Source organism: Rhinopithecus roxellana, chromosome 15, assembly GCF_007565055.1.
Source record: "Rhinopithecus roxellana isolate Shanxi Qingling chromosome 15, ASM756505v1, whole genome shotgun sequence".
NCBI classification, from domain to species: Eukaryota; Metazoa; Chordata; class Mammalia; order Primates; family Cercopithecidae; genus Rhinopithecus; species Rhinopithecus roxellana.
The window spans coordinates 4667699-4737454 of record NC_044563.1 but is presented as its reverse complement, the minus strand read 5'-3'; the positions used below and the strand labels follow the sequence as shown (position 1 = coordinate 4737454).

Below are 69756 nucleotides of genomic sequence, written 5' to 3'. Positions count from 1 at the left end.
CCTGGAATGGGCCCCTCATTGATGTTTGACTAGTGAGTGATCCAATACCAAAATCCCATCCTGGAGCTCTGCTTTCAGAGGTTATTATTTTTTTTTTCCAACTATCTTAGCCCAGTGTTCTTAGCAAATCCTGAAACAAAGACTTAACTGCAAGTACTTGGTTGGGAAGTGAGAACAAGTGAACAGGGCTGAGGGAGAGGAGGAGCAGGGAAGGGAGGAGGGAAAAGCCAAGTCACCCTGTGTTATTTGGTTAACTTCCAAGCACCTGCCATTTCAAATCAATAAACATCTGCTGGCTAATAGACCAACAGTAATGGTGGGCATGTCTTAACTGTGAAGCAGGAAACTAAGGCAACTGCCTAGATTTTAACTTCAGGAGCAAACCTTAGGCAGAGGTGAGAGGATTTGGGAATTATTGTCATCCTTGCCTCAGTTCCTTGGATTTCAGGGGAAGGGGAAGAAGTCCTAGCCCGCTTGTAAGTATGACATTGGCTGCATTTCCAATTCCATACCCAGCCAGCCCTCCAAAACACTATGTACTTCGTTTAAGTAAGGAAAGGAACTTAACATGAGCAGATGACATGCTGCTCATATTATAAGTAAAAATACTGGGATCTAAAGATATACAGGTATCTGTTCAAAGTTCCAAAATTCAAACTAGAGTCTGCTTCATTCCAAAGTTCTTGCTTCCCCTATCAGACCGTGCTGAGAACTTTGTCCTGAGAATCCGGAGTCCATCAACCCCAAACAGGCCCCAAATTATCTGAAGAATAATTTGGGTGAGGTAAGTGAGGTTCAGAGTTGTTTAAGGGAAATTGCCTGTTAAATCAGTGGATTCAGCGGAGTCTGAGATCACACATGAGCCCACCAGAATCATATTCTGGTCTCCACGGCCAGGAAGTTTTCTTTTTCCAAGAGATTGTTTTCTAAAGTGAGAAAACAGCCTTTTTCTTCTTTTTCTGTATTCTCTGGGATTTTCCTCTTTGACTGTACAATTTGCTGAAAATATACATTTTGATAAGAGAAATATTTGGACATCTGGGCAGGAGGGAAGTTGTGAAATCTCTACCCACCGTCCCAGGAGGGAACGGAAAGTGAGGAGGCAGCTGGACTTCCGGGCTCCGGGATCAAAGTGACTCTGCTTGTCTCCATCAGACCTTCCTGATGCCAGTGTGCCCAGCTCTTTCCCTGTCTACAAGGGCACCTACCTAGCCAGGGTGCCTTTACAGCAAGAGGGATAGGGAAAAAGACCAAAGCACCTATCACAAATGCCATCCTCAAGGTCACAGCCTGCAGGGTCACCGGCCTCAGCCCACTCCCACTGTTCGAAAGCAAATGGCTGCTGGCAGCTCAGGATCACCTGGGCTCTGCAAACCCTGACCGCGAGCAATCATTTTTCACAGGGATCACTGTGGTGTTTGTGCACCAGCACATCCCCTTCCTCCAGGGGTCCCCAGCCTTGGAGAGGACTCTCAGCACCTCAGGGAAACCACGTGGCTTAGAACCAAAAAATGATGCCCAGGGAGCCCTGTTCAAGAGATTAGGGCCCTTGGCGTCATGGCACCAGGGAAACCTGGGCCTGAGCAGTGAGAGTGTGTTGTCATGACCTCTATAGATCCAGGTAGGCTTCCTGGAGGAGGTGAGGCCCAGAAGAGCTTTGAGAAACATGAAACATTGGGATAGGTGGGGAGTGGTTGGGGATGGGGGGAGAGCAGTGAACAATGTAAACAAAGCTAAGGAAGCCCAAATGGGCCTGTCCAGTTAGCTGCGAGGCCATATTCTTGGGTGGGTGGGCGACCCATGATTTCTCCATGAGGTTTTTAAAATTGGTGTTCAGTTCAGTGATCTTATCCTCCAGGCATCACATCCACATGTAATCATCTGGAATCATCTGGATGCTTCTGATTTCAGGGCTCAGATTTGCATTTCTCATTCAGCAGACACTAAAAGAAGATAACCAGGGCAGGAGCTCTGAGCCTTTTCTGCAATGTAGACTTTATGGGAAAGTTTTCAATTCTATGGACCCCTTCTCAGAATAACACTTATCAGTGCAAAATACGAAACATATAGGAATACAAAGGAAGCGAATTACACTGAAATCAGTTAACCGAATATTCTTTAAAAAAAAAAAAATGTGGGCTGGGCAGGGTAATCCCAGCACTGTGGGAGGCTGAGGCGGGTGGATCACATGAGGCCAGGAGTTTGAGACCAGCCTGGCCAACATGGGGAAACCCCGTCTCTAATAAAAATACAAAAATTAACCGGGTGTGACGGTGGGCACCTGTGATCCCAGCTACTTGGGAGTCTGAGGCAGGAGAATCGCTTGAACCCAGGAGGTGGAGGTTGCAGTGAGCTGAGATTATGCCTCTGCACTCCAGCCTAGGTGACAGAATGAGACTCGGTCTTGAAATAAATAAATAAATTTAAAATTAAAATTTTAAAAAAGACGAGTGTATCATGTGGAAACTGCCCTGCTTTTCCAGCACATGCACTAAAGCCAGCAGCAGTTCTTCTCACTCACTTCCATGGCTTCGAAGGGCATGTCAGCACAAACAACATGCCAAGATGTCTGCAACAACTGTAATGCGACTTGCAAAAATCCACAATTTCTACGAACGACAAAGCCACACGCCCTGCTGCTATGGCTGTGGCTCATGGCCTACCCTCAAATGCCAAAGTGCAGTCAGGGATGTAACTTTCCCCTGCCCCAAGTTCACGGGCCCCAGGTTAAGAGCTCCTGACCTCTTCACATGCTGGGAAATGCATGTCTGGCTGTGGTCGTATTAGCAAGTGGTGGTGGTGAGATCACGGTTCCACACACCTTGATCCTCAGGGGAAACCCTTCACCAGCTGGAAATGGAAAGACAGTTCCTTGGACAAAGCCTTAATGTGCCACACTGGGGCTTTAGTTCAGCATCTTGAAAATGGTGCCCTGTCTTAGTGTCTTGTAATATCAAATCCCTTTCACAGCCAGAGGCTAACAGCGGTGAACTTGATACACAGACAGCGTCTTTGCTCCACAGAAAGGATATGCAAGGAATGAGACATTTCACCTCCCTCAAGCAGGTCCACGTTTTACTCCTTAAGGGAGCGTGATGGTTTCAGGTGGGCTAGGGAAGAGGCGGCGAGCCCTAGCTGGGAGCCCGGCTCTCCAATGCAGGGTCAGAGCCTCCCATCTCCACCCCAGCAGGGGAACCCAACCCAGCCCGCGGCAGGATGCAGGAAGGTGCTCTCAGGTGAGTGCCTGACCCAGGGTGCTGAGCCACAGTGGCAGAGGGCACAGAAGAGACAGGAGCAGGGCAGGGGGCATTAGAAGGGCCCCAGGCAAGGTGAGAGGGCGGCAGGCACAAATCTGCCCCTCTGAGGTCTCAGGCAGGGGACCTCAGGAATGGACCTCCTTCTCTGCCTTGAAACGTTCAAAGCTGTGAATACCATAAGATAAGGCAAAAAAGAAGTTTCAGGTGTCTGTGCTCCCCACCACACGCACCCTCAAACAACTTTTTCTTTTAAAAAAGCCATTTTTGACTGTACCTCTTCCGAAGGGCAGGGAGAGGGCCGGCGGCAGGCCTGTCCGTCTACACACGGAAACTTCGCAGCGGAGGGAATGCTGCCTGCGGTCCGCGGACCAAAACGAGCCCATTTGCAAATTGGCAGGTGGAATTCGCCCTGTGAAGATAAAGGGTTTGATTGGGGAATGTTTAAAAAAGTGATTTAAATGTTTTTATGGAGTGCAAAAACAAGAGAGGGGGGAAAGTTAAGTGAATAAAAATTGTACTGAATTAAGATAGAAAGAAAGGCAGCATTTTACAGCAGCCATTTCCACTGAGGTTTTTAAAACAGACTTTTATGAGCTATTTCTCTCTCTCTCTCTCTCTCTCTCTCTCTCTCTCTCTCTCTTTTTTAAACCTTGCTCAGTGAAAAGCCTTCTAAATTACTGCTGACCACATTATTTTCAGTTCCTGAGCCATGATTTTTCCCTGCGCTGAGGGAGGCTCCATCTCCCAATTTACAGATGGGCAGGCCCGTTGCCCTACTGGTGGCTTCTGCAATTTGACTCTGAGATCCGTTAATGAGTCTGGCGTTTAATGTTAAAGCCATTTAATGGTAACCAAACTCCTCAGGGATCCCACAAGGCTTTGATGGAAGCCCCAATCCTGTTGGCCCCTGCTAATTGCTCCGAGGCCCAGCTCCCCAGTTCTCCCCCACCCATAACCCCCCGACACACACCAAAAAAAGGTGGAGATGGAGTGAGGATGTTGTAACGAGGAGACCTTTGAGACTAGAAGGAGTCGTGGCTGAAGAGAAAGATGGTGTATATATTGCAAATCAACCCAGGATTGTCACCCACAGGCAAGAGACTATGAGGTTAGGGCTTCTCAGATGTCACACCGGAAACATTTGGTAAATTTTGGAGTAAGGAGCCAAGACTTATGGGGTTCCAAACCCCAAAGGCTGGATTCACCAATGTGACTGGATGCTGGTGAGGACCCTTGTGTGCAGAGGCACAATTACTGCCCAAGAAAACCCTGAACCAAGGGGTCCTGGATGCTAGCAAGGCCCTAGAAACAGACCCAGAAGTGACACAGCCTCCACCTCCGGCCCCCATCCTGCATGCCCTGGGCCAGGCAACTGCACCGGAAAGGCTGCACCTGCGGAGAGGCGGGGCCATGCAGGGGTCAGAGAGGCCTCTGGGAGCCTGGACTCTGGACCAGGGGCCTGTGATGAGCACTCACAGGAGCTGCCAGCGTGGCCCTGCAGCCCAACACAGTAAACAGCACCAAACTCTCAGCTCCAGCCGAGAGGCCCAGCTGAAATGAAGTTACAGGGTCAGTCCTAGACTTTGGGGTCCTTGAATTAACTCCCACCTGCCTTAGGTGTAACAGTTAAGGACTGGGAAAGTGCTTATCTTCACCTCCCCTGGGTCAGGAACCAGGGCCTGCGTTGTCCCCAGCCTGCCCTCCCGCAGGCAGCCCCCAGGAGGCAGAACCTCTACCGCATCTTCTGCCCTGGGCCATGGTACAAGCCCCAGCACCTATTTGAGTAGGCGGTTCTGAAGCTTGAAACCAGAGCTGGTCCTGCAGAAGCCCCTGGGTGGGGAGGGGCCTGCATATGTGACCCGGGCCGTCTCACGCTTCCCATAAGACGTAGATAAACCCACACACAAGGCTTCCACGGCAGGCTTTCCTGCTCTCAAAGAATGCAACTATTAGTGGGGTTTATTCTCTCATGTCTTTGGCAAATTGGAGAGAGCTCCGAGGTCTAAAATGCATTCTTGAAGCAGAGTTGCGGCGGATACTGACTGCTGGGGGTTGGCTGGAGAGGCCCGGGAACCTCCTTCCTGCCTCTGGTGAACCCGTCCTCCAAACTGCCCCACCTGCTTCCCCACCTGGTCACGCAGCTCTCTAACCTGAGCATCTCCAGTGTGTCCTGCCGACAGGTGGACAGAGCCCAGCCCAGAGGCCCCCACACAGGCCCGGCCAATGCTTCCCACCTCCTCTCCTGACTCTTGCCACAGACACTCCTGGAACTCCCCAGCTGCCCTCCAACCATCCTTGCCAGGCCTCATAGTCTTTCTAAATCAAATTCAATTTAACTTTAAACCCAAAGAGGCAAGAAATGCCATTTTGGAACTAATAATCCAGGTAAGGGGGCCACCCTGGCAACATACAAAGCCCTTTGTACAACACCTGGTGCATCCTAAGCGCTCGATGCATTGATCCACTTGACAAACTGGCAGAGAGCCACTTCTGTGAGCACCTGCAGGGCACAGAGCCGAGCCCAAACCCAGGCCCTGCCCCACAGGGTGCATGGCCTAGTGCAAGGATTTACACAATAAATACCATACATTACAGAGCATGCTGGAAAGCAATGCATACCACAAAACAAAAGAAAATGGGCTGGGTGCAGTGGCTCATGACTGTAATCCCGGCACTTTGGGAGGCAGAGGCTGGTGGATCATGAGGTCAGGAGTTCGAGACCAGCCTGACCAACATGGTAAAACCCCGTCTCTACTGGAAATACAAAATTTAGCCAGGCGTGGTGGCAGACACCTATAATTCCAGCTACTCGGGAGGCTGAGGCAGGAGAATTGCTTGAATCTGGGAGGCAGAGGTTGCAGTGAGCCACAATCGCGCCACTGCACTCCAGCCTGGGCAACAGAGTGAGACTCCATCTCAAATAAATAAATAAAAAGAAAATGGCAAGGGGGTGGGGTGCACTGGGCAGGGGGCGCCCTGCAGCATCAGATGGGTTGGCAGGGGACAGCCATACCCAGAGCACAGCATTTGAAGAGTTAAAGCCCAGGAGGAAGCCCGCCCTGCAGCTAGTTAGGGAAAGAGCGTTCCAGGCCAAGAGGGCAGCCAGTGCAAGGGCCCTGAGGCAGGAGTGTGCCTGATGCATCAGATGCTCAGCAGAGAAGCTGGCTGGGCTCAGCAGAGTGAGTGTGAGGGAAACTGTAGGGGCAGAGGCCAGAGAGAGTGGGGAGGACCCACTGAGGGTGGGGAGAAATGGTGCAGGACCTCAGGGCAGCAGAAGGAACTGATATTTTCTCTGAGTGAAACAGAGAATGGCCTGGGGGACGAGGGGCACTGGGACCAGCCACATGAGACCAGCTCTGTCTCGTGCCAGACACAGGATAGATCGCACTATCCTCCCCACTCAAAGGCCAATGAAATGTCACAAGAGTGATGTCCCTTGAGTAGACAATTTCAGGGCCGGGACAGCTCAACCATGTCCTTTCTTCCTCTGGCATGGTGACCAGCTGGGGCCCAGGGCCCCGAGCCCCCTGGCACACAGTGGGTGCCCAGCATGAAGCAGAACAGAGCCTTTGTTGTTTCCAGCCACTGAGATGGGGTTTCTTGTTACTGCAGCGAAACCAGCCTGACTCTGATATGGGGGCAGAGACAGAGGGGCAGCTAGGGGACTATGGCAGTAATCCCAGTGACAGACAACGCAGCTGAGGCCAGAAAAGGAGCAGGAGAGGTGCTGAGAAGCAGTCGGAGTTAGGTATGTTCTGAAGGGAAAGCTGGGAGGGGGTGGGTATGGGGTGTGAGGGGAAAAGGTGAGTCGGAGATGACTGCAAGGTTTGGGCTTGAACAACTAGAGAAATGGAGTCTCCACCAGCTGAGATGGGGAGGCTGGAGCAGGGAGGGGATCACGGGTTCAGTTGTGAACACGTTTGGGATGTCTCATTAACGTGAAGCCTGAAACATTCACGAGGTGGCAGGGGCAGGCGTCCCACGAATTAATGTGGGGACCAGGGGAGGTGTCCAGGTGGGAGACATCAGCGTGGGAGTGGGTGGTCAGTATCGAGATGGGACTTAAATCCCTGAGCTGAATGAGATAACTGAGGGAATGCATGTCCACAGAAGAAAGGCCAGGTTCAAGGACAATCCTGGGATCCCAGAAACTTAGCATCCTCTGGGTCATACAAGCATTCAGTATTTTACATGGGTCCAGGGTGGGAGAGAGGCTGTCGGTCTTTGGTCCATCTGGGCTGCCCAGGAGTGGCTCTCGTTGGCCACGTGAAGGTGGGCTCCATCCTGCTATGCCAGGATGCACAGGGATCCCAAGGAGGGAGCCCCACCCCAAAACTGTCTCCTTCTCCCTCCCCTACTTCTCAGAGACCTGCTGCTTTCCTGGATGCTCTGGAGGAACACCACAAGGGTCTTTCCCACTCTTGGAATGTCCCCTCTTTTAAATAAAGCCTCCATCTTGTCTGCCAGTTCTGGCCACATTTAGTTAGGCCACTGCTTCCCAGGCCCTGTTACAAACCCTAGAGCTTCCTCTAACCCTTGAGAAATTTCAACCCTTTTCTAAATGAAGAGTGTCTGTTTTTTGTTTGTTTCCTTGTTTGTTTTTGAGACAGAGTCTCTCTGTGTCACCAGGCTGGAGTGCAGTGGCGTGATCTCGGCTCACTGCAACCTCTGCCTCCCAGGTTCAAGAGATTCTCCTGCCTCAGCCTCCCAAGTAGATGGGACTACAGGTGCGCACCACCATGTCCAGCTAATTTTTGTATTTTTAGTAGAGATGGGGTTTCACCATGTTGGCCAGGATGGTCTCAATCTCTTGACCTCATGATCCACCTGCATCAGCCTCCCAAAGTGCTGGGATGACAGGTGTGAGCCACCGCGCCCGGCCTGCAGAGTATCTTAATCCTTCCCTGGGGCCAGAGCAGCTTGGTCCTCTTATCTCAAGGTATCACTTGCCCTCTGGAAGGAGAAGTAGGAAAAGGAAAAAAATAGCTCTCATTTTCTTTGGCTTCTTCTAGAACAGCAAAGAACACAGAAAATTATCACAATATACTAACCTTCCACATATGCTTATCAACTTTGCTCAAATCATGAAAAATGAGTATCCTTCAAGGAACAAATAATCCTTCTACTAAATCAACCATTATAAATATATATCAAACGGGGGACACAATGGGAATATGACACGATTAGGGTTTTGAATCAAACTAAGAACAGTGAAGCTTTAAAGACTCGTCTGTATCATGAACATGGACCCTGGCAGTCCTAACACAATGAGAAAACTAGCCAAATCCAGTGAAGTCTGGGGTTTAATGAACAGTGTATTAGTTCATTCTCACACTGCTATGAAGAAATACCCAAGAGTGGGTAATTCATAAAGAAAAGAGGTTTAATTGACTCACAGTTCTGCATGGCTGGGGAGGCCTAAGGAAACTTACAGTCATGGCAGAAGGCACCTCTTCACAGGGCAGCAGGAGAGAGAAAGTGCCGAGCAAAAGAAGAAACCCCTTATAAGACCATCAGATCTCATGAGAAGTCACTTGCTCTCATGAGAACAGCATGGTGGAAACCACCTCTGATTCAATTATCTCCACCTGGTCCCACCCTTGACCTGTGGAGATTATTACAATTCAAGGTGAGAGCTGGGTGGAGGCACAGAGCTAACCTATATCAAAAGAATAATATACCAGTGTTGGTTTCTTAGCTTTGGCAAATGTACTGTGGTTACGCGAGATGTTAACAATAGGAGAAACTGGGTGAGAGGTATACGGGAACTCTGTACTATCAAAAATTATTCCAGAATTGGCTGGGCATAGTGGCTCACACCTGTAATCCCAGCACTTTCAGAGGCCAAGTTGGGCGGATCACCTGAGGTCAGGAGTTCAAGACCAGCCTAACCAACATGGTGAAACCTCGTATCTTCTAAAAATACAAAAATTAGCTAGTTGCGGGGACGCATGCCTGTAATCCCAGTTAGTTGGGAGGCTGAGGCAGGAGAATCTCTTGAACCTGGGAGGTGGAGGTTGCAGTGAGCTGAGATCACACCACTGCACCCTAGCCTGGGCTCTGGGCGATGAGCGAGATTCTGTCTCAAGAAAATAAAAATTATTTCAGAATAAAAGTTTTATCTTAAAATTCCAAATACAAGCAGAGACTCTTGCCACTTAAAAAAAAAAAAAAGTGTCTATAGCAACCAAGAGTTTATCCCAAGACTACATCAGTGGCATTAAAGCAGGAAAATGATTTACATGATTTATCACATTACCATGAGAAATAGTAAGATCCATTTAATTATCTCAATAATATCAACGAGGCATTTGAAAAAAAAGTCACTAGAAATTTGTATGACAGGTTTTATTCTAAATATGATAAAGATTATGGAATTTTATTTTTTATTTTTTGAGACAGGGTCTTGCTCTGTCACTCAGGCTGGAGTGCAGTGGCACAATCTTGGCTCACTGCAGCCTCGACCTCCCCAGGCTCAGATGATCCTCCCACCTCAAGTCCCACGAGTAGCTGGGACTACAGGTGCACTCCACCAAAGCCGGCTAAGTGTTTGCATTTTTTGTAGAGACAGGGTTTTGCCACGTTGCCCAAGCTGGTCTTGAACTCCTGGGCGTAAGCAGTCCTCCCTCCTTGGCCTCCTAAAATGCTGGGATTACAGGTGTGAGCCACTGCACCTGGCCAAGATTATGGATTTAAAATCAAAAGCCACCAGGGCACAGTGGTATGTGCCTGTAGTCCCAGCTACTTAGAAGGCTGAGGCAGGGAGACGAACTGAGCTCAGGAAATCAAGGCTGCAGAGTGAGCTATGATCGTGCATGTAGATAGCTACTGCAGTCCCGCCTGGGCAGCATAGCAAGACCCTATCTCTTAAAGAAAAAAAAAGGCCAATTATTGCTTAAGGAATAGAAAGTCATTAGCACTAAAAATCTGGACATGCTCTCGTTTGTCCAGTTACCACTCCTATTTTAATATAAAACTAAATTAAAACTAGAAACACTGGCAAAAGCTATCTAATAAGACAAAGAAACAACGTGAATATCAGAATAGAAGACATTAAAATGTGAATTGTCTTTTAGCCATGATTATAAACCTAGGAAAGCAACCAAAAGGACCAGTAAATTACTTCCAGAAGATACATAAGAAAACATTTAATCGAGGGCATCCTATATGCATATAATGCAGCTAGAAAATGCGTGTAAAATAAAAGAGAATTCAAGAGTAATTTAAAAATCAAATAATTGTATATCCCCTTAATTGGGGACCTAAGACACTTACCCAAAGGGCATTGTGACACCTAATAGGAGAAATGAAGGAAGATAAATAAAAAAAACAACAACAGAATTTTTCCCACTCCTGTTAGGAAGAAGCACATAATAAAGATGAAAAATTTATCCCTGCCAGCTGGCAAGAGACAACTCTTGAATATTCAGAAAATTTGCCAGTCATTTGTTAAGTCAGGTATAGCTTGAAAGTGGCCACGGTGGCCGGGCACATTGGCTCATGCCTGTAATCCCAGCACTTTGGGAGGCTGAGGCGGGTGGATCACAAGGTCAAGAGATCGAGACCATCCTGGTCAACATGGTGAAACCCCGTCTCTACCAATATACAAAAATTAGCTGGGCGTGGTGGCATGTGCCTATAGCAGCTACTTGGGAGGCTGAGGTAGGAGAATCACTTGAACCCTGGAGGTGGAAGTTGCAGTGAGCTGAGATCGCGCCACTGCACTCCAGCCTGGCGAGACTCCATCTCAAAAAAAAAAAAAAAAGAAAGAAAGAAAAGAAAAAAAAAGAGAAGAAAGTGGCCACAGTGTGGGTATTTCTACCAAGCAGTCCACAAATGCACCAATCAGGGCTTTTCGTTCCAGAGAGCCGTTTTTCCTGCACACCATTTCGTAAAGGCCAAAAGATTTTTTACTGTTACTTTTAGGAATGTAATGACTTGATTGAGGAATCCCCAAATTCCTCTTTTTATTTATTCATTTACTTATTTATGTTTTGAGACAAGGTTCCACTCTGTCGCCCAGGCTGGAGTGCAGTGGCATGATCATGGCTCACCTCCGGAGCTCAAGTGATCCTCCTACCCTCAGCCTCCTGAGTGCCTGGACCACAGGCACTCACCACCATGCCTGGCTAATTTTTCGACTTTTTGTAGAGACGAGGTCTCACCATGTTGTCTGGGCTGGTCTCAAACTCCCGGGTTCAAGCGATCCTCCCACCTCGGCCTCCCAGAGTGCTGGGATTACAGATGTGAGCCACAGCACCCAGCCCACTATATTCTTTTACATTTTTACTTAAAATTGTTCTAGCTTTATTGAGGTATCATTGACCTGAAGCTAATTAACATATCCATCCCCTTACAGAGTGACCGCTTTGTCTTTTGTGGTGAGAACGTTTAAGATTTTTCTTAGCAATTGTCAAGTATGTGACACATTATTACTAACTGCAGTCACCATGTGGTACAAGAGAAATTCAGAATTTACTCATCCTGGGGAAAACATGTAATTTATTGTATTTAAACATTGAGAAAAGTCTGGAAAGATCTACACAAATATGTCTGAGTAGTGAGATTTCAGGTGCTTTTTCCCATTTATTTATTTATTTATTTATTTTTGAGACAGAGTCTTGCTCCCATCGCCCAGGCTGGAATGCAATGGCGCGAACTTGGCTCACTGCAACCTCTGCCTTCCAGGCTCCAGCAATTCTCTGCCTCAGCCTCCCGAGTAACTGGGACTACAGACACCCGCCACCACACCTGGCTATTTTTTGTAATTTTAGTAGAGATGGGATTTCACCATGTTGGCCAGGCTGGTCTCAAACTCCTGACTTCAGGTGATCTGCCTGCCTCAGCCTCCCAAAGTGCTGGGATTACAGGTGTGAACCATCGTGCCTGGACCTCCTTATTTTTAATTATTTTTATTTTTTTCTATAATAAACATGTATTACTTGTGTGATGAAAAAACATTCTTTTTATTTTAACAAGCTAGAAGAAAAGAAAATCACATTTTTTGCCCATCTGTGTAAAGGAAACAAATTCTGACTAAAGAAACAAAAACATCTCATTAGAGACAAGATGGCAGGGGGCTGTTGAGCATCTTTCAAAAGTTGTGAACTCCTAAGGCCGGGCGCGGTGGCTCACGCCTGTAATCCCAGCATTTTGGGAGGCTGAGGCGGGCTGATCACTTGAGGTCAGGAGTTCAAGACCAGCCTGCTCAACATGGTGAAACCCCATCTCTACTAAAAATATAAAAATTAGCTGGGCGTGGTGGTGAGTGCCTGTAATCCAAGCTACTCTGGAGGCTGAAACAGGAGAATCGCTTGAAACCAGGAGGCAGAGGTTGCAGTGAGCCGAGATTGGGCCACTGCACTCTAGCCATGGCGACAGAGCAAGACTGTCTCCAAAAAAAAAAGAAAAAGAAAAAAGTTGTGAACTCCTTACATAATCATAGGCATGATAAAACACAAATAGAACAACAGCATTGGAAAATGTGTAATAAATGTGTAATAAAAGATAACTGTCTAGATACATGAAGCATTGCTATGAAATATACAAGCTCAAGATCCAGTTTCAAGTTGAGTGATCAGAGAAGGAAAAGAATACCATTTACACACCAGGAAATTAGGACCACAAAGGGTCCCATGAAAAAATGGAAAGCGTCAGTGGCAATTCCAGAAAATACAACCAAAACAACACGAAAATCACTCGACACCTGTGAACCAGCTGAAGGCAGCAAACCTGTGTTGTGAGGGCTAAAAGGGAAACAGGTTTCCACATTGTCTGAGGTGCCAGCTATAATTTGGTTTTGTTTCTGGAGAATATTCTGACAGCCCTTCTTGGCTTCTTCCAAAGGATGTTGATAGATACTATATAGAAAGCGTATTGTAATTGCAAACACAGATGTTCCTCTATTTCAGGACCTGTTGGTGCCCTTTACCTGCTAATGTGCCTTGTGGATCTCCAAAACTATGTGTCATTTACTCAATTAATTTGACCCCGGAATCGTTGTCATGGTAACTTTATTAACAGCTCACAGAGCATTAGGCTGCTGGCAATCAGACTGAGAATAAGAAAAGTATTAGGGGATTTTTGTTTGTTTGTTTGTTTTTGAGACTGAGTCTCGCTCTGTCGTCAAGCTGGAGTGCAGAGGCGCAATCTCGGTTCACTGCAACCTCCACCACCCGGGTTCAGGCGATTCCCCTGCCTCAGTCTCCCGAGTAGCTGGGATTACAAGCGCGTGCCATCAGGCCTGGCTAATGTTTTAAAAAATTTTTTTATTTTTTTGTATTTTAGTAGAGACGGGGTTTCACCATGTTGGCCAGGATGGTCTCCATCTCCCGACCTCATGATCCACCCGCCTTGGTCTCCCCAAAGTGCTGAGATTATAGGCGTGAGCCACCACACCCAGCCAAGAAAGGTATTTTGTATTAAGATGTTATTGGTATAAGTAAAATCTCTGAAACAACCTGGATTTTTGCCAGCCGAGGAAAGTTTATCCAATTCATCTGCATTTAGTAACAGTTCTTTGAGTGTAAGTTCTCTCTCGTTTGCCAGTTAGATAAGAAGGCTTTGTAGACTTCTTACTTAAGTCACTGAGCTGAGAGTTGAACAGTAACAGAGAGCGAGCCCGTGGCATGTCACTAGAGACCCATTTCCTCGGCTGCCACTGCTCAGTGGTCCCTGTTTAATTGGGAAAACCGCCGGACTCCATTATCATCTAGCCCAGAGATGCTATCAAGAATCACATGCCCTGCCGAAGTCAAACCGGAAAGTATATTTAGTGCTAGATGTTTGTGTATCTTTGTTAACCTTTAGAAAGAGGAAGAAGCTGGAGCCTGGTTCCCCATCAACGGTATCAGCTCAGCTAACTGACCCCTGATTCGATCTTGAAGCTAGGACGAGGAATTTGCACTGTATAAACTCATTCATTTCTTATTCATTCTTACATTCTGTCGGTCTGGTTGCCTTCAATTTCCTAAGATGCATTTCTGTTTGAAAGTTTCCAGTCTTCTCCCAGCCAAATGGAGGGGCAGCAGGAATTCAGCCCATATTGGTCAAAATGGGTTGGAAGGAGTTGAACCAAAGAAATATCAGTATAAAACCAGAGCCTCAAAGACTCCACGGACACCAATGTGTAGCATATGCTCGCAGACACTGTGCTGAATGGGAGCCCAGGGCACCCTACAGGAGCAGAGAGAGGGTAGGAAGCCTCGGCTATGGACATTATTTATCCCTCCCCTACACCACCCCACTACTACTTCCCTCCCTCCCTTACCCTATCCTGCTTCCACCCCACCCCTCCTGATTTTCCACCTCTCTCTCTCTCTCTCTCTCTCTCTCACACACACACACACAGTTTGTCTTCTCAGTAGCCTTCTGATCTTAGTGATTTACGAATCCAGAAAAATGCACAAAAGCAGTCATTAGCCAAAAAGAACCCATGTGTTCCTGGTAACATTCAAATGACCCTGGTACTCAGGAAGGTTTCTTGGGGCCATCACCCTACCTGGAATGGCTATCACTCTTCAAGCCCAAAACATGTTTTTAAACACTTCTGTCCATTCATTCCTTCATTTCTTGGTCCAACACATCTGTGCAAAGCTCCTTCAGTGGACAGTACCCCAGACTACACGTTTAGTCTAGGGCAAGCCTGTCCAGCCCATGGCCCACAGGCCACATGCAACCCAGGACGGCTTTGAATGTGACCCAACACAAATTTGTAAACTTTCTTCAAACATTATGAGATTTTGGGGGGATTTTTTTTTAGCTCATCAGCTATGTGAATATTAGTGCATTTCATATGTGACCCAAGACAATTCCTCTTCCAAAGAGGCCCAGGGAAGCCAAACCATGGGACAGCCCTGGTCTAGGGCATGGATAATATCAAACACTGATATCTAGCAAATACGAAACTCAATAGCAGGGTGCATTTAGAACTAGATGATAGCCGAGTGCGGTGGCTCATGCCTGTAATCCCAGCACTTTGGGAGGTTGAGGCAGGTGGATCACCTGAGCTCAGGAGTTCGAGACCAGCCTCGCCAACCTGGTGAAACTCTGTCTCTACTAAAAACACAAAAATTAGCTGGGTGCGGTGGTGGGTGCCTATAATCTCAGCCACTTGGGAGGATGAGGCAGAAGAATCCCTTGAACCCAGGAGGCGGAGGTTGCAGTGAGCTGAGATCACGCCATTGCACTCTAGCCTCGGTGACAAAGCAAGACTCCATCTCAAAAAAAAAAAAAAAAAAAAAGAACTAGATGATGATAAACATGACCAGTGACTTTTATCTCCAAACTCCCAACGCCAGTCATAAAAGGGCTCTTCCCAACTGCCTTCAAGAGCCCCACCTTCCTGGCCCTTCCCAGCCTCAGGAGTGTTTGCAGCATGTCTTTAACGATGGCTCATGGTGGCCATGCGCTTCAGTCACAAGCAGAGGTTTGCAAGGTTATCACATTAACTGTGCCTGATCCCTTGCACCCAAATTACAGGCTGAAGCCACAAAATTGTCTCCCAATCAGAGGCCTCTTGCCGAACGCCCCCACAAACACCAAGGCCCCTTAATCAGAGTTGAGTGGATGTGCCGGTGAACTCTGCAACAGGGAGAACGCTGATTTTTCCAATTGTGCAAAGTACCTCAGCATTCTCCCTCTAATTTTCCTTTTCATGTTCTTTTGAGGAGATTTGTGTATTGCCAGTCAAGGTTCTATGGCAAAAAAACAAAAACAAAAAAAAAAAAAACAAACATAAAAAGCCCACAACAGCAAAAACAACGACGACTAAATGCAGAAAGCAGCAGAGAGGTGCCTGCTGAGCCTCCACCTGGGCTGAGGCTCCCTGGGAGTCCAGCTCCATCCAGCCTTGGTGCTCCAGTTGGGCATCTTAGCATGAGAAGCTGGAAGTACATGATCTCTGTGTTTTCATGACTTGTCAGGAGCTGCCCTTGCAGACAGATCCCCTACCTCCTGGCACTCCATGCCTGCTTCAAATATCAAGCCAGTCCACCTTCTTCAAAGAGAAGTCTCCCTGGACCTGCCAGCCACATGGGATCCCTCCCTCTCCTGAGCCCCTAGAGAGCCTGGGATGGCAGTGGGAGGGAATGGGTGGTCACAGACTCTGGAGGAAGTCACTCTTCCATAAAGCAACACGTATGGTGCTTGAGACACGCGGGCAGCTGTGGGTGGTGGCTGTGCGCAGCTGGCTACTGAGCCGCATCGTGGCGGGGTGGGACCGCGGTGGGGTCTTGTGTTGAAGGCCCAGATGCCATGCACTTGGAGGCAGGGGCACCACTGCAAGAACAGCTGAGTCCCGTGGCTCAAAAAGAGGGGTGGTAGGCCCCTAGGGGTGAGGAGAAGTTGACTTGGGTGAAGAGGGTCTTGGAATGCCACGTAGTGATTTTAGGACACCTTCAGGGACCCCCAGGGAGCCACTGAAGGTGCCTGAGTGCACAGTAGCATCTTGAGACAAGTCCTCGGGTGTAGCCTGCCAGGCGGGTGGGCAAGGGGAGTGGTGACATACAGCAAGCTTCACAGGCCTGACGTCAAGCCATGTGATGAGGGTAACAGCTGACACCTTCTTCAGCATCAGCTGTGTGCAGGCCCTGGGTCGAGGCACTTTACAGGAATTGACTTGTTAAATCCTCCCATTGTTATCACTCCATTTTACAGGGAAGTAAAACAAGGCACACGGAGAAAGCAACTCAACTAAGACCATGCAGCCAGCAAGTAGCGGAACTGAGACTGGAAGCCCGGCGTCTGGCCCCAGAGCCACACACATCATCACTGCACAGCCTTGCTTGGCTGGGCTGTAATCCATCAGCAGACCCGGGAGGCAAGGAGGAGGACAGGCCTGTATGCTTGCTTAGAAATGAAAGGACTGAATCAGGAGCTGGAAACATGCCTCTCCTTTTGTATTAGTTATTCACTGCTACGTAACAAGCTGCCTCAATATGTTGTTTAAAACAACGCCCATTTGTTATCAACTAGGTGACGTGGGTCAGGAATGGGCATGGGGCTTAGCTTGGTCCCCTGGCTCAAGGTCTCTCACAGCCTGCAATAAAGGGCTCTTGAGGGGCTGCAGCCATCTCAAGGGTGGACTTTCAGGCTCACGCCCATGGCAGTCAGCAGCCTGCAAGGCCTTGCTGGCTGTGGGCTGGAGACTGCAGTTCCTGGCCATGTGGACCACCCAGAGGACAACTCACAACATAGCAGCTGGCTTCTCCAAGGGCAAGGGCTCAAAGACAGCCAGCAAGGCAGACGGCACAGCCTTTTCAGAGCCCGGTCTTGGAAGGGACGTCCCATCACGTTTCCTTGGAAGTCATAGGCCTCACCCACACTCAAGGAGCAGGGGATTGCACAAGGGCAAGAGTGTCAAGAGGTAGGGCATTGAGTGCCATTCTAGAGACCGTCTGTCACAACTTTTAAAATCAGAGCTTATTTTATAGTTCTTTTTTGTGTTATTAAAAATATTTTAATGATCAGCATTGAAAAACACAAACATTTCATGATCAGCACTGAAAAATGCAAAAAGTGTTAAATAAAAACTCTCCAGCTTTTCTGTCTCCTCTTTCATCATTAGCCCTTGTTGGACCTCCTTTGTCCCTTGCCACTGCTGTGGCTCAGGCTGGGTCCCGCTTCATCCCCCAGAACTGGGACTTTCCTCCTTGTCTGGGTACTTTGTCCTCATAAGTGCCCCACACTCCCAGAAGACCCCCCATCCCTGCATTTATGACCACTGACTCTTCTGTCTCTTCCATGAATGCAGACAAACCATTCACATTCCCAGCCACAGCCAGCTCCTCTGCCTGTGCAGTGGGCCCCGCCCCACAGCCTCCCCACTTTGCAATGTTTGCCTCTCCCCTGCATCATTTTCCTTTTCTCCTGGAATGTTCCCATCAACAAACAAGTCTGCTGCTATTTCTCCCATTGAAAAGAAAATAAACCCCCCTCTGTGACCCATTCTCCTCTCCAACTTCCTTCCCTTTCCAACAAAGTTGACTTCTCCCCTGGCAGCTCTGCTCTCAGACTTCCTGCTCCACCCCACAAATCCTGACCCCACTAAGAGCCACTACCACTTTGCCATTGACTGTGTCTCTGTGGCGTCACTGTTTTGCTTCTTATCCTTCATGGCAGAGGACAGGCCTCACTGAGGGCTAGGAGACTTAAGGGAATCATAGTACAGAAGGGAACAGGTTAAGTTTCACAACTTGAGTCACCGCCCCTCATTCCTGGGAAGCACCACAGGAAGTTCAGCCCTGCACAGGGCCCCCTCATCCCTGTCCCTGTGCCCTAAGACCCAGCGTGGGCAATTCCAGGTCTCTTCCTCTCATCTGGAGCACTGCCTCTTGCCCTTCAAGCCTGTTGCCCTTCCAATCTCTGCCTGTCTTCAAGGAAACCACTCCCACTGCCAATATCATGAATACAAAGTGGCTGAAATAAGGTATAAATGTATTTTTTCCTCTTACGTACAAAACTTGGTATGGCGGCACTACTCTGTAATTTGAGTAAAAGGCCCTCATCACTGTGAAATTCCTCATCCACATCATTCAAGAAGAGCCACTGCCATGTTTGCGCCTCATCAGGAAGAGGAAAAGGAGAAGGAGAAGGCATGCCCCTGCCTTTTAATGCCCCAACCCAGGAGTTTCAATCAGCACTTGCTCTCACGGCCCATTGGTTAGGACTTAGTCACAAGACCATCCCCTGCTGCAAGGGATGCTGGGAAATGTAGTCTTTAACTGAGTAGTAGGTGCCCAGTTAAAAACTCTATTGCTATGGAAGAAGGAGAGTATCAAAGATATCAAAGGGCACTGAGCAATGCCTGCCACCCAGAACCCTATCCCCCAGCACTACCTTTTGCCATCTGTCTATATAATGCTCCTGGAAGGAATTGAGGGGCTGGGAGACTCTGGAGGTCTAGCAGCCTTCAAGGTGTCCTGATTTGCCCTAGTCAACAGCAGGCTGCTGCTGGATCAGACACACATGTGTCTCCCAAGGACCTCATGAATTCTTAGAGGTAGCAGTGGTTAAAGTTCATGCTAAGGAAAACACGGCTGCCTTACTGCTTCTTACTCAGCAGCCACCCCACCGGCCCTGTGGCAAAAGCTTTTATACGTTGATGCTATAACTATCACTTCTCTTTCCATTTCCTCCTGCTTTCAGCCCATGCCCTGCATCTTAGGAGGCAGAACCCAGGCCTCCTATGCTCCTAAGTTATCATCATCCAGTGACATGAAGGCCTGCCTTTGCATTTACATGCAGCATCTGCCCTGGGACTAGACCAATTAAATTCTACCTGAAACACCAGCCTCCCATTCCACTGCCTGCTGGAAAGGAGGTCATGGGGAATTTAGGATCCTCCTGAGCCTGGTAATGGGGGGCTGGGCAAGGGGCTCCTCCCTCCATGACGGACAGAATCCCATGTAGCTACTGCCCAGTAAAACACAAGGGATTTGGCTCAGGTGTTCCCAGGAAAGCCAGGGAGCCTGGGGCCTGGAAAATACCTGGGTGTCTTTTGAAGTTGTTTCTGGTTGGATTCTTTTCTCTACTATAAAGGTAGTATTTGTTCATAATAGAATACAGTGTGTGGAAGTACATAACAGAGTACAGAAAAGGGAAAAATTGGCCAGGTGTGGTGGTTCATGTCTGTAATCCCAGCACTTTGGGAGGCAAGACAGCATGAATCACAATGAAAGCATGCTGCAGATCTCATCTCATGAGAAGCCAGGGCCACCCCTCCCCGCCCCCACACCAGACCCTCCAGTAAAACTGCAGGGGCTCAGACCTTGTCAGCAGAGCCCACGGCTCTATGATGGGCACTACAGATACTGCTGCTCATAAACCTGGATGTCCCACCCAGTTCTACACTAGAAGACATTTCCTACTTTTTCTGATTCTTCCCACCACCAGCTCCCAATTCAAAATCTTGATCAAAAAAGATGAAATGTATAAATAATACTATTTATAATGACATCAAAATATCAAGTACTTAGGAAGAAATCTAATAAAAGATGCACAACACACAACACACACACACACACTCACACACACACACCTGCAATGAAATTAAAGACAACCTAAATAAACCGAGGTCTGTATCATGCCCATGAATCATGAATTGCATGACTGTTAGTAAAGTGTCAATTCCCTCAAAACTGATCTATAGATCCAATACAATCCCAATCAAAATTCCAGCATCATGTGTGTGCAAGCATGTAAGTTGATTCTGAAATGTTTATGGAACCCTAAGGGCCAGGAGTAGCCAGGGCAATCATAAAAGAGGAGCGAGTTGGAGGATTTAGCCCGCCAGATATCAAGAGTTCATAGTGTACAGCTTCCACGATGCTTCTAGGGTAAGGACTGAAAAAGAGACCAATGGAACCGGATAGAAAGTCCAGAAACAAGAGATTTATGTTAAATGAGCAGATTTTAGCTGCTCTTTTCACAAAAAAAGTAACTATGTGAGATGATGGGTATGTTAATCTGATTCACTCTGGCAACCATTTTACTATGTATATGTATCTCATGACATCAAGCTGTCAGGTTTATTTCAAAAATAAATTTTAAATAAAATCTTAGCAGCGTTATTCATAATAGCCAAAAAATGGGAACATTCTGTTTTTTAAAGTGCAGAAACTTTATTCCTCAAAGGGGAAATACGTTAATAATAATAAGAATTAAGGCCAGGTGTGGTGGCTCATGCCTGTAATCCCAGCACTTTGGAAGGCACAGGCCAGAGGATCACTCAAGCTCAGGAGTTTGAGACCAGCCTGGGCAACACAGTGAGACCCTATGTCTACAAAAATTAAAAAATTAGCTGGGTGACGTGACAAGTGCCTATAGTCCCAGCTACTTGGGAGAGAGAGGCAGGAGGACTGCTTGAGACCAGGAGGTCAAGGCTACAGTAAGGTATGATCATGCCACTGCACTCCAGCCTGGGCAACAGAGCAAGACCCTGTATCTAGGGGGGAAAAAAAGATGAGCCTTGTGAAAGAGAAATGAAAACAGCATCCACATATAAACTTGTACCTCCATGTTCATTGGCAGCACTGTCCACAGTAACCAAAGGTAGAAACCATCCTAAGGCCCATCAACTGATGAACGGATAAACACAATGTGGTCTATTGATACTATTGATAGTACCCAACCATAAAGAGGAATGAACCATGGACACATGCCACCTGTGGGCCTTGAAAACATGATGCTAAGTGCAAAAAGCCAGATGCAAGAGGCTGCATAGCATACGATTCCATCTGTTGAAAATGTCCAGAAAAGGTGGATCCACAGAGAAAGCAGATTAGTGATTGCCGGGGGCTGAGGAAAAGAGGGAAGAAAAGGGTGAATAACTACAAATGGGTCCAGGGTTTCTCTGGCGGATGATGAGCGTGTTCTCAGATGGTGATGGTGACTGTCCAATATACCAAAATCCATTGAACTATATACTTTAAATGGGTGAACTTTATGGTATGTAAATTATTTTTCAATAAAGTTATTTTTAAAAAACAAAATAAAATAAAATAAAAAGGTGAACCCTGCCATTTTTAGGTGCTCTGGAGTTCACCGTTCTGCTCCTTGCATTTTGGAGTCAGAGTGAGAAGGCATCTCAGCTCTACCATAGCTGAATGATGCAGTGGGCTTCGGTTTCCTCATCTGTAAAATGGGGATAAAGGGCCTCTCCTTGGAGAGGAGATTGAAGATTGAATCAGATGCCCTCTGTGAAGATGCGAGGCAGGTGGAAAGCATAGTAAGCATCCCGGGGGGCCGCGCCATCACCGCCAGCAGGACTCACCGGTATCTTTGCCCGGGGAACAGCCAGGGTCTAGGGAGCAGCCAGGGTCTAGGGAGCAGCCAGGGTCTAGGCGGAAGGGCTGCTTCCCTATGGAGGCTCCTAACTTCCCCATCTCCTCCCTGTTTCTCCCCTGCCCACCCCCAACTCCTGGAAGTATGACTTCCTGCCTCCTCCTGGGCCTCCCCTATATTGCATCTCCCCAGTTACTGTCCTTATCTCTCATCTCTTCTTTCCAAACAGCCTCTGTCTAGCACCTTGGAGCTTGCATGGTAATTCACGGGTGGGTGGTTCACAGGTGGGTGGATGCCGAGCTTGGCTTCATCAGATGGCAACCAAAGGGCAGAGGCCCGGGAGGCAAGGGAGCTCCAGGATCTGTCTCCCTTTGGAGAAGCCCAGGTTCACCTTCCCAGAAAGCTGCTTTGGCCTCACCACCATGGCCCCTACAGCCCCTACGCCCCTGACCCTCAATAACCTTCAGTGGCGCCCTTCTTGCAGCTGTAATTCCCCTCTTGGGATGCTACAAAAGGGATTCCAGGGATTTTTTCCCCATAACTCAAAAGGGATGGAGTAAACAATATATTTGCCCGGGACAAGGCAGCTAAGGGAAGGCCTCAGGTTTCCTTTGCCTTTGCCTGGAAGTAGACCAACCTTTAGCCCAGAGGGCCAGCAGAGAACGAATGCTCAGAGCCTGGGGACGCAGGGAAAGGTTTCCAGGCTGGACATCCCAGGAGCCCTCTCTCCCTTCCCCATAGCAAGATACTAAGAGCAGAGGCTGGCCTGGCAGGCCATGTCGATGCCCTGAGCTGACATGGCCTTGGCAGCTTCTTGACAGTTGTGTCTTTTTGTTTCCAGCAGTGACACTCACTGACCCACACCTTTGGCCAGCGTCCCTTGTGACCGTCCCTTCCCGCTTGAGCAGAATGGCTCCTATTACGCAATGAGTGCCAGGAACCCGGCCAGTCCATCCAGAGACAGGGCAGAGCCCTGGGCTACTGACCCTCTTGGGCCAGCAGAAACCTCCCTATGGCTCTGCCTCTCATCCTAGCATTGACGCTTGTGCCCTTAATTAAAGTGCTTCTTTTTTAAATCAACATTTCTACTCCTTTTGCAGAGTAAGAGAAAAAAAGTTAGGGGAGAAGAAAGAAGGAAGGGTTAATGCAGTTAATTTTTTTTTTCATGTAAAAGTTTGTTCCATGATTTAAATCTCATGGCCACAAACAGCTCAGAAGTCAGCACAGAGAAGCAAGCTGACAGATTATAAAGTCATTTGTAAAATCCTCTTTCTGAATATAAACTGAAATGTGTAATTAATTCCACATACTGCATGTGGCACATGGCCTTCATCCTGCATAAGAACAAATACATGAATGAATAAATGGAGCAGGCCTTGACACACGCCAGGCCCTGTGCTAAATGCTTTCCACATATTACCTTAATTACTCCTCACCGTGGCCTTGCGATGAAAATGATCCTAGCCCGTTTTACAGATGGGGACAGAGATTTGTCCAAGGCCACACAACTAGTGGCAGATGTAGGTCTGTGTGTGACATTCTTGTTCAGTTTCATACATGTGGCTGCCACCTGCCTGAAATTTTGAGAAAAAAAAAGTGGTTTGGCTTTGCATGAATTCCTGAAAAAGTAGATTTTTATCTTTATCAACTTCTAAGCAAGCTGGATTTATTCTGACAGTGTCCATGACATGGCTACAGACCATCACTGTTGCCAATGTTGTGAACCTGAACAAGGCACCTGGTTTCTCTGTGCCTCGGTTTCCTTACCATAAATGCATTTCCCTGAGATTAAGGACTATAAGTTGGCTGGAGGAAACACCTCATAGAAGTGAGAAGATGAGGATGGGTGGTGAGTGAAGACTTTTTCTCCAAACCCTACAGGACACAGACCTTAAAGCAAATGGCCATGCTTCCCGTAGACTGGGTGAACTGGTGCTGCTCAGGGCTAGAGGTGTGTCTAGAAGCATGGGGACCAATGCAGCCCCCACCACCCTAGGGCATATAACCTGTCTCCCTCCCATAGGATAGCAGGGACAGCTCTCTGTCTAAGCCAGGATTCAGTGAGATGGTCCAGGAGGGGCCTAAGGATTCCTCTGACTCATCCAAGCCTCGGGTCGGGAGGCAACACAACCTCGCCTGGATCTCAGGGGGCCACAATCATGCCCTGAAGCTCATGAGCCCAGGCACGCATCCTGTTGGTTAAGGTCGGGCTCAGGGTCCAGGGATGCACTAGATTCTTTATCTTAAAGTGACCCTCAGGCAAAAAAAAAAAAAAGCTGTTTCTGGACGTTTTCCTACTTGTTAAGCACCTTCTTGCTCCGAGCTTTCCAGCCACAGCGCACTGGACGCCATGGGAAGGGTGCAGCTGCTCTTTAGTACTTTACCAGCGCTGAGAAGGTGGAATGGTCACGGCCCGGTTCTGTCACTTTCTTCGGCCGGACAGTCGCCCTATTACAGATTCCAGTAGGGCCGAGCACCCTCCTTCCTGCCCGTCTTTACAGATGAACACGCTATCGCTCCAGCAGTACAACCCGCCTTATTACGTAAAAAAGCAGCCCCTATCGACCCGCAGGGAAGGAGAATGTTCGGCATCACAGAGGGACCGGCGCTGGAGTTCAGCGTCCTGGGAGGTCCGCATGCGCTCGGGAACCGTGATGCGCGTCTTTTCTAAGCCTTACGGTAAACGCGGACGCAAGGCAACCACGTGGCGGTGGAGCCGAGGCCCGGCGGGAATGCGCGGAATGCGCGGCGCGGCCTCGCGCGGCTCCGGGGCCAAGGCCCAGCGTCCGGCGGCGCGCGCTCTCGCCTTCCCCGTCACCTCTTCCAGCCGCACCCCGGCCCTGGTCCTGCCACCCAGAACTCGCTGGGCAAATCGTGCCCCGCGTGAACACCCAGGAGGGACTTGGGGACCGAGCGCGGCCCATCAGTCCCTCAGACCCTGCGAACCCAGAATTCCCTAAGGGGTCCGAAACCGAATCCTGCCCCCAGCCCTTAAGGCACGGGCTCCAGGGACCGCAGGGGAAGGGCGCGGGGCGTTAGGTACGCAACCCGTTTCCCCGCACCTGGAAAAAGCTCCGTTTCCCTCCCTTCCCCTGCTTGTTGAGTGTCCCGATAACCAGAACTCCAAGGTGCCCCCTAATAACGACCTCGCTGTCCGTCCACCCACCCCCAAGTGCCAAGGCGAGGGATGGAAGCGTTTTCAAGCGTTCCAAGGGCATGATGGAGCGAACTGGAGAGGCGCGGGGATGCGGGGTCCTCCCCGCAGCCTTCCGGAAAGGGCGGGGGAGGGCGAGGCAAGTTCCGGAGTGGGGCATGCCGTGGGAGCCCACGAGGACCTCAGCGCGGCTCCTCCGCCGGAAAACCGGCCCCTGCGAGCCGCCGCCGCAGGATTCCTAGGCCCCGCAAGTCCGGCAGCGGCGCCCTGCGTCTCGGTCCCACACGGGGGTCTGCTCAGCCTCGGGTGGGCCGCGGCCACGCCTGACTGCGGGGGAGAGGGTCGGACCTGACCTCCGAGGTCACCGCCAGCCCGCTTTCTCGCCTGTGGCCGGAGGTGGCTTTCTTCTCGATCTGGGTGCCTATTCCCCACGACTTGGTCTGAGAGGGGCTGGGGCCAGCCGGAAGGCCAGGGAATCCCTGGTGGATTTGGGGGTTCATATTGCTCAGGGTACCAGGCGATGCATTTTGAAGGGCGGGAGTCTCGAGGGGCGGGAGTCGAGGACTTAGAATCGCCTTTAACCCTCAAGAGTTGCGCCTTCAGCCTCGGGATCCCAGATGCGTGGTTGAAGCCAGGGCCGCCCCCCTACCTGTTGGGTTTGCGTTTTAACTCCCGCGCACATCTCGCCCGCAGCCTTCGGAGCTGGGGGAGGGGTCTCGTCTCCCCGCAGCCCGTCGGACGGACTACTGGGGCGCGGGGGTGGGGGCGGGTGGCGGGGTGGTCTGTGTGTGGCTGAAACTAATTGATCTACAGCGGAAACGCACGTCTGCGGTTGGGGCGATGGGGGCGGGGGTGCGGCTGTCCATGTGCCGAGCGTGTGGCTGCCTCGGGTGGGCACTGGGGCCGGAGTTCGCCCCGGCCCACCTCGCAGTTTTGGGGCGCCCGGGATCGGCGCTACGTAACCGAAGCAGAGCTGCCGCAGCACGTGGGCCGCCACGCGCACCCCAAAAGCGAGCAGTGTAGGGGGAAGGGGAGCTCGAGCGTCTTCGGAACCCAGGGGCCGGCTTTCGGAAGCGTTTTCCCGGGCGACTTAAGGGCTTAACAACGGAAAACTCGCGGAGCCTGAGCCAAGTCCTTTCAAGTCGCCGCCAGGTATGCGGCTGCAGGTGACCCCACCTGGGTGCGCCCGCCCGCCAGCCGCCCTGGTGGTAAGGCGGGTGCCGGAGGTCGCTGGCGAAAGGTCGGGACTGGTCCCTGCACCACCCGCCCCCAACCCAAGCCCCCAGCCCCGCGGCGCGCAGCCGCGCTGAGTCCCGGGGTCTGCGCTGCGTCGCGCCGGTTCTTGAATGAACGCGCTCCCTTCCCCCGGCTGAATGAAGGTTCCCACAGCCAGGGACGGTGGCGAACACGCGCCTGCAGCGGAATTCGCTCTCTCCGGGCCGACCATCCGCCCAGGCCGCGGTCACCTGGGCGGGGACCAAGGGGGGAGGAAAGCGTGAAGGTGATTTAAGTTACTTTTGGATTTTCTTTCAAACCAACGTGGTTACCCTCCCGACTGGGCCACTTGCCCTTTGTCTCCAAATGGTCACGAAGAAATAAGAACTAGAGCACTTTAAATGAGCCCAGAATCCGCAGTTCCTGCTTCGTGGTGGGTTTTAAGAAGACAGTGTAAAGTAAAACGGCAACAGAAAAGTTTTTTAAAGTTGCTTTTCTCTTTGGAAAAAATCAAAATGCTAAGCAATGACCCTCAAAAGCCCAGAGGTATTGGCCCCCTCAGGGGACCCGGGGGCCGCTAAGCAGGGTTCCCCCAGGTGGGGGCTGGACAGCTGGCGCTCCCGGCCGGGCCCCAAATTCCAGCGCCTCCCCCGCGGGTTCCTGGACGGCTCTTTACGCTCGCTAGCCGGGCTTGCAATTTTGCGCTCGTCCCTGAGCCGGGAAATCAACGAAGTTCCTAGCCTAGATCTGCCCGGTCCGCCTAGTAACAGCGCCGCGCCCCCATTGGCTCATGCTAATTCCAGTTTCCTCTGTCTTGCGCCAGGGATGGGGGGGTGAAGCTCCGTCCTGGAACCAGAGCCGGTTTTGCCGGAGTGGGCGAGCCTCTTTATGCCCTGCTGCCCCTAGCCGACTTCGGCCCGCTTCGCGCCTCGGGCTGGGCCAGGGCGCACGCGGGGCTCGGGGCCCCTCGCCCCCCGTAATGGGAGAGGCCGGGTGATAGCTCCGGGCCCCATAAATCATCCAGGCGGCCGCCGGGTCGGGATTTTATGAATGAAAAAGCAGCTGGGCCGCCCTCGTGCGCGGGCTGATGCTCTGAGGCTTGGCTATGCCGGGGCCAAAGCGATTATGGGTGCTCGGGGGTGGGGGGGGGGGAGCACGACCGTGGGTGCTCCCTGCGGGGGCCACCCATCGCTCCCCATGCGGAATCTGGGGGTAATTACCCCCCAGGACCCGGAATATTAGTAATCCTAATTCCCGGCGGGGGAGGGGGCACGGGAGGAATTCACCCTGAAAGGTGGGGGGTGGGGGCGTCGCATCTTGCTGTGAGCACCCTGGCGAAAGGAACGGGACTTTTTCTATCCGTTTTCTTTGAGCTTTTACTGTTAAGAGGATACGGTGGTTTGATGACACTAAACTATATTCAAAAGGAAGTAAATGAACAGTTTTCTTAATTTGGGGCAGGTACTATAAAAATAACAAAAACAAAAGTTAAGACAGTAAAATGTCCTTTTATTTTTTAATGCACCAAAGAGACAGAACCTGTTATTTTAAAAACTATGTATTTTAATTTACATCTGCTTAAATTTGCTATAGTGGGGACCCTCTCATGAAACCACGAACACCTATCGATTTTGCTAAAAATCAGATCAGTACACTCATTTGTTTAATTGATAATTGTTCTGAATTATGCCCGCTCCTGCCAGCCCCCTCAAGCTCACGAATTTAGTCCCAGGGCAAACTCTAAAGGTGAAGGGACGTCTACGCCCCCAACAAAACCAATTAGGAACCTTCCAGTGGTCTTGTCCCAGGCTGAGGCGACTAATATTTCCAGCAATTTAATTTCTTTTTTAATTTAAAAAATGAGTCAGAACGGAGATCACTGTTTCTCAGCTTTCCATTCAGAGGTGTGTTTCTCCCGGTTAAATAGCCGGCACGGGAAGGGAGGGGGTGCATTTGGGGATCCCCGCAAGGACCGACTGGTCAAGGTAGGAAGGCTGCCCGAAGAGTCTCCAGGCTAGAGGGACAAGATGAAGGAAATGCTGGCCACCATCTTGGGCTGCTGCTGGAATTTTCGGGCATTTATTTTATTTTATTTTTTGAGCGAGCGCATGCTAAGCTGAAATTCCTTTAACTTTTAGGGTTATCCCCTTGGGCATTTGCAACGACGCCCCTGTGCGCCGGAATGAAACTTGCATAGGGGTTGTGTGCTGGGTCCTCCCCGTCCCTGTATGCTAAATAGTTCTTGAAATTTACACGTGTTAATGAAAATGAAAGAAGATGCAGTCGCTGAGATTCTTTGGCCGTCCGTCCGCCCGTGGGTGCCCTCGTGGCGTTCTTGGAAATGCGCCCATTCTGCCGGCTTGGATATGGGGTGTCGCCGCGCCCTAGAGTCCCCCCTTCTCGTGGTCTCCCCAAGCTGCATGTGGCCTGCCGGCCTTCCTAGTTGTCCCCTACTGCAGAGCCACCTCCACCTCACCCCCTAAATCCCGGGGAACCCACTCGAGGCAGACGGGGCCCCCTGCACCCCTCTTCCCTGGCAGGGAGAAAGGCTGCAGCGGGGCGATTTGCATTTCTATGAAAACCGGACTACGGGGGGCAACTACGCCGCAGGGCAGGCGCGGCGCCTCGGGGATGGCTTTTGGGCTCTGCCCCTCGCTGCTCCCGGCGTTTGGCGCCCGCGTCCCCTCCCCCTGCGCCCGCCCCCGCCCCCCTCCCGCTCCCATTCTCTGCCCGGCTTTGATCTCTGCTTAACAACAGTAACGTCACACGGACTACAGGGGAGTTTTGTTGAAGTTGCAAAGTCCTGGAGCCTCCAGAGGGCTGTCGGCGCAGTAGCAGCGAGCAGCAGAGTCCGCACGCTCCGGCGAGGGGCAGAATAGCGCGAGGGAGCGCGGGGCAGCAGAAGCGAGAGCTGAGCGCGGACCCAGCCCGGACCCACAGCCCTCCCCAGCTGCCCAGGCAGAGCCCCAGCCATGGAACACCAGCTCCTGTGCTGCGAAGTGGAAACCATCCGCCGCGCGTACCCCGATGCCAACCTCCTCAATGACCGGGTGCTGCGGGCCATGCTGAAGGCGGAGGAGACCTGCGCGCCCTCGGTGTCCTACTTCAAATGTGTGCAGAAGGAGGTCCTGCCGTCCATGCGGAAGATCGTCGCCACCTGGATGCTGGAGGTGCGGGGCTTTGGGCGGCTCTCGTAAGACTTCCCTGCAACTTGTTGCCCAGACCCACGTTTCTTTGCTCCTCACCCCCCTCCCTTCTCTCCCGCTAGAACTTTGAAGTTTGCCGTGGTGTTGCTAGGGATCCGTATTTTCAAAATAAAAATTGTGGGTATTTTCTGAAGCAGGAAGGGGTGGGGGTGGGGGTGCTATAAGTTGCGTTTCGTGGGAAGGGAGAAGGGGGTTGGGGAGGGGTGCCGTCGGGAGAAGCCAGTGTCAGGGGCACCCCAATGGGCCCGAGGGTGCGGGCTGGCAGGCTGAGTGCGCTTTGTGCCCCCCGCCTGCGCCCCAGCCCGGCTGCGCCTCCTCTCGCGGCCGCTGCGGCCGAGAGCCGCCAACTCCGGGGGGAGGGGGCATAGATTTGATTTTTAAATTAATATCCATGGACACGTATGCAAGGGCCGCTCGTGCCAGTATTATGCGCCATCTTTGCTCTTTTATTGCAAAGCAAAAGTGTTTATTAATAATTGGGGGCAGGGTGGGGGCGGGGAGCGGCCGCCGGGCGCTGGGGCCGCAGCTAGGGGCCGCGCGGCCGCCGGGAGCCCGCGGGAGGGGCGCAGGGACGCGGCATGGGGAGTTTTGGGGGGACCCCGCTCGGGAAGGGGGGCCCTTTGTTCAAGCAGCGAGTCCCGGGGCGCCCCGAATGGGCAGCCTGGGCCGGAGAGCACGCCGGGCTGCAAGGTCGCGTGGCCCCCAAGACGCCAGGGCTTGATCCCCGTCTTCAGGGATCTCGGCTTGGGGGACCTTCTCTGAGCGAGCCGGAGGCCTAGGAGCACATTTTCAGACCTTCGGTGGGCGCCTGAGGGGCCCGCAAGTATTTTTAAATAATTTTTGAAAGTGCGGCGTGGTGCCCTTGCGAGAGGGAAACGCCGCCCGCGCCCAGGGGGAAGGGGGGCCCCGGAGTTTGAATTCCTGGGGCTCCCCCCGGAGCCTGTAACGAACTCCCGACCCTCGGCCTGGGTAAAGGGTCGCCCGAGGGTCATTTTCAGGGTTTTTTTATGCACTTAGTTATTTTTTAAATATTTTTAAATATTTTTTGAAAAGATGACGTCTGGGGAAATGCGGCGCGGCGGCCTGGGACGCCACCTTTGTGTCTCGCAGGCGCGGCGCCCAACCCCGCGGCCCGTTGCGCGGCCCCGCACCCCAGTGGGTGTCGACCCCCAGTCAGAGGGACCACGGAGCTCCAGGGCGGGCCGGGGTCCCCAGGACCGGCAGCCCGCGCCGCCGCGCACGCCGCCCAGCTGTGCCCGCTCCCGCCCCCACCGTGCCAGCCTCGCGGGGACTTTCCCTTTCAGTTTCGGGGAGGGTGGGTACTGGGGACGCGCGGGGGAGGGGGCGCATCACAGGAAGGTCCTTCCGCCCCCGCCCCGACCCCTCGGCGCCCTTCAGAACTGGCGGTCCTGCCCAGCGCGATGGGGGGGGTGCGGGGGCGGGGGAGGGCGGCGCGACCTGGCGGTCACGGGCCCCGTGCCTCCGCAGGTCTGCGAGGAGCAGAAGTGCGAGGAGGAGGTCTTCCCGCTGGCCATGAACTACCTGGACCGCTTCCTGTCGCTGGAGCCGGTGAAAAAGAGCCGCCTGCAGCTGCTGGGGGCCACCTGCATGTTCGTGGCCTCTAAGATGAAGGAGACCATCCCCCTGACAGCCGAGAAGCTGTGCATCTACACCGACAACTCCATCCAGCCCGAGGAGCTGCTGGTAACCGCGGGACCCCGCCGCCCCCTGCCCCCCCCCGAGAGTTGCACGCAGGACCACGGGGCCGGGGAAGGTGCAGGCAGTGGCGGCCGGCCCGCCTCTGACATATCTGCTCCGAGGAAGGGCGGCCCCGCCGCCGGGCGTCCCTGTCCCGGGAGCGGGCGGGATCCTAGCCGCCCCCGTCCCGCCGCCCCCAAGTCGCTTGCCTGCGACTCCCACCGCGTTCGCGCCCCGCAGTGTGGCCGAAAAGTGGGCGGCGCGCGCCCTCCAGCGGCTGCACGAGGAGCGCGGCGCTCGGCACTGCGCCCTCCCGTTCCAGGTGGTGGGAGGTCTTTTTGTTTCCACTTGCAGAATCTTTTCACGCAGCGGGTACCTTTTCTGTTTTGATCTGGGATCGCGTGTTGCCCCAGCGCCCCGACACCACCCCCATCATTCGCCAGGCCTCCCCTCCCACCTCCAGGACCGCACGAGACGCAGGGGCCAGTGCTCTGAGCCGGAGGTGCTGCATGGCCCGGGCCCCCATGCTATGCCGGCTTCCCCGCGCCCTTGGGCCGGCCCGCACCTCCCCTGATGGCTGCTCACCCTGTGTTCGCAGCAAATGGAGCTGCTCCTGGTGAACAAGCTCAAGTGGAACCTGGCCGCCATGACCCCGCATGATTTCATTGAACACTTCCTTTCCAAAATGCCAGAGGCGGAGGAGAACAAACAGATCATCCGCAAACACGCGCAGACCTTCGTTGCCCTCTGTGCCACAGGTAGGGTGGGCCCAGCAGCCCCCAGCCTCCGCTTGAGAGCCAGCTCCTTAGGTGGCCCTGGCCGGCTTCTTGCTCTCCACCTGGGTGCTGTCTGGGAAGATGTTCCTAGGCTCCCTCCTGCGCTGGGAAGCGCTCTTCCAGCTCTGGTGAGCAGAGGCTGGATTATTTGTTGTGCTGGATGGAAGGGGATTTGCTCCCTCACGGCCACCATGCAGTACCTGGGGCATCGGTGTGGACAGCTCGGCCTGCCTGTGTCCAGCTGCTGTGGACTCATCCTCCAGGCCAGGCAGCCTGTGGCCACTCCATGCTCAAAGGGGTTTACCTTGGCCGCAGGGCCGCCTCCTTTCCCCACCCACCTCCAGCCCTTCTTGTGTCCTTAAGGAGCCTGAGCTGCAGGGCCCCCTCCTGGCCTCTCCCAGGCTGGGCCACTTGCCAGAGACGCCTCCAGGGGCAGGGAGAGCTGTTGGCCCGCCTGCACCACGTGCTCTGGGCAGCCGAGTGCAGGGGTGTCCAGCAGAGGAGCTCTGCTGCCTGAGGCCCTGCCAGGGGTGCTGCCAGCCAGCTGGGCTCCGCTGAGCCCTGGGGAGTGCTTCAGAGCAGTCTCAGCTTGGGCCGCCACCGTGGGCAGCAGAAGCACCCAGTCCTCACTTCCCCTGGCATGGCCCCAGAGGCCCCTCCCTGACATGGCCCTGGCCCCAGAACCCAGTGGGGACAGACACGCACATACACAGGGTGCTGCCTCTTGCTGTCCCCAGCCCTGCCTCTGACCCCCCTGTGAGCGCCTCCTTTCCTGGCCCAGGAGGCCTGGTTACCCTGATGGGGGGGGCATGCCCCCATCCCACCCAGCTCTGCTGTGGCCCACCTTTGCTCAAGCCTCAGTCATCACATCTGTTTGGGGGCTCACTCTGGGTGACCTAGGCCGCAAGGCCCAGGGGGCATCAAGGAGGCAGTAGCATCTTCTCCCCTCCTCAGAGGGCGGAGCCCCCCAAGCCTACTTCAGTGCTCCCTTCTGACACCAGTATCTGGTATTCCAGAATGGTTTCTGGTTTAGGCATGAGGCCTCCCCCACCTCCTCCACCTGCTTAGGGCAGGAACCCATCCCCAACATGTTTCCAAGCTAGGCCCCAAGGTGGGCAGATGAAGATGCCAAGGATGTCGTCCAGCCTGGATGGGTCTGACGGTGGGGGGGTGGGGGCATGCGGCAGACAGGGAGGCATTCTCTGGCTGGTGCTCCTCAGAGGAGAGAGGCCTCTGGAGACTCCAGACAGCCTTTTATGGAGCTGAAAGTGGCTTCAGAGAAATGCAAAGTTTCCTGGAGAGAACGCGGGGCGTGGTTCTTGCACAGCCTCCCTACAGGGTGGCTCCTGCGGAGGAGCTCCCCTCCTAGGACCCCTGAGTGCTGGTGGGAGGCAGTGGGCAGGTGCAGTCTCACCCTCCCCGCTACTGCACACCCTTTGTCTGCTAAGGTGCCCCCAGCGGTGGGTGGAGGAGGGACACTCAGGGACCCAGCTGTGCACTTACTCTCAGTGGCTGTGGAGTCCACTCCAGGGTGGGCCCCGAGGGAGGGGCAGGAGGCCAGGGGACCCACCCCTGCAAAGTGCTCCAGGTCCTGACCCACGGCCACCCCATGGAATGTAACTGAGCAGCCGGTGCCTTGGTCCTGCTGGACATCTGTGGAGATGAGAGTGACTTAGGGCTGCTTAGAGTTAGAGACGGGCTGAAGGAGGTGGAGGCATGGAAAAGAGTCTGGGAAGGTGTTTCTGCCGTCCATGTGGCAAGGGTTATATTTAAAGGGGACGCTGGGGGTTCTCCCTGCGCCAGGCATCCCTGGCCCCACGTCCCCAGCAGGTATGCACATGTCGCATACACTCACGCATGGGGGTTTCAGGGCAGGTGTGCCCTTGGCTCAGTGGGAGGCCAGGTGAGGAACATCCACTACCTAGGAGCTTCCAGGACAGCTGTCACTTCCCTTTACAACCGGGCAGCAGATAGGGTCAAATCCTGGAGCTTTGGTGTCTAATTCTGGGTGGCTCCCAATCGAAACACAGGCAGCGCCACACATTCGGGTGGGGGAATGAGCTTCTGAAACAACGTGGCCCCAGTGACTCCGCTCTGCGTGTGCCCCTGGAGACGGGGGGCACAAGGTACGGGGCCAGCTAGAACCTGTCGCCTCCCTGCAGAAGCGGTTTCTGTGTGCGGTTCTGATTTGCCTCCGTGAAAAGGTTTTCATTCATGGCTCTCAGACTGGGTGGAACTGCTCCCATTTAAAGGGGAAAAGAGGTGGCTCGGCTCGTTAAGGATTTCTTTTTTTAAGTTGTTACGGCGCCCAGCAGCCGGCTTTGTCTCCCCTTCAGGGTGGCTGCCTTTCTTCCCAGCCCCTTGCCGGCGCCCCTCTCTAACAAGGCCGAAGTTGTTTATTCTCTCGGGATGAAGTCTCGGATGGGCCGCCGCACCCCTGGCGGCCCGTGGGGGCCCCTCTCCCTTTGTGCCTGGGTCGGCTCCCATTCAGCTCCCCCGACCCCCCTTGCTCCCGGGCGCTCAGTGGCGCGAGATGAGGCGATGGGGCCGACAAAGATGCCACACTCATCCCTGCTGACGTCCAGCTCCCAGCCCAGGGCCCCTGGTTCCTATGCAGAATTCCTCGTGGGTGTGACAAAGGGCTACCCCCAGTGGAGCTGGGGTGGGGGCCAGGCCGAGAGGCACATCCCACGCTGGCCCACCTGTCCACGGTAGGTGCATGACTGCCCTGAGGAGGGGAGGCCGGCGTTCCCCGCCACAAACCGGGACATGATTGGTGGCGAGGCTATCTATAAGAGCTGGTCTGCTGTTTGTCTAGGTCAGTCACGGAGGCCCTGAGATGCCCACTACTGCAGCCTGGCAGGCAGATGAGTCCCAGTATCTGACAGTGACCAGAGGGAGGTTTTTGCAGACCACAAAGGCTGATGGGCTGCCCTAGATTGGTGTGCCCCTTGGAAGTAGGCCCAGATGTGCGGGACAGTCCCCAGGAAGCCCCGAGTAGGGGGATTGGTGCCTTCTTGGGAAAGCTGCTCCCTCCTGGGACCCGGCTCCTGGCCCAGTCCTCCAAGGGTGTCCCAAGGGGTTCCCTAGGAACCCCACACCTCTTCCCTTACTTGGGAAGTCGCTGGAATTGCTGGGCTACATCAAGTGGCCCAGAAAAGTGTTTTTGTCGTCAGCCAGAAATAGAGTTGTGAGTAGAGGGCCCAGGTGGAGTTGGGGTGTACTTGGTCCATGCTCTGAAGGTCACTATGATAGTCGTGGTCCCATGGTAAGGGCCATGGGTTGCTGGAGCAGCTCTTCCTTCCCGAGTGAGCCAAGCCGGGCTCTCCTGGCACCAGGGCCTGAGCCGGAGCCACACCATCACGGCCACCCTGAAGGCTGCCGGCAAGGCTTGCCCCTCGATGGACACGGAATGGCTTCATCAGTGCCCTGCAGCCCCCCATGGCCTGGCCCTGTGCACCATCCCTTCAGAATATGACTTGTCTCCAATCCCTGCTGCTGGGGGGTGGCAGGTACTTGGGGTTAAGGTTTAGGGTCATAGAGGCGACATGTCTATGTTCTCATATTTGTGTCATCTAACTTTGTTTTTGTGAATAAGTGATAACATTCACAAGGCTCAAGATGCTAAAAGGATGAGAGGGTAGTGATGTCCCTGTCACCTGTCCTGTCTTCCCGTGGCTTTCTCTTTGCTTGGTTATGTTTGAGTCAACAGTGGGACTGACATTCCTGGAGGGTCCCTGGGCCGGGCTCCTGCTCTCCTAGTACCCAGGGATGGCTGGAGGCTGGGGAGGGCCTGGATGTGCAGCCACAGAGGGCCTGGAGAGTGGTACCCTCCAGGCCAGGCCGCTTGCTCAGAGCCAGCACGTGGGGATGCCCAGATCACGGGTCCCCTGCTCACAGCCCCCTTCCCTCTCTCCTGCTGCAGATGTGAAGTTCATTTCCAATCCACCCTCCATGGTGGCAGCGGGGAGCGTAGTGGCCGCAGTGCAAGGCCTGAACTTGGGGAGCCCCAACAACTTCCTGTCCTACTACCGCCTCACACGCTTCCTCTCCAGAGTGATCAAGTGTGACCCGGTGAGTGAGGGTGATGTCCCAGGGAGCCTCACCGGGGCTCCCAGGCAGGAGACACCTAGTGCCACGGAAATGCCAGGGCTGGTGCAAGGGTGACAAGGTTGGGGCTGGGGCTGGGCCCCTCGGACCCCAAGCCACAGACTGACAGGGCACCAGCTTCTTCCACTGCTCCTAGAACTCACTGACCGGTCGGGAGGTCCTCACAGGCTTCTCACGTCCCCTGGGGCTTCCAGGAGCTGTAGAGTGTTTCTGGGCGAAGCGTCCAGGATGACGGCCCCAGGCGGCCCCAGCCAATGGTCCGTGTGGTGATAGTGTGTGGGGTTAGGCCCAGGCGAGCTTTGTTTGGGCCACAATGTGCGTGGCCAATAAATAGATGCTTGAAAAGGGCTCCTGTGAGGTCCGAGACACCGGACAACGGGCGGATAGAGACAGCCTTGTTCACGGCCTCTTTGAGAGGCTGCTGCCGTGAAACCCTGGGATGCCTGCGTCTTTCTTCTTAAAAATGCCATTGTTTTACTCCCGATTCTTTTCTTAAAGAAAGAATTAAAATGACAATCAAAAGGGGTTTTGGCATTTACCAAATTAGACCAGAGAGGTGGCCGGGTCAGCCGCCGGCCCTGCGGTGTGTGAAGCAGTGACCGCCTGACCCCAGCTTGGAGCCGGGTGGGCCTGCGAGGCCCGTTTTGGCTCTGGCCTGGGCCGCCTCTTGGTGGTCTGCCCTCGAGCCTTCCGGGGGCTCTGCACGGGTCTCAGCAGATGCTATCTAGGGTTCACCTGCCTGTCCCCTGCCTCGCGGTGCCTCTAGGCAGCTAGCGGCTGCCCAGCCCATGTGTGTCTCGGAAGAGGAAGAAGCATTTTTGCCATGGGATACTGGAGGTGGCAGGGGCGCCCTCCCCTCCCTTCTGTGTTCTCGGCCGTGGCCTCCCTTGCACCCTGCCCCATGTTATCCTGTGGGGGTGGTAAGGTGTCCTCACCCGCTGTAGGGTGGAGGCCAGCAGCCCACAGTTCTCTCAGGAAAATGGCTCAGGAACGCCATGGAGGCCTCCAGAAGCCCAGCAAAGGGAAAGCCCCTCCGTCAAAATGAAACTCGCATCTGCACTTTTCATTTCGAACTCCACGTCCTGAGTGAAAACCGCTTCTCCACCATGGGTATCTGCCCTGGGATGTTGCTGTGTTCAGGCAGCTGTGGGAAGTTGGGCACTGGCCCTTATTTGAGTAGAAACCATCTTAACTAGATCGGAGGCACACGCCTCACAGCTGACACACAGGGTGAAGTTACCTGAGGCGGAGTCCACTCTGCCTGATTAGCTGAGCCCAGACTCAGAAAAGCCGTTCACAGCAGAGGCCCTTGCACTTTCTAGGGCGCGTCCTAGAATTTTCTTTGGTGGGTGGAATGCCCATCTGTGTGAACCGGGTGCACAGTGCCACACACCAGTGACTTTTTGTGGAGGAGCGCGCTGCCTCCTTGGAGCTTCTGGCTGTGGGAGAACAGCTCTGTCCACTGGGGTAGCCTTGCAGGCAACTGTGGGGCCAGAGGAATGAGGGAAATGGAGTCCAGCTGCATGCGTGACCCTGGAGCGGGTCATGGTGAGGGGGGCGGGCGGCAGGTGAAGAGTCCGTGGGTGGAGCTGCCAGGCCCCTGGAGCTGGGAACTGAGGGTGGCTGGTGTTTTAGGTTGAACGTCAGGAGTCTTGGATCTCATTCCAGGTCTCTGGCCTCAGTTTCCCCATCTGTACATTGGGACTGTTTGTGCTGCCAGCCCAGCCGGCTTCATTTGCCATGATGAGAATTTATCTAAAAGGCGGGAGAGGAAAGCCCTCCCTATAAAGGCACAGGACACTAAAATGTCACGACCCCCGGGGTCCACCTAAAAGTCCTTCTGGCCTAGGTCATCACCTGTCATGCCATGCCTTTGTCCATCCCCATCTGGTTGGAAGTTCAGTGGCACCTGTTGGGGCTGTGGCCCAGCCCTGCTCCTTGTGGAAAGTCTGTTTCCTGGGCTGCCTGGAGACTTGGCTTGAAGCCCTACTGTGGCTTCCTGGCAGTTGGGACACACACAGCCCCAACACATGGAGGTAGTTCTCTATCCAGAAGCCCCCGGGCAGGAGGCAGCCGCTTCGGGCTGCCTGGGACTTGCCCGTGCTGGAGCCTAGGAGAGGCCCCCGGCTGGGCGCGGGGTTCCGGATTCCATGGCTGCTCTTTCCCACTGACAGTGTGGTGCGGCCGCCGCCAAGGGAGTCTGGAGCCCCGGAGGGCGGAGGTGCAGGACTTCCAGGAGCTTCTGTTGCACTCCACCCGAGGGCGAGCACCTCTGTGGCCGCAGCGGGTGGATGCATGCTGTGCCAGGCTGATGGGTGGCCCCGGGGCACAGGCCTGAGTGGGAGAGGATGGAGGGGAGGGATCAAGGGTCCAGGTCCCCCTGGCCACCCAGCATTCATCCTCAGTCATGCATGGCCTAAGACTTTGACAGCCGTTGATCATGGAAGGCCAGGTTCACCTAGAGGGCTGCCACACGGAGAGGTTGTCTGAAAAGGCAGGACTCAAAGGGCCTGTCTGTCCAGATCAGATGGCACTGAATTCCCCAGGGAGCTGGCAGGGCCAGTGGGAACAGAAGGTCAAGGCGCTGTTGAGCATGGGGATGGGCAGAGCGGGTGCAGGGTGGGCGGGCAAGCATCTGGTGTCTTGTGGCTCCGGAGGCCAGGTGGGAGGTGGAAGCATTGGGTCCTGAGTGTCTCACTGACAGGTGATGGCAGCTCCCACATCTCACTCAGGTTCAGAGGAGGCAGCATGGGTCAAGGGACAGTTTTTTACTTAGTCTTGCTCTTATAGAGGCCTTCCAGGTCGTGGCACCTGGGAGGGGGCCCTCGCTGCAGGCCCCTTCTAAGGACCCCCTCTTCCCACCTCTCCCCACCCCGTCTCTCTCAGGACTGCCTCCGGGCCTGCCAGGAGCAGATCGAAGCCCTGCTGGAGTCAAGCCTGCGCCAGGCCCAGCAGAACATGGACCCCAAGGCCGCCGAGGAGGAGGAAGAGGAGGAGGAGGAGGTGGACCTGGCTTGCACACCCACCGACGTGCGGGACGTGGACATCTGAGGGCGCCAGGCAGGCAGGCGCCACCGCCACCCACAGCGAGGGCGGAACCGGCCCCAGGTGCTCCCCTGACAGTCCCTCCTCTCCGGAGCATTTCGATACCAGAAGGGAAAGCTTCATTCTCCTTGTTGTTGGTTATTTTTTCCTTTGCTCTTTCTCCCTTCCATCTCTGACTTAAGCAAAAGAAAAAGATTACCCAAAAACTGTCTTTAAAAGAGAGAGAAAAAAAATAGTATTTGCATAACCCTGAGCAGTGGGGGAGGAGGGTTGTGCTACAGACAATAGAGGATTTTATACCCCAATAATCAACTCGTTTTTATATTAATGTACTTGTTTCTCTGTTGTAAGAATAGGCATTAACACAAAGCAGGAGTCTCGGGAGAGGATTAGGTTCAATCCTTTACGTGTTAAAAAAGAAAGCGTAAAAACATTTTAAAAACATAGAAAAGTTCAGCAAACCATTTTTAAAGTAGAAGAGGGTTTTAGGTAGAAAAACGTATTCTTGTGCTTTTCCTGAAAAGCGCAGCTGTAGTTTGGTTCTAGGCATCTCTGTACTTTGCTTGCTCATATGCATGTAGTCACTTTATAAGTCATTGTATGTTATTATATTCCGTAGGTAGATGTGTAACCTCTTCACCTTATCCATGGCTGAAGTCACCTCTTGGTTACAGTAGCGTAGCGTGCCCGTGTGCATGTCCTTTGCACCTGTGACCACCATCCCAGTGGAGGTTTCTCGGGCACCAGCCAGCGTAGCAGGGTCGGGAAAGGCCACCTGTCCCACTCCTACGATACGCTACTATAAAGAGAAGACGAAATAGTGACATAATATATTCTATTTTTATACTCTTCCTATTTTTGTAGTGACCTGTTTATGAGATGCTGGTTTTCTACCCAACGGCCCCACAGCCAGCTCACGTCCAGGTTCAACCCACAGCTGCTTGGTTTGTGTTCTCAATATTCTAAAACCATTCCATTTCCAAGCACTTTCAGTCCAATAGGTGTAGGAAATAGCGCTGTTTTTGTTGTGTGTGGAGGGAGGGCAGTTTTCTAATGGAATGGTTTGGGAATATCCATGTACTTGTGTGTAAGCAGGACTTCGAGGCAAGTGCGGGCCACTGTGGTGGCAGTGGAGGTGGGGTGTTTGGGAAGCTGCGTGCCAGTTAAGAAGAAAAAGGTTTGCATTCTCACATTGCCAGGATGATAAGTTCCTTTCCTTTTCTTTAAAGAAGTTGAAGTTTAGGAATCCTTTGGTGCCAACTGGTGTTTGAAAGTAGGGATCTCAGAGGTTTACCTAGAGAACAGGTGGTTTAAGGGTTATCTTAGATGTTTCACACCGGAAGGTTTTTAAACACTAAAATATATAATTTATAGTTAAGGCTAAAAAGTATATTTATTGCAGAGGATGTTCATAAGGCCAGTATGATTTATAAATGCAATCTCCCCTTGATTTAAACACACAGACATACATACACAGACCTTCTGTCTTTGATGTTGCAGGTTTAATACAGTTTATTTTTAAAGATTGAACCTTTTACAGGTGAGAAAAAACAATCGGGAGGAAAAAAACACACACAAAGACATTGATTCAGCCTGTTTGGCGTTTCCCAAAGTCATCTGATTGGAAAGGCATGGGTGTCACAAGGAAAATTAGGGTACTCGACATAAGTTTGGTTCCGATATATTCTTATCCCCTGCCCCTTCCTTTAAAAAACTTAGTGACAAAATAGACAATTTGCACATCTTGGCTCTGTAATTCTTGTAATTTTTATTTAGGAAGTGTTGAAGGGAGGTGGCAAGAGTGTGGAGGCTGATGTGTGAGGGAGGACAGGCAGGAGGAGGTGTGAGGAGGAGGCTCCCGAGGGGACGGGGCGGTGCCCACACCGGGGACAGGCCGCAGCTCCGTTTTCCTATTGCGCTGCTACCGTTGACTTCCAGGCACGGTTTGGAAATATTCACATCGCTTCTCTGTATCTCTTTCACATTGTTTGCTGCTATTGGAGGATCAGTTTTTTGTTTTACAATGTCATATACTGCCATGTACTAGTTTTAATTTTCTCTTAGAACATTGTATTACAGATGCCTTTTTTGTAGTTTTTTTTTTTTTTTATGTGATCAATTTTGACTTAATGTGATTACTGCTCTATTCCAAAAAGGTTCCTGTTTCACAATACCTCATGCTTCACTTAGCCATGGTGGACCCAGCGGGCAGGTTCTGTCTGCTTCGGCGGGCAGACACGCGGGCGCGATCCCACACAGGCTGGTGGGGGCCGGCCCCGAGGCCGCGTGCGTGAGAACCGTGCCGGTGTCCCTGGAGACCAGGCTGTGTCCATCTTCTCTTCCCTGCGCCTGTGATGCTGGGCTCTTCATCTGATCGGGGGCGTATCATCATAGTAGTTTTTACAGCTGTGTCATTCTTTGCGTGTAGCTATGGAAGTTGCATAATTATTATTATTATTATTATAACAAGTGTGTCTTACATGCCACCACGGCACTGTGCCCGTAGGACTCTCATTCGGGATGATTGGAATAGCTTCTGGAATTTGTTCAAGTTTTGGGTATGTTTAATCTGTCATGTACTAGTGTTTTGTTTGTTATTGTTTTGTTAATTACAGCATAATGCTAATTTAAAGAGACTCCAAATCTCAATGAAGCCAGCTCACAGTGCTATGTGCCCGGGTCACCTAGCAAGCTGCCGAACCAAAAGAATTTGCACCCCGCTGCGGGCCCGCGTGGCTGGGGCCTTGCCCTGGCAGGGTCATCCTGTGCTCAGAGGCCATCGCGGGCACAGGCCCGTCCCACCCCACCCCTCCAGAACACGGCTCACGCTTACCTCAACCACCCTGGCTGCGGCGTCTGTCTGAACCACGCGGGGGCCTTGAGGGACGCTTTGTCTGTCGTGATGGGGCAAGGGCACAAGTCCTGGATGTTGTGTGTATCGAGAGGCCAAAGGCTGGTGGCAAGTGCACGGGGCACAGTGGAGTCTGTCCTGTGACGCGCAAGTCTGAGGGTCTGGGCGGCAGGCGGCTGGGTCCGTGTGTTTCTGGTTGCACCGCGGCGCTTCCCAGCACCAACATGTAACCGGCATGTTTCCAGCAGAAGACAAAAAGACAAACGTGAAAGTCTAGAAATAAAACTGGTAAAACCCCAGCATGGTGCCTGCCTGTTTGCTTCCTGGACTGACTGTGAGCCAGGGGCGCGTGTCCCGGTGCCCCAGAACCAGGGCAGGGTGGCAGGCTCGGCAGATGTGGGAGGCCACAGCCTGTCCTGTGCACTGCGGGAAGTTCAGCAGCATCCTGACCTCCACCCACAGGATGACAGTCACGCCACCCGCTGTGACAACCAAGAATGTCTCCTGACACTGCCACATCCCCGGGGGTGGGGACAGAATCCAGCCAGGAGCAGGCACACCCTTCCCAACTGGGAAGAAGTCCTGAGCACAGGTGTGTGAGGTGGGAGGGGGACTCCTGTCCCAGGGAGGCTCCAAAGAATAGTTTGCAGACAGCCTGGCTGGGTGAGCCCACCTCCAACCACGCGAGACAACAGCTCCAGCCTGGGTGACGTGAGTGGTGCCCATTGATTGGGAACATCTTCCATCCCTTGCTTGCCCCACCAGTTTGTCTTCTCAGGTTATTTGCAGATAGGAAAATAAATAAAGCCGGCATTTGTTAACCCTCTTCTGGCACAAACTGCTGTTTGCTCTGGATGAATCATGATCCTTTGGCAACGCCAGGCTCCACGAGAGCAAAGCACCGTGTCAGGGCTGTGATCCAGGGTGGCCTTTCACTGGGATTGTGGAGACCTGGAGGCTGCCTTATAGGATGTCTGTGACGTCCACTTCTGGATTTCAGGTGCATGTGACCGAACCTAACTTCAAACCCCGGGGTGGAGGTGGGTAGTGGGAGTGCCCTGGGAAGGTGTCCGCGGACCTTGGTCACTGCTCCCGGACCCATCTGTGAGGTTGGTCTGTCCTTACCCCAAGCCAAGTGGAAGCTCAGGTCCCACGCCACTGATGGTTACTACTTGTCAGCTGCAGGTCGAATCTCTGGCCTTTATGAAGCACCTGCTGTCTACCCTTCCTGCCTTGTAGAGCACTCCTTCCAGGGCGGAAAGTGGAGCCAGGGTGGTTGGTGTGTTGGCTCCACAGGCGCCTGCCCTGGGAGGAAGGTGGGGTGTGGAGGGAAACACTTGGCCCCTATAGGTCTCCACCAGCCTCTCCCCTGAGGGTGGGGGCTCCGGGAGCCTTCCCCAAGGAAGTCCCATATTGAGTGGGTCGGGGAGCCTGCAGGGTGCCCCTGACAGGTCACCTCAGCAAGAGCTCAAGGGATAGTCGGAGCCAGAAGTGACACTGGTGGCCACTCAGGTGGCTTACAAGGTGCAGCTCCCTGCTCTTTGGGCAAATTACTCTGAAGGCAGGGACCAGGTCTGCACTATTGTGGCTGTTCAGTTCTGGGCAAGGGCCAGGTCCTGTGTCAGGGCTGGGGTCCTAGGGAAGCCATGTCCCCGCCCCCAGCCTGCAGCTGGGTTTATATTCATCCCCCGAGAGCACATGGGTGTAGCAGAGGGCCTGTGAAGAGAGTTCCAACCACCGCACAGGGCACCTTTGGTTGCTTCACGGAGCAGGCAAGGTAGCCATCGGATCCTGTTAGGTTTGAGCAAGGATGTGGGCAAGAAGCTGGAGAGCCACTTTGCCGAGCGTGGGGCTCAGGCAGGCTGGCAGGGTAGGGCAGGGGCCCTGAGTGGGTCAGCTGTGTTCACAGACAAGTGTGTAGAGAGGACTCGGGCCCAGAGTGAAGTGGTTGTGAGCTCCCCCACAGCCCAGTCTCTCTGTCTCGGCATCTGTGGCATCCCTTGATAGTGGGATCTGTACACCCCCCACCCCTGGCTGTGCCACGATGGGGGTGTCTGTACATCCCCCGGTCCCCCCACCCCTGGCTGTGCCACGATGGGGGGGTCTGTACATCCCCCGGTCCCCCCACCCCTGGCTGTGCCACGATGGGGGGGGTCTGTACATCCCCCGGTCCCCCCACCCCTGGCTGTGCCACGATGGGGGGGGTCTGTACATCTCCCGGTCCCCCCACCCCTGGCTGTGCCACGATGGGAGGGTCTGTACTTCCCCCGGTCCCCCCACCCCTGGCTGTGCCACGATGGGGGGGTCTGTACTTCCCCCGGTCCCCCCACCCCTGGCTGTGCCATGATGGGGGGGGTCTGTACATCCCCCCAGGGAAGGGTGGGTCTATACATCGTGGTCATGCCACGAGCTCCAAGGCTGTATTAGTCCGTTTTCACGCTGCTAACAAAGACATACCCAAGACTGAGTAATTTATAAAGAAAAAGAGGTTTAATAGGCTCACAGTTCTACGTAGCTGGAGAGGCCTCACAATCATGGCAGAAAGCAAAAGGCACATCTTACATGGAGGCAGGCAAGAGAGAATGAGAGCCAAATGAAAGGGGAAACCGCTATAAAACCATCAGAGCTCATGAGACTTATTCACTGCCATGGGAACAGTATGGGGGGAACCGCTCCCATGATTCAATTATCTCCCCCTGGGTCCCTCCCACACACGTGGGAATTATGGGAGCTACGATTCGAGATGAGATTTGGGTGGGGACACAGCCAAGCCATATCAAAGTCATGGTCTGGCTACTCTGGGCCCTTGTTCCCAACTCTCAAACTCCACTGACATCACTTTGGGGCCTGTGACCCCTCCTGGGATGCAGTGAAGACCTCGTCCCTTGTTGGAGTATCTGCGCTGCCCAGAGGGTGACGGTAAAAAACTGACCTTTGAGGAACTTCAGAGACGAAGGCTTCCACAGTCAGCTCTCCCTGCAGCCCCTTCTCAGAAGCCTGTTCTCAGGTGCCCCACCACCCCTACCCGCTCACAAGGGGCCCTGCCCTGCCTCCTGGCCCATGTCCCTGCAGGCACAGTCCTCATCCATTCTTCATCTTCTGCCCCCAACCCCCGGCCTTCCTATCTCCCGTCAGCTCCGTCCAAGGTCCTTGGGACTCAGCCCCATCTCTACCCAGCCTTGAGCCCCAGTAAGCTCGATATCTTTGCCCAGGAGCTCCTGACACACCAGACTGCATCAAGCTTCCTGTTCCATGCTTGGCCCACCGCCTGGGTCCACAGGAACCTTCACCTCTGCACTCACTGTGAGGACGGGCTCTCTGGAGGCTTCCCCACCCCACACCAGGCAGGTGGCTCTGGGAGTCTGGGATTGTCATACCTGGGCACCTTCCTGCTCCGGCTGAGTCCCTCCAGGATGGAAATCTCCCTGATTCCTCTCTGCCTCCCTTCTCCCCACCCTGGCAAACAGTGGGTCCTAGGAAGGGGGCCAAATGGAAGGGAGGTCGTGTCGGCTCCCACAGGGCAGCCCCAAGCTGCTGGGCTGAGTTGTAGATCCATGGGTCCAACCTGATCCGCGTGCCAGGAGCTGACTCCATGGCTGGAAGGGCCGGGGGTTCCCCGGGGGCCCAGACAACACCTAGAATTGTCATGAGGAGTGAAAGTCCCCGAGGGGACAGAGGAAGGAGGCTGGGCAGAGCGGGCATGCGGACTTCGGACGGTGCCTGTGGGATAACAGTGGGCAGGGCTGTTGCAGGGGATGGGGCAGTGCCCGTGGGAGTCCAGAGAAGCCAGGCCCAGTGGCAGTGGCATGCAGCTGGCACTCCCTCCAGCCACCCTGCATGCAGGGTGACCTCCTTGAAGCACCCCAGGAAGCAGAGTCACAGCCTCACTCTGCCCAGCATCGAGGGTCTGGCCTCTGAATCTGGTGGGGAAGGCTGTGTTGCCTCCTGGCACCCGCTCCATCACCAGTCCCCCCATAAGGCTAGGCCCCAGAGTCAGCACTGCAGCCAGGGCCAGCGAGGGCCAGCAAGGGCAGGCCTGTGCAGGGGCTGCAGCATGGGGTGTGCGTCCCGCACGCTGGGCCAGCCTCGCAGCTCACAGGGCTCTGTCATCCCAGGAATGTCTTTGATCAAGAGTTTATGCAAGACGAGGAAAGCAAGCCCAGGACCTCTAATCCGTTCCCACAGTCCCCTGCCCGCTGGGGCCCCACAAGCCCAGCGCCACACCACCAGGCCGGAGCAGACAATAGCCGGCGGACGGGTGGGCGGGCAGCTCCGGGGCCGCTGGCCTTGGGGCCCACATCCGGGAGCATTGTCACCGCCACTCACGGGGGCACACAAGGAGGACTGGGGAAGAGAGAATGCAGAGCCCTCTGCTAAAGGGGCTTCGGTGGGCCTTGAGCCTTTCAAAGACGGCGGTGTCCATTAATCCTTTTAATTTGCACCTAGCAGCAGCTGAGACAAGCCTCTCAACCGGCAGCCACTTTAAGAGCCGAGTGGTCTAACCCGAGGATCAGCTCCTATTCCAGACCCCGGGCCCTCTGAGCCTGTCAGGGCAGTCCTCCTCGCCTTTGTTTAATCACGGGAGGAACCAAAGCTGGAGGTTACTAAGCACGCACTGTGTGCCTTGTGCTCAACACTGAACACAGTTTCTCTCCGAGTCTTGCAATGGCCCCATGGGTTGGTGACAGGGAGGGGACACTCTGGTGAGAGCCACAGACACAGCCCTGCCCTCTCAGAGCCTACGCTCTCCCGCACACAATCATCCATCTGCTAGGTCAGGGATTGGCAGGTTTTCCGGAAAGGGCCACATAGAGGGGCTTCAGGCTTTGCGGGCCACAGGGTCTCTTGCCCTGTGCAAAAGCAGCTGCAGCCGCTCTGTGAATGAGTGAGCATGGCTGTGTGCCAATAAAGCTTTATTTACAAAAATAGGCAGCAGACTGGATTCGGGCTGAGGGTAGTAGTTTGCCGACCCGTTGCAGATGAGTAAACCGAAGCCCAGAGAGGTAAAGTAACTAAGCTAGAACTGCACAGCTAGTGTGTGACCAAGCCGGCCTAGTGGGTCAGCCTCATGGAGAAGAAAGGGCTCAAGCTTCAAAAATGGAAATGCATGGAGCCTTCACTGGGCCATCTGCAGCCAGGCCCCATGCACACAGCTCAGGGCCCTGCTTCGCCAGCTCCACCTGTTTCAAGGCTCCCAGTTGGTCGCCCCTGCGGGCAGCACCATGTCTTGGCTGCTGGCCTGGAGAAGGGCAGCCAAACAGGCCAGCAGTGGGCATCTGAGGGCGATCAGCTGTTTAAAAAGAAAACTCACCAGCATGTATAGACACACATTAAGCACACGTTTTGGAGTAAAAGGCCCTGGGGTTGGATCTCAGATCTGCAACATTCCAGCTGTGTGGCCTCATTTCTCTGAATTCTCAGTGTTCACACCTATAACATGGGGAAAGCCTGCAAGAACACAGCCCATGATGGGGAGTCGTCTCCATCTCCTACCCATGCCAACGACCAGCACAGAACAGGGGCTCCGTAAACCTCTGTCCAATAACTGAACTGAGGTGGATGTGGTCAGGCCCTTTCTCCAAGTCAGTTTGGTCACACGTGTGCTCTGTTACACACAGAGTGTTACACACAGAGGGATCTGTCCCTTCAGACAGAGCAGTTCTAGGCAACCTCTGGGCACTGGTGGCCCCAAGAGGGTGCTGAGGATTCAATGGCTCAATGTGTGTGGAGCAGTGCTGAGCACCGAGCTTGGGGCGCAGTGATCACTCAGGGAATGCCGTCATCCCCTCGGAGTATCCGCATAGTCACCATCACCATTCCACGCACCACCCAGGTCTGGAAGCACAGGCCCCCGTGCCACAGTGGCCACGGGTGGCGGCACCAAGGCTGATCTTAATTCCCTCCTTTGGCCCATTCAGTGGACAGTTCTGGGTTTTCTTGCCACCATGGATGCCCCCTCCTGGTGTTGACAGCACCCAGATGTTACTCCAGGAGAACCACCATTCCCAGATCTGTGACTTGAGTGGGACTGACCCCATCCCCAGCTCCAGGCCAGGCCCTGATAGGCTGAAATCCAACAGCACATCCATGCCCACCAGAAGAGCAGCAAGTTAATGGATGCGGGAGAAATCAAATAGAGCCACTGAGTCTTGAGGAGATATTTTCTGGGCCTTCTGAAAAAGAGAATGCTTCCCCCTCTTCCTTAGGATTCCCAGCAAGGGAACACGAGCCCAGGGGTGGCACTGCCCCTCTGCAGCCCCAAGGGAAGACTGAGCTGCTCCCAGAACCTCACAGGCGAGCCTGAGCACAAGGCCAGCCCTGAGAGAAAGCAGATAATGGGTAACGGGTCTCCAGACAAACTGCTGGATCAAGCCTCTCCTGAAGTCATCCCCCTTTTGTTCCAGGAGCCAATCACTGTCCTTTATTAAGTCAGTTGGATATGGGCACTGTGTCATTTGGTTTTCAAAGACCCTTAACTTTACACCTTGTGTGTGTTTTCTTTTTTTTTTTTTTTTTTGAGACAGAGTCTTGCTCTCGCCCAGGCTGGAGTACAGTGGCGCAATCTTGGCTCACTGGAAGTTCCGCCTCCTGGGTTCACGCCATTCTCCTGCCTCAGCCTCCTGAGTAGCTGGCACTACAGGTGCCCACTACCACACCTGGCTAATTTTTTGTATTTTAGTAGAGATGGGGTTTCACCGTGTTAGCCAGAATGGTCTCAATCTCCTGACCTCGTGATCCGCCCACCTCGGCCTCCCAAAGTGCTGGGATTACAGGCGTGAGCCACTGCACCCGGCCGCTTGTGTTTTCTACCTCTTCTAGATCTAACATGTATGACTGATATAAACAACAGGAGCAACTGACAGAATTACCATGTGATCTTGGAATTTCAACACGCCTGTCTTGCTTAGCTGGGAGTTCCACAGGGTCAAGGAATGACTCCTCTTGGGGCCACCAGTGCCCAGAGGTGTGCCTAGAACTGCGGTCTGAAGGGCCAGATCCCTCTGTGTGTAACACTGTCTGTAACAGAGCACACGTGGGACCAAACTGACTTGGAGAAAGGGCCTGACCACACCCACCTCCCGAGTTCCGAGGCCGGATAGTGCCCGCAGGGGCTGAGACCAGGGGAGAAGATCAAGCCAGCCTTCTCTGGTGGACCCTGCCTCAGTCCTCTGCAGGGCAGTTGCACCTCCCAGAAGGCAGAGGCCTCTCGGGGAGGGAGCCTTGCAGCGACAGCACTTTTCAGGGGCTCCCGCCACTTGCCCTCAGTGGCGGCTGAGACTGGGGCAATCAAGGCAAATCCCTGAGGATGCCCCACGTGCAAGGCCGCAAGTGTCTGGATAGTACAGCCGGCACCCTTACCCTCCAGACCAGTAAACGAAAGCCCAGGCCGGGAGAGGAGCCTTGCAGTTTTCTGTGGCTGCTATAACGCATTTTCACAAAAGAACCACCAACATTTATCTCATAGTTCCAGAGGCCAGCAGTGTCTGCCACACTCGCTCTCCCCAGCTTCTGGTCGTCTCGGACGACCCTCAGCTCTTCTATGCTGGTCCATGCGCAGCTCCAAGCTCGGCCTCCCTCCTCACAGGGCCATCAGCTCCGTGTCTTCACGTGGCAGTCTCGCCTCTGTGCTGCCGGCTCCCCTCTCCTTCAAAGGACACGAGTCATATTGGACGAAGGGGCCACCCTACTCTAGTATGACCTCACCTTAACTTACATCTTTTTTTTTTTTTTTTTGAGACAAAGTCTCACTCTGTTGCCCCAGCTGGAGGGCAGTGACGCAATCTCGGCTCACTGCAAGCTCCGCCCCCCGGGTTCAAGTGATTTAGCCTCACTCAGCTTCCCGCGTTGCTCAGAAATACAGGCACCGCCAATGGGAGCGATAGCATTAGGAGATATACCTAATGTGAATGACGAGTTAATGGGTGCAGCACACCAACATGGCACATGTATACGTATGTAACAAACCTGCACGTTGTGCACATGTATCCTAGAACTTAAACAAAAAAAAGAAAAAAAGAAATATAGGCACCGCCATCATACCTGGCTAATTTGTTTCTATTATTATTTTTATAGAGACAGGATTTCACTCTGTTGGCCAGGCTGGTCTCGAACTCCTGACCTCATGATCCACCCACCTCAGCCTCCCAAAGTGCTGGAATTACAGGTGTGAGTCACTGCGCCTGGCCCAATTTACATCTTAAAAAAATCTACAAAGACCCTATTTCGTATTTCCAAATGAAGTTGCAGGTACCAGAGGCTAGGACTTCAATGTTCCTTTTTGTGAATACATTCAATTTGCAACAGACTTGGGCTCTCAAAGCCTGGAAGCAGGCTCCACAGTCCCCTCGAATTTCAGAGGCACATACTCACTGGAACCAGCAGAGGGACACCAATCCGTGAGCCTCTAGCTCAGCAAGCATCACATACTCTACACGTTCAGGTATCGCCCGAGATAGAGGCTTCCATCCTTGCAACCCAAGGCCCAGCTGCTCTGATAAAGGGTGCCAGGGAGGAGACACAGCCAAGGCGCTATCCTGATGGGGGTCACCAAGGGGCAGATGCCAAGGCCTCGATGCCACGAGTTTACCAGCCAGGGAGAGTTATGAAAAAGTGTATGAGCAAGGAGCGACTTTCCTTCTTGGAAGTTAATCTGAGAGATCCCAGCTGAACCCCTTAGTCACGCTGGCTTGGACAACTCGCTGAATCCTTGACGCCTGGCTCCTCGCCTACAGGCCCCGTGCCCTGTGAAGGACCAAACACAGTGACCCATTTTTCTCAGATCATAAGAACTCTGTGACTTCAGTTTCCTGAGTCACAAACCAGTTCCTCATTTGATTCATGAAGGATCAGGATAACTGTGGGAATTGCATAAACTTGCACTGTTAACTACCCTTTTTGGTATCTCCAGATTACACTGGTGTTTTCAGGCAGAGTGGGAGAGACTTCTCTGCGGTGTTGTGAGGCCAGATGAACGCTCACAAAGCTCAATAGGAAGGTCATCTCCTCCTGTGCCCACCTTCTCATTCCCTCCTCTCCCCTGGGCTCCCAAAGTGCCAGGGGCATCCCTAGGTGAGACCTGCTCACAGGGTCTGGGGCAGTTAAGGACCCACCCAGGCACTGCTTCTCCTACAGGCAGCCGGCATGGGTCCTTTTCCATAAATCCATCTGCTTTTGCCTCAATCTGGCCTCAGTCTGCTAGATTGGGGTCCCCCATCCTCAGGCTGTGGACCAGCACCAGTCCATGACCTGTTAGGTACCGCGTTGCACAGCAGGAGGTGAGCAGCAGACAAGAGAACATTACTGCCTGAGCTCCGCCTCCTGTTAGATCAGCGGAGGCATTAGATTCTCACAGGAGCGGGAACCCTATTGTGAACTGTGCACGTGAGGGATCTAAGGGGCGTGCTCCTTATGAGAATCTAATGCCTGATGATCTGAGGTGGCACAGTTTCATCCCCAAGCCATCCCCACCCCCAAGCCTTGTCCATGGAAAAACTGTCTTCCACAAAACCAGTCCCTGGTGTCAAAAAGGCTGGGGACTGCTGTGCCAGATGCAAGACTGGTCCTAAAGACAGGCTGCAAATTCTCAGAAAGTAATGGCCTCAAGAAGCCAATCATTCAAGCAACCTGCTCAAGCCCTGTTGTGCCCCGTCAAGCCTGAAGTTGGCCACTTACTGTGACCACTGGACTTGTCCTCAGTATCTCTGCAAAGTGAGGGTGGTAGCCCTGCCTCCAGCACTGGTGGATAATCCCGGTAAAGGGTGGGCCAGCAGCAGCCACCGGGCAAATAGGCCTCTCGTCCCTTCTTCCGTATCTCCTCATTCTTTTCTTGCCACTGGTTAGAGAAAAAATGTCAAGGGGTGAATGTAAAATAAAGTGAAAGGTGGTTGTGTTTTAGGACCGCTGAGTGGCCCTTGGGCAGTTCCCTTTGGCCATCCAGTGACTCTGACAGGTGATTCCGAAGTGGAGAGTTCAGTGGAGGACTGACTACTCTTGCTTGTGCTTAGCTGTTAACACTCTAGAAAAACTAACTGAAGTAACTTCAACTTTTACATGAAATGGCTTTATTTTCTCCCGAGTCCCAATTCAACAGTCTATCCAGCAGCCACAGCCGGGTCCTGTTAGGGACTAAACTGTGTCCCCACAAAACTCATGTGGAAGCCTTAACTCCCAGTGCCTCAGAATGTGACTGTTTGAAGAGTGAGGTCTTCAACAGGTACCTAAGTTCAGAGGAGGCTGTAAGGGTGGGCCCGAATGCAATCTGACTGGGGTCCTTATAAGAGATGAGGACACACACAGAGGAACGACCATGTGAGGACACGGGGGGAAGGCAGTTGTCTGCAAGGCAAGGAGAGAGGCCTCAGGAGGGAGCAGCCCTGTGACGCCTTGATCTCGGACTCCAGCCTCCAGAACCAAGGGAAGATGGACCGCTGTTGAAGTCACCCATCAGTGGTGCTGTGGTGGCAGCCCGAGCTGAGACAGTGGCAGACAACATGCTGGGAGCTTCTGACAGGAAGGAAGGGGCAGGCCAAAGCCTTGGGAAACCAACCGCAAGGGATGCAATCCAACCCCAGGAGCTCCCAAACTCAAGGCCACTCTGGACAAAGGCTGACATCCAGAATTAGCGGGACGGGATGGGCCTGACGGGGATGGGGAAGATAACAAGCAGACGTTGTCCGCAAACAACGGAAACCCAGGGCCACAGCCTTCCATGACTGGGATGAGTAGTGCTTACAGGTGCAAGCAAGGTGGCTCAGGGCTCAGGTTCTTCCTAGCTCTTCGCTCTGCCAGGCTCGGGGTGGCTTCAGCTGTAGCCAGCTTGCAAAATGACTGGAGCGGTTCTAGCTGTCACATCCCAACAGGATGATGTTCAAAATAGCACCAGCACCTTTTCTTTGGAATGACGTAACCTTTCCCAGAAGCCCCTGCAGGACCTTCTGCCAACTCATCTCCTTAACCCAGCACAGACACACAGTCATTCTAAGAGTGGGCCCACTGTGCTGGGGACTGGTCGACCCTCTACTAACACCTCATTAGCAGAAGAGAAGACACAGACATGCTCATTCCCAGGGTAAAGGCTGAGGATGGCGTTGCCTGGAAAGGATCGAAGCACCTGTTACAGTGGGCTCTGTCTGTACCACAATGTCGGGGGTGACCAAGGGATCCTGGAAACTGGGTCTCGTCCTCTAGAAAGGGGCCAGGCAGGCACAGGTCAGCAGAGTGTATGAGAATCTTGAAGATGAGGAGGCAGTCCTGGCTCCATGTGAGGCAAACCAGAGGAGGAAGTGGCAGTCTGCTGCTCAGCCAGCTGTGCCGAAGACGCAGAGAGGGAGTAGGGAGAGAGAACAGGAGACAGAGATGGGAGAAGGAAAAAAAAAAAAAAGAGGAGGGGAGAGAAGGTCGGGGACAGCGGGCATAGAGATGTCTTGGAGAGGGTGGATTAGTAATAGCTGGGCCAGGTGAGCAGGAGCTGACCAGTCCCCAACACAATGGAACCACTCTCGCAGTGGCTGTGTCCACGCTGGGTTAAGGAGACGAGCTGGCAGAAATCTAGGGCACATGTCTTCCTTCATATCCAGATCCGAAATGCCCTGGAGGAAGAAATAAATTGGCTGGATGTTGTGTTATAAATGATGCTGTGTCATACGTGACACTGTGTTATAAATGACACTGTGTTACAGGTGACGCTGTGTTATAAACAATGCTGTGTTATGAATGATGCTGTGTTATAAACGGTCCCAGACAAACTTTCACTTTAGAATATGCTATTTACTTTTTTTCCAATTATAAAAATAATACATTATCAAAATAGACAACTTACAAAACACAAACATCCACCAAGGGAGACACAACAAAGGCCCCTGATCCCACCATCTGGAAAGAATGGAAGTCCTTCTGGCCCGAAGGCACCAGCTCTGATGAAGGCACAATGGGGCGGTGCCCAACGCAGACTTCCCCAGACCTGAGGTGAGGCCACAAATGAGGGCTGCACAGCCACACACGCAGGTTTCGAGTTCAGGAGGAGGAGACCTAAGTCTTGTCTTCAAAAAGAAAAAGCAGGCTGGGAGCAGTGGCTCATGTCTGCAATTCCAGCACTTTGGTAGGTGGAGGTGGGTGGATCATGTCAGGCTAGGAGTTCAAGACCAGCCTGGCCAACATGGCAAAACCCCATCTCTACTAAAAATACAAAAGTTACTTGGGTGTGGTGGTGGGCGCCTGTAATCCCAGCTACTAGGGAGGCTGAGGCAGGAGAATCGCTTGAATTCAGGAGGCGGAGGTCACAGTGAGCCGAGATCGCGCCACTACATCCCAGCCTGGGTGAAAGACTGAGACTCCGTCTCAAACGAAAAAACGGAACAAAAACAAACCAGCGGCCGGGCGCGGGGGCTCACGCCTGTCATCCCAGCACTTTGGGAGGCCGAGATGGGCGGATCACGAGGTCAGGAGATCGAGACCATCCTGGCTAACACGGTGAAACCCCGTCTCTACTAAAAAATACAAAAAACTAGCCGGGCGAGGTGGCGGCGCCTGTAGTCCCAGCTACTCGGGAGGCTGAGGCAGGAGAATGGCCTGAACCCGGGAGGCGGAGCTTGCAGTGAGCTGAGATCAGGCCACTTCACTCCAGCCCGGGCGGCAGAGCGAGACTCCGTCTCAAAACAAAACAAAACAAAACAAAACAAAAACAAACCAGCCCACTCTCTCCTCCCGAGCCGCTGTGGAGGTCCGCCTGCCGCTGCTCCTGCGGGAGTCACCGCTCTGGCTCTTGCAGCCAGCAGCTTAGGCAGCACAGCACAATCCACTAGGACATTCGGGAATGGTTTTAAAACCGAAGTGGGGCCGGGCGCGGTGGCTCAAGCCTGTAATCCCAGCACTTTGGGAGGCCGAGGCGGGTGGATCACGAGGTCAGGAGATCGAGACCATCCTGGCTAACACGGTGAAACCCCGTCTCTACTAAAAAAATACAAAAAACTAGCCGGGCGAGGTGGCGGGCGCCTGTAGTCCCAGCTACTCGGGAGGCTGAGGCAGGAGAATGGCGTAAACCCGGGAGGCGGAGTTTGCAGTGAGCTGAGATCTGGCCACTGCACTCCAGCCTGGGTGACAGAGCGAGACTCCTTCTCAAAAAAAAAAAAAAAAAAAAAAAAAAAAAAAAAAACCGAAGTGGATTCATGGTGACTCCTTAAAAACCTCGTGGACTGCTTTCAGACATGCTTTCTGGAACAGGAGGGGTGGGGAGAGCCAGCGTGTGGGGACTTCGGTGACCCTGAGGTGCACACAGGAGGGTGCGTGAACACATGCCATCGCATATGACCTCTCACCTCGTGGGGGCCCACCGAACCATCCACTCCGCTCATCTGTGCTCACCCCGCTGTCTCTGTACGTTAAGGACTGACAGAGACAAAAGAGCGCCTAGGAGAGGGGAGAATGCAGGAGCCTGTGCGCATGGTTCTCAGTTTCTGCAAATATAACGGCGGCCTAACATTTGGTCTTTGGTTCAAAATATTTCCCCCCTTCACCATTTGTTAATGCTGCAGAGCTCATGGCCCCTCTGGGGACCGTGTGAAGGGTATGTCCGGGTCCCCTCAGGATCGGGCTGGCTTTCTTCCTCTCAGCCAGATGGCCAGGCAAACTGGCCACCAGGGACTCCCCTGTGCTCCGCGAGGCTCAGCAAGACCCATGCGGCCTGGGAGGGAGGGCAGGGACTCCCAGTGCTGAGGTGCCGGCCTGTGCATTCCAGAGACGGCTGTGCCCGGGGGCGGTGAGGCACGGCCTTGGGGCGGAAGTCCTAGCTCTGCTGCTGGGTGCCCTCAGACCGGGCAACCCCTTCTTGTCTCACCTTCTTCCTCTGTAAAATGGGAGTAACACCCACCCCGTGGGCTCCTGAAGGGATTAAATAAAACACGAGAGGCACGTCCCGCAGCGCCTGGCGCACAATCGGCTTCGACATGCGGCACAGCACCCGTCCAGACCTCCCACAAGCCTCGTTGAGGGCCAACTGTCTCTCTCATTGCAAAAAAAATTTTAAAAAACTGCCTCGAGTCCAGGCCTGGGGACTGACCTATCCAGAGCCAACCCCAGGCCAGAGCCAGCCAGGCCTGTGCTGCCAGAGAGGCCGTCAGGCCAATGCACGTGGGCCCAGCAGGGAGCAGCCGCACGAGGGCTCTGCCAGGGAAGCCTTCAGCCCGACAAAGGGCATTGTGAAGAGGCCCCAAGGCGGGCACCGAGATGACACAGGCAAAAAACCCCAGGGAAGGAGGCCCTCCCGCGGCCGAACCGGAAGCCTCACCCTCCCACTGAATGATGGCCTTCCCAGCACCGCCTGGCCCTTCCTCGCATCTCTAAACATGCCAACACACACGTCTGCTCCTCGATGTTTGGTCTCTGTTCATCCGTCGTTCTCAGAATGCAAGTCCGGAACCTTCTGCACTAATTTTAAAGTCTGGCTGAACGTTGAGTAATGAACAAAACTGAAAGCACAGAAGAAAAGGGAGGGCGTTTTTAATCTTGTGTATTTTTACTGAAAAACGAGAAGAGAACTCTATCTCTAGCTATAGCTTTTCCTGTACACGTGGCCAGCCCATAAGTGAGTTCTAACTCCTGTTCTCTGGACCATCTTCAGTTTTCCCGCACTGCGACTCAAGGATGAGGCGCCTCTAGGGACAGTTCCACGGCGCACGCACCCCAGGCCATCGCCGCAGTGGCCCCTGGAGTGCGCTGCCCCGCCTGGGAAAGGCACAGTCAGGCGCTCCCAGCACAAGGAAACACAGTGCACGCACCTGTTTAAATTTTCCCCTGATTTTGTCTAAGTCTTCATGGAGTTTATCATAAGTAGGGTCATCATAAGGGAATCTCTGGATCATTCCAATCAATGATTCTAAGACCTTCATCTTTCGGCTGTAAAGCACAGAAATACAGACTCTCAGTCATGTGCACACACCAGGTTCAACTTACGCGACAGCTATGCTGCTTGCTTACCGAAACCCAGCGGGTGTGCTAAGAATGCCTTCGTTCAAAAGCTGGATGATTATTTTCTCATGACACAAAATCATATTTATTTACCTAGCAACGTGCTTAGGCCCACACCCATCACCTCGACAGCAAGTGTGTGCCTCGCTTACAGACATGCCTCCATCCCGACCACGGGGCTGAGTGGCTGAGGCAGCCTGAAGCCCCACTGACTCTCGAGGTCACACATGCAAAAACAGACAGAACTGGACAAGAGGGACCGGGGCTGGGCACAAGCAGGCCTGCTCTGGGTCTGGGGATTTTCCAGGATTTGGAATCTTTGTGCTCAAAGCCTTCTGGAGTTTAGCTGCAAGTAAACCAGCAAACCCCTCCCTCAAAAGAGCGGAAATCAGTACTGTCCCCTCCCCAGGGAGGACAGAGCTTTGCTAGGGAGGCAAGGAGGTTCTGCAGAAAGGGTGTGCACTCAGGAGACAGCAGCCCTGGGCATGACTGCTCCCCAACACCTATCTACCCACTCTCAACCCTGCTGGCCTCGTCTGTAAAATGGGGGGGCATCCCAGCCTCCAGACGGTAACAAATTCATTTCTGTTGTTTATCTTTTTTAAAATGGGGAGAGTAACAGCAACCTCATAGACTTCCAAGAGGATTAAATAACTGACATGGGCTGGGCCTGGTGGCTCACGCCTGGAATCCCAGCACTTTGGGAGGCCAAGGCAGGTGGATCACCTGAGGTCAGGAGTTCAAGACCAGCCTGAACAATATGGTGAAACCCTGTCTCCACTAAAAATACAAAAATTAGCTGGGTGTGATGGTGTGCGTCTGTAGTCCCAGCTACTCGGGAAGCTGAGACAGGAGAATTTCTGGAACCCGGGAGGTGGAGGTTGCAGTGAGCCGAGATTACGCCACTGTACTCCAGCCTAGGGGACAGAGCGAGACTCGATCTCAAAAAAAAAAAAAAAAAATGACATGAAGCTTGGACTCTAGCACAGAGTAGGTGCTCAATAAATGTTAGTCTCTTGGTTTCCTCTGGATCCTAGAGACCAGGGCTCTCACCTGCAGGGGTTTAAAAATAATCCACACGGCCGGGCGCGGTGGCTCAAGCCTGTAATCCCAGCACTTTGGGAGGCCGAGACGGGCGGATCACGAGGTCAGGAGATCGAGACCATCCTGGCTAACACGGCGAAACCCCGTCTCTACTAAAAATACAAAAAATTAGCCGGGCGAGGTGGTGGGCGCCTGTGGTCCCAGCTACTCAGGAGGCTGAGGCAGGAGAATGGCGTGAACCCGGGAGGCGGAGGTTGCAGTGAGCTGAGATCCGGCCACTGCACTCCAGCCTGGGCGACAGAGCAAGACTCCGTCTCAAAAAAAAAAAAAAAAAAAAAAAAAAAAAATCCACACATGTGTACATCTGGTGGGGCCAGGTCTTTCCAATGAACCACAGAAGCATGCCGTCCCTATGCCGCACTGGACCATGTGAGTGGCCAGAGTAGGCAAGATTCTCAATCAACGGGAATTTTAAAGAACTGACGGTGAGGATGGATCGACAGCAATTCAAAGCAACCAAGACTCCTGTGTGCATGCAAACAGCTGGTGCTCCTGGACACAGAGAAGAGCAAGTTCGCCAGCTGCATCCAGTTTACAAGAGCTAACGATGGCTACCTCTCTGAGAAAATACAAAACTGTGAAAGGTCAAAGCAAGTCAGTTTTAGCAACAAAGCACCTGGTTTCCAGGGAAACCAAAGGGAGACGCCAAAACGTGGGAGGTGGCTGTATGCTACCCAATGCAGAGGACCACCCTCTGCACGGGTGCTCAGCGATGCTGCTCAGACACACCCAGCCCGGCGCACCGTTAGAGGCAGCACACATCAGGCAGGTGTGAGCAGCTCAGGGCTAACGAAACAAAAGTGATGGTGCCAGAGCCCGACAGTCAGCCCCGGCACGCGCTGCTCTGCAGACGGGTTTCACCAGACTGCTAAAGCTGGGGACAGAAGCGCCACACGGTTTACTGGAAAGCTAGTTACTCAACAGAAAGCACCATCCTTTGGCCCGAGATGCCGCTCCCCATGGTTTCTTTGGTGTTACAATGCCCAGCATTTTGCTGAATGACAATGCAGGTGGCAGGTGTTTTTCTCTTAACATCCTTATTCGGAAAAGTTTACAGGTAAAACATGCAATATCAGCCCTTCATCATTTTAAAAAAATAAACAAAACCTGACATATAAGATCCAAATATCCGTGAACCACTGCTCTACAATAAAGCCTTAGGTTCCAAAGAGACCTCTGGGTACTACTGGACGGGGCGAGGGTGGCTGCGAGGGGGGTCTGGCCGGGCTTCCACCAGCCCCTCGTCAACCAAAGCGGTTCTTCTCTGTTAGCTAGACTGAGTGTGCTGCTTTAAGACGTCAGCAAACCCCTGCTCTGGGATAAAGGCTGGCAACCTCCTGGGACGGGACCACCGACACACAGGGGAGCACTTCTCCAGGAGCCGGCAGACTCTGCCGCTGTGGGAGACGGGAGACGGGTGGAGAACGCCAAGAGCACACATCCTTTTGTGGCCTGGAGTTGAGAGCCAAGCTCAGCTTCGACTGCCACCCAGTGGCGGTACAGGCTGCCAACAACCATTTCCCTGGGGTCCCCAGCTGCCTGCCACCGCCTGAGAACCAAGAGGAAAATGTCCTCAAGTGCCTCTCTACTAACCCAGAATCCCATCAACTCCCAACTGCTGGTACAAATGCAGCAGAAAGAACCACCCGAATCAGTTGCAAGCATCCTCGTTCTTAAACATTTGAATATTCAAGACATTCAAGGTATTTCTAGAAATTCAAGATATTTCAAATAAACGCACAAGTCACGTGGTCAGGGCGAGTGTTATCCACTCTCCCTGTGCCCCTCCCATGCTAGGCGAGGCCACGAGGTGTCAGAATGACTCAGAGCACCAGCTGAGGTCCCGCGCTTGCTGCCGCCCACGAACGGCGGAGTATCCAAACCATCTCTGCCGTTTACTTGAGGGTTCATTTCCAGCTCCAGAATGAAGCTAGATAAAGCAGGGCCACATGGGGCCTCAGTAAGTACAATGCAGGAAGAAGAGTTTTTGTTTCTTTGTTTTTGAGAAGGAGTCTCGCTCTGTCGCCCAGGCTGGAGTGCAGTGGCCAGATCTCAGCTCACTGCAAGCTCCGCCTCCCGGGTTCAAGCAATTCTTCAGCCTCAGCCTCCCAAGTAGCTGGGACCACAGGCACACAGAACCACACCTGGCTAATTTTTGTATTTTCAGTAGAGACAGCGTTTTACTATACTGGCCAGGCCGGTCTCGAACTCCTGATCTGGTGATCTGCCCACCTCGGCCTCCCAAAGTGCTGGGATCATAAGCGTGAGTCACTGCACCCGGCCGAGAAGAGTTTTTAACAGCTAAAAACAATTCAAATGACAGCTAACACTTATTGACTGTTGACAAGTTCCAGAAAGGAGTTAAACACATATAAATGCATTTTCTTGTTAACAGACTTAGTTGGCTACATTAAAAAAACTGATGACAATGGCATCCTCATTTCTGGGCCCAAGTCATACAAAACTGTCATAATTTGTTTATTAGAAGCTCAGGGGAAAGGTGAACGAGAAAATACAATCAATGTCAACATTATTTTATTGGTAGGGTATCTAAAAGCCACGTGGTTCCCTAATGACTCCAGGTAAAAGGCAGGAGCATAGAACTCGTGAGAAGCAACAACAGCCAGTGTTCATCAAACACCTAAAATGTGCCTGGCGCTTTCTATTTAGTAGTTCCGTTAAATCTCCTAACAACGCTCAAGCTTGACACTGATTACTTTCTCCATTTTACAGATGAGGAACAGACAGATTGATTACTCAAGGGCATGTCGGTAACCCATGGAACTAGAACTCCTGGTTCCTACACTAAGAAAGAAAGACACCTCCATCTTTACCTGTCCTTCTCAGTGGTGCAACTGTGCAGTAGACATTTCCATGCAAAAGCAAAACCCTGGTAGCACCCGATCTGTGAATGTGAAAAATATTTAAGAGTGAAATTAATAAGCCAACTAGCTACACTTTCATTACCAAGATCTCTCAAAACAAAAGGTGGGGGCAAAGGGCAGCGGTGCTTCTTACACTATTGTTCTCGAAGCACCTGTCGGGCATTAGGCAATGGAAATTAGGAGATTAGGTCATTGGCGGGGCAGCCAGCCTCCCAGATGCCCTAGTCCTCATCTCCTGGTACCCATGCTCTAGGCAGGTCCCTCGACACTCCATCAGGGTGGCTTTCGTAACCAACAGAATGTGGAGGACCAGTACAAAGCTCCTGAGTCTAGGGATAAAAGCCAATGCCACCTGCCTCACCAGCTCTCTTGGACCACTCACTCTTGAATGTCACAGGGACACACAAGCAGCCTCATGGAGACATCCATGCCCACAGTCAGGTGACAGCACCACCTTGGAAGCAGATCCTCCAACCCCAGTCAAGCCGTCAGGTGACATGGCTCTGGCTGACACCCTGAGCCAGGACCACCCAGCAAAGCTGCTCCTGAGTTCTCAACCCTCAGAAACATGTGAGACCATCAATATTTGCTGTGTTCATCCCCATGCATTTCGTGGTGATCTGTTTCGAAGCATCGAACATCCAATATAGTCATAACTGCCTCAACTCAGACTTTGCCACTAAGGACCACTTATTGTAAGTAAGGGCCAATCTAGGACAAAGGGCAAGAGGAGAAAAAAAACCATAAAGTTAATGAAATTTCAAACGTACACATAAACGTAATATTTTCACATGACAGAGGGCACCCATGCTTTGGACAAGGATTCAGCTGGCTTAGCACATGAGCCAGCACCACGACACTCCCAAATAAACTGAGGAGACCAGGACTTGTTTTATCTTACCCAGCCTGCATAACTTAATTATACCTACCCACAGCAAAATGCGCTCTCGGTTCTGTACTAAGAGTATTTCTCCAGCAACAGTCCATCTAGTCCATTAACTCCCACACAAAGGCACTGTGATTTTTTTTGTTTGTTTTTTGGAGACAGTTTCACTCTTGTTGCCCAGGCTGCAGTGCAATGGTGCGAATCCTGGCTCACTGCAACCTCTGCCTCCCGGGTTCAAGCAAGTCTCATACCTCAGCCTCCCAAGTGGCTGGGATTACAGGCATGCGCCACCATGCCCAGCTAATTCTGTATTTTTAGTAGAGACGGGGTTTCACCATGTTGGTCAGGCTGGTCTCCAACTCCTGACCTCAAGGTGATCCGCCCACCTCAGTCTTCCAAAGTGCTAGGATTACAGGTGTGAGTCACTGTGCCCATCCAGCATTGTGACTTTTTTTTTTTTTTTTTTTTGAGACAAAGTCTCGCTCTGTCACCCTGGCTGGACTGCAGTGGTGCAATCTCGGCTCACTGCAAGCTCCGCCTCCTGGGTTCATGCTATTCTCCTGCCTCAGCATCCAGAGTAGCTGGGTCTACAGGCGCCTGCCGCCACGCCAAGGCACTGTTGATTTTAAAAGGCCTGACATTCTTACTCCATCACACTGAATATCCAAATAAATTATAAACTGTAAATGAAGAGGTTTCATCTCCAGATGGGGGTCCCCACTTACCTCAGACCCGATTTTGGCTCCATGCAGCGTGCCATGTTGTCTTCCCTCCGTCACACCCAAACTACTGCCTTCTTCATAGCCTTCCCGATACCCTTCCGCATGAAACCTGCGAAGAAGAAGCACGCTTCATCAAATCAACAGAAGAAAGAATACTTTTTCCAGAAAAACTTTTCTCTCTTATATTACCCGGACTCAGTAAGACAAGCCAGAGTAAGAAGGAAAAGCCGGGCGCGGTGGCTCAAGCCTGTATCCCAGCACTCTGGGAGGCCGAGACGGGTGGATCACGAGGTCAGGAGATCGAGACCATCCTGGCTAACACGGTGAAACCCCGTCTCTACTAAAAATACAAAAAAACTAGCCGGGCGAGGTGGCGGGCGCCTGTAGTCCCAGCTACTCGGGAGGCCGAGGCAGGAGAATGGCGTAAACCCGGAAGGCGGAGCTTGCCGTGAGCTGAGATCCGGCCACAGCACTCCAGTCCGGGCCACAGAGCGAGACTCCGCCTCAAAAAAAACAAACAAACAAACAAACAAACAAACAAAAAAAAAAATAAATAAGGAAAAGCCTAAAATTCAAGTTAGAAGACACAGATTCCAGTCCCAGATATGCCACTTCCCAGTCTCCTCTGGAAGTCACTGTACCTCTTGTAGCCCAGTTTCTTCATCTACAACAAAGGGCTAAATCAGTGATTCCCAAACCTGATAAGAGTACTAGAGACACACAAGGAAAATTCAAAGATATTAACTCAAAAGCCTCACCCCTAGAGATTCGGTAAGTCTGGAGTAAGGCCTTGCAATCTATTTTTCTTTCTTCCTTCGTTTTGTTTTTTTTTTTTTTTTGAGACAGGGTCTCTGTTGTCCTGCCTGGAGTACAGCGGTATGATCACAGCTCACTATAGCCTCAAACTCCTGGGCTCAAGCGATCCTCCAGCTTTGGCCTCTCAAAGTCTTGGGATTACAAGTGTGAGCCACCACACCTGGCCCAGAATCTACTTTTTTTTTTTTTTTTTTGAGATGGAGTCTTGCTCTGTGGCCCAGGCTGGAGTGCAGTAGTGCAATCTAGGCTCACTGCAAGCTCCGCCTCCCAGGTTCACGCTCTCCTGCCTCAGCCTCCCAAGTTAACTGGGACTACAGGCGCCCACCACCACGCCCAGCTAATTTTTTGTATTTTCAGTAGAGACGGGGTTTCACCATGTTAGCCAGGATGGTCTCGATCTCCTGACCTCGTGATCTGCCTGCCTCAGCCTCCCAAAATGCTGGGATTACAAGCGTGAGCCAGTGTGCCGGCCTTTTTTTTTTTTTTTTTTCAAGACGGAGTTTCGCTCTTGCTGCCCAGGCTGGAGTGCAATGGTGTGATCTCAGCTCATGGCAACCTTCACCTCCCAGGTTCAAACAATTCTCCTGCCTCAGCTTCTCGAGTAGCTGGGATTACAGTGCAGGCATGCGCCACCATGCCCGGTTAATTTTGTATTTTTAGTAGAGACAGGGTTTCTCCATGTTGGTCAGGCTGGTCTCGAACTCCCGACCTCGGGTGATCTGCCCGCCTCAGCATCCCAAAGTGTTGGGATTACAGGCGTGAGCCACCGCACCTGGCCCGGAGTCTACTTTTCGAAGTCTCCTAGGTAAGTCTGGTTTGCAGCCAGAGTTAGGGGGCCAAAGTTCTGTGAGTGTTCAAGTAGCACTGGCCCAAGTCAACTGCTTCCAAAAAACTGCAACATACACAGGGTTTGACATCACATCGGTAGGACAACAGAGAGAAATGGCATCAGATCACCACAAAATGTACTCCCACTGGTACCTGGAGTAGCACTGACCCTGAGGCCCAACAGTGGAACTGGCACTATCTTAACCTGCAGTCACCAAAGATGCAAGGAATGGGCTGCAGCACTCCATGAAGCAGACTGCACAGCTCCCCACTTACCAGTTATGTGACCCTGAAAAGTGACTGTGCCTCCTAGTCTGTAAATTCCGAAGAATAATTGGATCCACTTACTAAGTAGGACTGAAGTAGATAACCAGGGTAGAACGTTTAGCTCAGCGTCTGACTCACAGCACGAGCTAAATAAACGTCAGCAACTGACTGCTAAACGTTCGGTCGCTTTCTTAACTAACATCTATGGACGTGTCCTGTAGGCCGGGCACTGGAAGTCAGCCAGGAGGCAACTCACAGTTCCCCCACTGTCGCAGCACCAGGGGCTCCCGAGGGGCTCTGGAGGGAAAGGGGTGTGGTCGGGCACATCTATCAGCACATCCATGAATACTGCCGTATGTCCTATGATTAAAGAACCAGAAAAAGAGGCAGCTCCCAGATGGCAAAGTCTGTCCTCCCAGAGGACGGGGCGGCCTCGGAAGAGGGGAACCACCAGGCTGAGCAGATGCTTGGGGCAGCCCTGACAGGGAAGGCGGGTCTGGAAGAGCAGCTAGGCACTTGCCCCGCAGGAGAGAGCGAGGAGAGAAGGACCAGAGCCTCAGGCCCACACTTGTCCTGCGTCCACGGCCACCAGGCGCTCCCCAATGCGCGCGCCCAAGGGACGCCAGGCTCCAGCAGCCGCCCTGGGCCTCAGCCGGCGGCGAATCCGCTGGGAGAGGACCAGACTGGGCGGGGTACGGGCCTGACCTCGCCACTCACCTCTCATCCGCCATCACGATGGAATCGAATATATCCTGACTGCCAGCCATAGCGGCAAGCAGCCCGCCCTTGGCCCCCGGGATTCTGCAGCACTGCGATGCCGTCGCAGTCCCGGCAGGTTCAGGCACAAACGCTTCGCTTGGGAGGAGACAAGATCCACTTCCGGAAGCGGCAGCGCGGGGCAGGCCGGGTAAGAACGGCACGCGGGAGGGTCCAAAGCAGCCGGCACATGGCGCATGCGCGGCTGCGGCGGTGGGCAGGGCTGGGCTCCAATGAAGCCCCGGCCTGGGGTCCCTCCGCCCTGCCCGGCTCCCTCAATGGGCGTGTCTGTCCGCGCTGGGAGCGTCCATTGGCCCCGTGCGGGGAGAGCCGAGCTGTATTTTACCACCGCAGATGGAACCGAATTTCCCAAAGTGACTCCGAAAGAACCAAGGAAGAAGTGGAGAGTCATCAGCTGGGCGCGGTGGCTCAGCCTGTAATCCCAGAACTTTGGGGGACCGAGGCGGGCGGAACACCTGAGGTCAGGAGTTCCAGACCAGCCTGGCCAACATGGTGAAACCTCGTCTTTACTAAAAATACAAAAATTAGCTGTGCATGGTGGGCGGCGCCTGTGATTCCAGCTACTCGGGAGGCTGAGGCAGGAGAATCGCTTGAACCCGGGAGGCGGAGGTTGCAGTGAGCCGAGATCGCGCCATTGCACTGCAGCCTGGCGACAGAGCCAGACAACGTCAAAAAAAAAAAAAAAAAAGGAAAAGAAATAGGAAGTCATCAAAGAACTGACGCCTCAAGAGGCTCCGGGCCAGGAGACTCTGCATGTGGGATTTTGGGGGGAAATTTGTCGGTTTTAGTTCTCATATTTGTCATTTCCATGAGATGTGCTTTCTGAACACGATTTTTAAAAAGTGATTTCAAACTCTAAGCGACCACGGAACTCAGATGAGAAACTCCAAAAGCATTCCTAATAAAGTCAGTAGTGAAACCACGTGACCACTGAGCATCTTTCTTCCAGCCCTGGCCAATGCAGTAAAACATGAAGCAAGAAGTGCAAATACCAAAAAAAAAAGAAAAAAAAGGCAGAAATACTACTATTTGCAGATGTGATGGCCCACCTAGAAAACCCAAATAGTTACCTAAGACATTCTTAGAATCCATAATCGCAGCAAGTAGCTATGTGTATGATGAATAGGGAAAAAATCAGTTTCTGTTATTCCAACAAAAATTGGTAGTAACCTGAGCAGGGATGGTGATGGGAAAATCGCCTTATGGTAGTCATAATATATTTCTTAGAAATAGGAATTTCTAACAATTTGAGCAGGACCCATATAAAGAAAACTACAGCTCTACCGTGACTGAGGATTGGAAAACTGGACAAGTGCAGTACCAAAGAAAATTCCATGAGATCTGGTAAAATGTGTCAAAATCCTAAACTTTTTCATCTGTATGAATAAACTAATAAAAAGCACTGAGACTTTTTGAAAAAAAAAGAATGATTTTCACATCAGATATGAAAAGATAAAGTGACAATATAAATATTGTGGTATGTTGGTTCAAGAAGAGACAGACCAATGAAATAAAGTGAATGGCCCAGACAATGGACTCTCATAGATGTAAAGCCTTCTCATGTGATAAAAAGAAGAATCACAAATTAACCGGGGAAAGGGAGTATTAATTAATAACTATAATGGAAAATTGGTTGGGAAAATCTTGGTTCCATTTATGCCTCACACCATTCATCAAAATAATTCCAGATGAGTTAAAGAGTTAACTTTAAAAAATGAAGCACATTGGCCGGGCATGGTGGCTCATGCCTGTAATCCCAGCGCTTTGTAATCCCAGGCAGGCAGATCACCAGAGGTCGGGAGTTCGAGTCCAGCATGACCAACATGGAGAAACCCCGTCTCTACTAAAAATACAAAATTAGCTGGGCGTGGTGGCACATGACTCGGGAGGCTGAGGCAGGAGAACCCGGGAGACAGAGGTTGCAGTGAGCCAAGATCACTCCAGTGCACCCCAGCCTAGGGAACAAGAGCGAAACACTGTCTCTAAATAAATAAACAAATAAATAAAGCACATTATGCCTGTAATCCCAGCACTTTGGGAGGCCGAGGCAGGCAGATCATGAGGTCATAAGATTGAGACCATCCTGGCTGACATGGTGAAACCCCATCTCTACTAAAAAATACAAAAAAAAAAAAAAAATTAGCCTTCCGTGGTGATGCACACCTGTAGTCCCAGCTACTGGGGAGGCTGAGGCAGGAGAATGGCGTGAACCCGGGAGGTGGGGCTTACAGTGAGCTGAGATCGCACTACTGCACTCCAGCCTAGGCGACAGAGCGAGACTCCGTCTCAAAATAAATAAATAAATAAATAAATAAATAAATAAATAATAAAATAAAGTACATTAAAAAAATCTAGGTGGAACATTCAGATGAGTATGAAGATGCTCTTTTAACACATAAAAGTCATGAAGGAATTCTCAGCAAGCAAAAACCAACATTTTACTATGTGAAAATGCAAACTTGTGTGTACCAAAAGTGATAATAAACACAATTTAAAGTTAAAGAACAATATGGGGAAATATTTGTCATAAATATTGTAACTAAAGAAATAATATTTCTGGCAAAGAGTTTATTTAGATGGATAAGAAATAAATACATCCTAATGGGGGGAAAAAAAGGCCTGAAACGTTATTCACAGAAAGAACAACAGCTGGCTTATCAGGAAAAGCAGATGCAGACTTACTAGTAACCAAAACAATGCTCAGAAAGAATAATGAGATGCATTTTTTACCTTTTAAAATAGTTTAAGTTCTTTTTCCCCTTTTTTTAGAATTAAAAGATACTTTTATTGAGCACAAGTGCATAAATTTAAGACACCTCTTGGTCAGGCAGTTCAAAAACACAGGAAGGGCATTTATATATATATATAGGTTTTTTTGTTGTGTTTTTTTTTACTAGCTGGGTGTGGTGGGTCACTCCTGTAATCCCAGCACTTTGGGAAGTCAAAGCAGATGGATCACCTGAGGTCACGAGTTGCAGATCAGCCTGGCCAAACAGTGAAACTTCAAAAAACAAAAATTAGCCAGGTGTAGTGGCACACACCTGTATTCCCAGCTATTCTGGAGGCTGAGGCAGGAGAATTGCTTGAACCTGGGAGGTGGAGGTTGCAGTGAGCTGAGATCGTGCCACTGCACTCCACACTGGGTGACAGAACGAGACTCTGTCTCAAAAATAAAATAAAATAAAAGTTTTTTGCCCCTTAACCTAGTCATTTCACTTCTAAGACTTCATCTCTAGGAAATAATCAAAGACAAGTAAAAATATTATGTACAGTGGTGTTCAGCGCAACACGATTTGTAAAAGTCAAGGCAAGGAAAGCAGCTTACATTGACAAAATGGTAGAATTGTGACATGTATTGTAGGACATGCATGTTGAAGACTCCTAAGCAACCATTACAAATAATATTTCAGCAAAAGTCACATCATGTAAAATGCTCATGATATTTCAAGAAAAAGAAAAAGAATCTGTATCTGAGGCTGCAGTGAGCTATGATCATGCCACTTCACGGCAGCTTGGCCAGGGCAACAGAGTGAAATCTCATCTCAAAAACATAAAAAGAAAGAAAAAGAAAAAAAAAATAACTCTACATATACTAGAATTCCAATCACACCAAACACTACTTTAAAAGAATGAAAGTAGCCAGGTGAGGTGACTCACACGTATAATCCAACACTTTGGGAGGCCAAGGTGGAAGGACTGCTTCAGCCCAGAGCTCAAGACCAAGCCAGGTAACAGTGAGACTCCATCTCTCCAAAAAATAGAAAAAAATTAGCCGGGTGCGGGAGTGCACACCTGTCGTCCCAGCTACTTGGGAGGCTGAGGCAAGAGGATTGCTTGTTCTCAGGAAGTTGAGCCTGCCGTGAACCGTAATCGTGCCACTGCACTCCAGCCTGGGCGACAGAATGAGACCGTATCTCAAACAAAACAAAAGAACAAACAAAAAGACAGAAAAGAAAAAAGGAAGAGAGAAAAAAGAGTGAAAGCAAGTACACCAAAATGTTAATGGAGAATATAGCTAGATTTTGGAATTACAGTAATTTTTAATGTCCTCATTTATATTTTTGGAACATCTCATGTTTGTCTGCACAATGAACATAAATTATGTTATAAGCATAAGAAAACAAAAATGTTTTTGGTGGATGAAATTAAATGGACTTTGTATTATTTTGTTCTAAAGACGTCTTTAATTTTTAGGTTTTTTTTTTTTTTTTTTTTTTTTTTGAGACGGAGTCTCACTCTGTCGCCCAAGCTGGAGTGCAGTGGCCAGATCTCAGCTCACTGCAAGCCCCGCCTCCCGGATTCACGCCATTCTCCTGCCTCAGCCTCCCGAGTAGCTGGGACTACAGGCGCCCGCCACCTCGCCCGGCTCGTTTTTTGTATTTTTTAGTAGAGACGGGGTTTCACCGTGTTAGCCA

The 69756-nt window shown here is 52.3% G+C and overlaps 2 protein-coding genes and 1 pseudogene across 7 annotated transcripts; 1 reads left to right on the top strand and 2 right to left on the bottom strand.

The window, feature by feature from the left end:
- The first annotated feature begins 29154 nt into the window (after positions 1-29154).
- CCND1 (cyclin D1) lies at positions 29155-42394 on the top strand. Its single transcript, XM_030917401.1, has 5 exons — positions 29155-29579; positions 31104-31319; positions 31912-32071; positions 36015-36163; positions 39086-42394. Exons 1-5 carry the CDS (start codon positions 29382-29384, stop codon positions 39248-39250), a joined length of 888 nt encoding a protein of 295 aa, XP_030773261.1. The 5' UTR covers positions 29155-29381; the 3' UTR covers positions 39251-42394.
- LTO1 (LTO1 maturation factor of ABCE1) lies at positions 41318-65586 on the bottom strand. 5 transcript variants are annotated; one of them, XR_004053505.1, is made up of 6 exons: positions 65282-65564; positions 62657-62762; positions 60995-61065; positions 56867-56984; positions 56377-56557; positions 52713-53683 (listed from the first exon to the last, which is right to left on the bottom strand). XR_004053505.1 is itself a non-coding variant. In XM_010382111.2 (5 exons), exons 1-5 carry the CDS (start codon positions 65329-65331, stop codon positions 56489-56491), a joined length of 414 nt encoding a protein of 137 aa, XP_010380413.1. In that variant the 5' UTR covers positions 65332-65564; the 3' UTR covers positions 55255-56488. The 5 variants fall into 5 exon arrangements, 3 of the variants coding, with proteins under 3 accessions (XP_030773263.1, XP_010380413.1, XP_030773262.1); XR_004053506.1 differs by lacking the exons at positions 52713-53683; positions 56377-56557; positions 56867-56984 and adding exons at positions 41318-41672; positions 42078-43400 and having other exon boundaries at positions 65282-65582; XM_010382111.2 differs by lacking the exon at positions 52713-53683 and having other exon boundaries at positions 55255-56557.
- LOC115893497 lies at positions 44777-48672 on the bottom strand (annotated as a pseudogene). Its single transcript, XR_004053504.1, has one exon. The product of XR_004053504.1 is annotated as an uncharacterized LOC115893497 (transcript).
- Positions 65587-69756: the final 4170 nt, after the last annotated feature.

Excerpts from the sequence above, each read along its gene's own strand:
- LTO1 (XM_030917402.1), bottom strand. The coding sequence starts at position 65,331 with ATGGCTGGCAGTCAGGATATATTCGATTCCATCGTGATGGCGGATGAG. Across the intron at positions 62,763-65,281 it reads ATCGTGATGGCGGATGAGAG|GTTTCATGCGGAAGGGTATC; the intron begins GTGAGTGGCGAG and ends TCTTCTTCGCAG. Across the intron at positions 56,985-60,994 it reads TGCACCACTGAGAAGGACAG|CCGAAAGATGAAGGTCTTAG; the intron begins GTAAAGATGGAG and ends TGTGCTTTACAG.
- CCND1 (XM_030917401.1), top strand. The coding sequence starts at position 29,382 with ATGGAACACCAGCTCCTGTGCTGCGAAGTGGAAACCATCCGCCGCGCG. Across the intron at positions 29,580-31,103 it reads TCGCCACCTGGATGCTGGAG|GTCTGCGAGGAGCAGAAGTG; the intron begins GTGCGGGGCTTT and ends GTGCCTCCGCAG. Across the intron at positions 36,164-39,085 it reads GAGTGATCAAGTGTGACCCG|GACTGCCTCCGGGCCTGCCA; the intron begins GTGAGTGAGGGT and ends CGTCTCTCTCAG.